This window comes from Carex rostrata, chromosome 23 (assembly GCF_964058835.1).
Source record: "Carex rostrata chromosome 23, lpCarRost1.2, whole genome shotgun sequence".
Lineage (NCBI taxonomy): Eukaryota > Viridiplantae > Streptophyta > Magnoliopsida > Poales > Cyperaceae > Carex > Carex rostrata.
This window is the reverse complement of record NC_135940.1, coordinates 614,011-686,099: the sequence shown is the minus strand read 5'-3', so window position 1 is coordinate 686,099 and position 72,089 is coordinate 614,011. Positions and strand designations below refer to the sequence as shown.

The 72,089-nt window shown below is 33.4% G+C and overlaps 7 protein-coding genes and 3 long non-coding RNA genes across 11 annotated transcripts in view; 7 read left to right on the top strand and 3 right to left on the bottom strand.

Moving 5' to 3' along the window:
- The window catches only part of LOC144575159 (serine/threonine-protein kinase PEPKR2-like), a 2,138-nt gene extending 1,251 nt beyond the window's left edge, over window positions 1-887 (top strand). The window contains exons 3-4 of the mRNA XM_078325277.1: window positions 1-24; window positions 354-887. The exon at window positions 1-24 is cut by the window's left edge and continues 143 nt beyond it. Coding sequence (XP_078181403.1) covers window positions 1-24; window positions 354-835 — 506 coding nt within the window. The 3' untranslated portion in view covers window positions 836-887. The remainder of the gene's footprint in view (window positions 25-353) is intronic.
- Window positions 888-1,625: 738 nt separating this feature from the next.
- On the top strand, window positions 1,626-3,108 carry LOC144574892 (uncharacterized). The gene is made up of 4 exons (XR_013518303.1): window positions 1,626-1,694; window positions 2,191-2,278; window positions 2,586-2,683; window positions 2,831-3,108. It is a non-coding gene; the product is annotated as an uncharacterized LOC144574892 (long non-coding RNA).
- Window positions 3,109-12,193: 9,085 nt separating this feature from the next.
- LOC144574479 (uncharacterized) lies at window positions 12,194-16,912 on the top strand. Of its 2 annotated transcripts, XR_013518229.1 has the most exons (3): window positions 12,194-12,695; window positions 12,802-12,924; window positions 16,462-16,912. It is a non-coding gene; the product is annotated as an uncharacterized LOC144574479 (long non-coding RNA). The 2 variants fall into 2 exon arrangements; XR_013518228.1 differs by having other exon boundaries at window positions 12,194-12,924.
- Window positions 16,913-21,286: 4,374 nt separating this feature from the next.
- LOC144574921 (strigolactones hydrolase CXE15-like) lies at window positions 21,287-22,393 on the top strand. The gene has a single exon (XM_078325027.1). It carries the CDS (start codon window positions 21,335-21,337, stop codon window positions 22,361-22,363), a length of 1,029 nt encoding a protein of 342 aa, XP_078181153.1. The 5' UTR covers window positions 21,287-21,334; the 3' UTR covers window positions 22,364-22,393.
- Window positions 22,394-25,768: 3,375 nt separating this feature from the next.
- Window positions 25,769-27,836, top strand: LOC144575045 (NAC domain-containing protein 45-like). Its single transcript, XM_078325164.1, has 3 exons — window positions 25,769-26,223; window positions 26,401-26,705; window positions 27,056-27,836. Exons 1-3 carry the CDS (start codon window positions 26,022-26,024, stop codon window positions 27,473-27,475), a joined length of 927 nt encoding a protein of 308 aa, XP_078181290.1. The 5' UTR covers window positions 25,769-26,021; the 3' UTR covers window positions 27,476-27,836.
- A 6,161-nt stretch (window positions 27,837-33,997) lies between these two features.
- Window positions 33,998-39,225, bottom strand: LOC144574478 (2-C-methyl-D-erythritol 4-phosphate cytidylyltransferase). Its single transcript, XM_078324434.1, has 9 exons — window positions 39,040-39,225; window positions 38,808-38,927; window positions 38,398-38,500; window positions 38,190-38,249; window positions 38,014-38,076; window positions 37,438-37,596; window positions 37,101-37,203; window positions 35,854-36,068; window positions 33,998-34,355 (listed from the first exon to the last, which is right to left on the bottom strand). The coding sequence occupies exons 2-9, from the start codon at window positions 38,924-38,926 to the stop codon at window positions 34,266-34,268; spliced, it is 912 nt and encodes a 303-aa protein (XP_078180560.1). The 5' UTR covers window position 38,927; window positions 39,040-39,225; the 3' UTR covers window positions 33,998-34,265.
- A 2,489-nt stretch (window positions 39,226-41,714) lies between these two features.
- Window positions 41,715-43,509, bottom strand: LOC144575053 (uncharacterized). Its single transcript, XM_078325176.1, has 3 exons — window positions 43,238-43,509; window positions 42,765-43,148; window positions 41,715-42,312 (listed from the first exon to the last, which is right to left on the bottom strand). Exons 1-3 carry the CDS (start codon window positions 43,428-43,430, stop codon window positions 42,134-42,136), a joined length of 756 nt encoding a protein of 251 aa, XP_078181302.1. The 5' UTR covers window positions 43,431-43,509; the 3' UTR covers window positions 41,715-42,133.
- An 8,552-nt stretch (window positions 43,510-52,061) lies between these two features.
- On the top strand, window positions 52,062-52,553 carry LOC144575158 (putative calcium-binding protein CML46). The gene has a single exon (XM_078325276.1). It carries the CDS (start codon window positions 52,062-52,064, stop codon window positions 52,551-52,553), a length of 492 nt encoding a protein of 163 aa, XP_078181402.1.
- Window positions 52,554-53,095: 542 nt separating this feature from the next.
- LOC144575044 (SMAD/FHA domain-containing protein) lies at window positions 53,096-55,302 on the bottom strand. Its single transcript, XM_078325163.1, has 6 exons — window positions 55,013-55,302; window positions 54,649-54,713; window positions 54,500-54,560; window positions 53,744-53,890; window positions 53,285-53,409; window positions 53,096-53,180 (listed from the first exon to the last, which is right to left on the bottom strand). The coding sequence occupies exons 1-5, from the start codon at window positions 55,254-55,256 to the stop codon at window positions 53,285-53,287; spliced, it is 642 nt and encodes a 213-aa protein (XP_078181289.1). The 5' UTR covers window positions 55,257-55,302; the 3' UTR covers window positions 53,096-53,180.
- A 9,429-nt stretch (window positions 55,303-64,731) lies between these two features.
- On the top strand, window positions 64,732-65,402 carry LOC144575119 (uncharacterized). The gene is made up of 3 exons (XR_013518362.1): window positions 64,732-64,863; window positions 65,010-65,168; window positions 65,360-65,402. It is a non-coding gene; the product is annotated as an uncharacterized LOC144575119 (long non-coding RNA).
- Window positions 65,403-72,089: the final 6,687 nt, after the last annotated feature.

Genomic DNA, 72,089 nt, shown 5'->3' with positions numbered 1-72,089 from the left:
ATCTGGATCAGTACTACTCGATAGGTATGTAGATTTAGTCGATTGGAAAAAATTAATGGAATAAATCGTGGAACAAAAATGAAATTAAGAGAAAGAAGCTGCGACCAATTGAAGGAAAAACTTTACCATAGTGCTTGTTGTTAAGGTTTTACGCTTAACAGAATAGCTGTACTAGCCCTGACCATCTGGTACCAAATTCGCTATTGTCATACTTGGATTAGGTTATTCCTGCTTAGGGTTATAATGCTTTCACAATGTTCTTATAGGGCAGTGTCAATTACAGATTGAATTAGCATGATATGATTTTAAATGGTTCTCCTAAACCTTCTGACAAAATTCTATTCTTCAACTAGGTGAAGAGCTCGGTCGCGGCAGGTTTGGATCTGTACACATCTGCTATAGTAAATTGACCGGTGAACATTTTGCATGCAAGGAGCTTCTGAAGGATACTGGTGAAGAGAACACGGCCCACATAGAGGTTGAGATAATGCAGCACCTCTCAGGCCATCCTGGTGTTGTAACCCTCAAAGAAGTTTTTGATGATAAAGATAAATTTTACATAGTCATGGAGTTGTGCTCTGGTGGTCGGCTGTCAGATTTTTTGGTGAAGGAGCGGGCTCAGTTTTGTGAGAGAAATGCAGCTGAAGTAGTCAAGGAGTTGATGGGGATCGTCAAGTACTGTCACGAAATGGGGGTTGTACACAGGGATATTAAGCCTGAGAATATTCTACTCACGGAATCTGGCAGAATGAAGCTCGCTGATTTCGGGTTGGCTACACGGCTTTCTGATGGTATGCTTTTGCTACTTATATTTACTTTTGAGATCTTTTACTGAATTTCTGGAGCCTTAATGGGAGCTTTTACTTGAAAATCTCCCGAGTTATGATAGGAAGTCAAACACCTTATGTGCAATAAATAGATTTATGATTATAACAAATAAATAGAGTACAATGTGTCGTTCTTCTTTTGTAGGATATCCTGACCCACAAGAAGCATAACCATGAATGAAGTTAGAGTATCAAACCACGTTGAATTCTCAACTAAACTTAATCCTACAATTAATTGAAATAAGCATCTAATATGTTCCATAGTTCTATTTCTAAAATTTGCTCATGTATAACCACATGAAATAAGCATCTAATATGTTCCATAGTTCTATTTCTAAAATTTGCTCATGTATAACCACATGAAATAAGCATCTAATATGTTCCATAGTTCTATTTCTATAATTTGCTCATGTATAACCACATAACGCAGTTGACATATAAGTTGTTATGACTATATTTATTATTTATGATATAACCCTACTGGATATGCAGCGAACATAGGTGGCATGAGCATTTTGACAAAATTACATAGGACTTTATTTTCTGATTTAACAAAAAAAATAATCTATTTGAATATCTTGTTAACCTCTCATTCTTGTAATTTTAATGTAGCTAGGAGAATTGAAGCTAGGAGAGCTGTTTGACATGCTGCCTCCACTTTCTCTTGGCTTCTGTTGGTGATGTAATAGTTACTCTTTTCTACCATAAACATAATTTTAAATTTTATTTTTGAAGTAGAATGTAACTTTCTGTTCATTTGTAGGGTTTCTAGCAAAACAACTGAGAGATGATTGATTTTGTGTGGTTATGGCAGGTCATGAAAAATCAACTGCTGTCTTAACATGGATCTTTTAATTTCTCTACAAGGTAATTCCTTCCATGATAATTGACCCCAAGGATTAGTGGTGAAACTGGAAAATTTTGGTTTTTTCAAGGGCATTCTGTAACTTTCCAACATTCTGCACAATTCTGCATTATTCTGCAACTTTCCAGGGCCTTTTCTGTAAATTTCCAGTATACTATACATCCCTGAGTGAATTCTGGTAAATAACAGGGTTTGTAGTGTAAAATTTCATGTCTGACAGTATTCAAGGACTGAACTGTGACAGAAAACAAAATTGTTTTAGAAAACAGTCCCTGGATAGGGACCTTTTTGTGACAGGATGAAAACAATTGTATAATAAGTCCTTTCTAATGAGATTTTCATTTCAATATGATAGTTTCAAAATGAAGAAAAGTTTAGCAATATAATTTTAAAATGAAATTTGAATTGAAGAAAATATTATTTTAAAGAGAAAAAAAAGACAATTATACTTAGTAGGGCCTATAGTTTAAAGCATTTTTTTTTTGTATGCTTGAATAGGATACAATGGCAGTGACTCCGATTCTGACAAGGTGGAGGAAAATGACAAGCAATAACCATGTGTAAACATTTCTCAGTTAGACCCCATGTAAGCTTAATGTTATGAGTCTATGACTACATTGTTGTAATATAGTTACAGATTGGTATCAACCTGTGTACAAGGATAATATTTTCTTACTTGCTATCTGCTCGACTACACTTTAGGATTTTTTATTCAATCAAACTGTCTTTCTTTGTATTTTGTATTTCTTTGTCCATTTTATGAACAGAGAACTGATTCAGATCATGAATTGGTCTTGTGCAGCTGTGCCAGTTAGAGGATTACAGTGTTTTTTGGTACCAGTTGTACATCACTATGACTACTGCACTTAACTATTATTTTTGTTGTTTTGGAGGTATTGATTTATAGTGGTTGTATTTAATGCAAATCCAGATGTGGTCTCCAGGAATCCCTGCTCTCCAGTCAAAGACTCTCCAACTACAACCGATTCAGGTATGCAATTTCTTTGGTGTCTTGTGACTTCAGAAATATGTTATACCAAGAAGTTAAGGAAAAAGAGGAGAAAACAGAAACCAACTGTGCTAATGCTGCACCAGCTTCATATGCTATCCAAATATGTAACTTTTTTCACTTTTGTAGTTAAATTCTGCAGACGATTTGGTGAAAAAAGCAAAATATGAAGGTAAGTCCAGACACTTTAGCATTCCCGAGAGAAAACAGCTGTCTTCGTTCAATTGAGAGAATTTCCAGTTTAAAGGCTATTTAATAGATATGTTAAAATTGAGGGAATAAGCATCTTTGTAGTTTATAGAGCTTAGTAATATCAATAATATGCTTCCTGCTAAATACTTGAAATAATAGAAATTGATCAAACTTGATATATATTAATTGTTGTTCAGAAAAATATGACAAAATCAGGAGGAAAGATCTTTTGCTTTTCTTTGAGAAGAGTTTTATTTCTAGCAAATGTTTTACTGAAAATTATTATGGCCTAATTTAGTGTTGTTGTAGAAGAGGGTATATATTCAGTTTTTTTGGGTTTGATCACATTTTCTCAGACCAGGAGCTGATGAATTTCCAATATTATGAGCCAATGATATTTAAAAGGTTTTCTTTCAAGAAAGAAAATTCAAGTGGTGTCTTCACGCCATGTGACAAAATCCAGATGTTGGAATGAACCGCGAAACAAAAAAAAAGCATGATTACATTAAATTTATTTGAAACTTGTTTTAAAATATTCAAAGCTGAAGTTTTTATGATTTTTATTTTTCAGAATTTTCTCTCTTTATCGAAAGATGATGATTCTACATTGAAGGCTAGCTATTGATTTCGGCTTATCTGATTTTGTATGAGAATTTATTTTTCTTATATTATGTCCTTGATTTCGGCTTATCTGACTTTGTATGATAATTTCTTTTTCTAATAAAATGTTCCCGTCGCAACGCACGGGCACGATACTAGTAACTGGTAATGCTGGTAATGAAGGAAATATGTTTTGAGAAAGAAACCGGATATAAACCGGTAAAGAAGAAAATATGTTTTGAGAAATAAATCGGTTAACCGGATTGGATTTCAAAGAACCCACGTCATCATTTAATTTCAATTGCCCATGTGATTCTAGTGAATTGTACTTGTTCGATTTGTTTTGGATATAACTGTGGGGGGTGATTGGGAGAATTTCAATTACCCATGTGATTCTAGTGAATTGTACTTGTTCGATTTGTTTTGGATATAACTGTGGCGGAGGAAAAAAATCTTTATTATTTTTTTTTTACCTTATTGTAAATTTTAATTTATTGTCTGCAGATTTATTTGCTTTCAGTGATCTTGTATGTGATTAAATCATCTTTGATCTATCATCCAATAACTAAAGTCACATAATTATTGCGCATACAATTTTATGGCTGATCGATACTAAAGATGACATTTCTCTCCATTTCCTCAGTTTTGAAATATTGAATTGATGTTAATCTATATAATATTTGCATATTAAAAGATTGAAATTTGGTCGAGTCACGAAACTCCAACTCGAATGAATCCAATTCAGCTAGGAATTAAAACGACTGTTTTGAAACTTTTAGGCCCAAATGTAAGCCCAATAGAAAAAAAAACTTTAGGCCCAATTTGTACGCTACCCAAAGAAAACAACCAAACTAACCGCCTAAGAAGAATTCAAGTTACTTTTAATTGGTCTCTTTGCTGAGACGGACTACTGTTGTCACATTTACTCTCATGTGTGCACAAGTAACCTAAAGAGAAAAATAATCCAAAAAATAAGAAAAATTTGTAAACATGATTAGAATAATAAGCAAAGCAAGATCAAGTCAAGTTTCTTACTAGATCTTGTTAGTGTTATGGTCTAGAGTATTTGTCGTATTATAGATTATTTGAGTTGATGACTTGAATTGTAGAACTCTATAATTAAGATGGTAATTACTCTAAAAATAGTCTCTAACATTAGCAATTAACATGGAACACTATCCATTATCTTTGATTCATACCAGAAGGCGGAAATACATTAGCATAGACTAATACCAATGTTAAGGTAACAATTAGGGTTATAAATATTATTAGCTCTGATTTTGACCCTTCAGTTACGGACCGTATTGGGTTATACGGACCATATTAACTAGGAGGAAGAAGAACTTAGTCGAATTTTTTGCTCTGATTGCGCAATTTTCTGGAAAATTTCTGAAATTTGTGTTTCTTGGATGTCAATCTAAGAATGAATGTTTATATAAGGGTGTAGGGATGCCAAGGGTTATCAGGAAGTGGAGTAGTGGGCAGTTTTTGTTCGTTAAAATTCAAATTTTGGGTCTTGCAGCGCAGAAATTGAAAGTTGGTTATTTTCAGAGCTTGGTTGTGGTCCGTAACTAGTACTTGAACATTAGTTTTCTGTGTTGGTTATGTATGTATTGGGTCTGTATTGGCCATACGGTCCCAAATTTCCATGACGACCTTCGAATTTTTCGACGAAACTTTTCCAGAAACTCCTTCTACATGTAAGATTAGTAGCCATGTGATTAAAATCCCAGTTTAAGATGAAATGATATATTTTTGAATTTTTAGAAAGAAAAAAATGATAAATAAATAAGTAAAGAGTTCTTGGGTTGCCTCCTAAGAAGTGCTTGTTTATAGTCTTTAGCTTGATTTTCTCTTGTCAGTTTTCTTCGGGATGCTCTTACGTTGATTCAGAGGTGTCACTCTCAGTGGGATCATGAAGTTCTTAGTGGTTATGATAGTGGTGCAAGTTTCATTTTTTCTTCATGAGCCTCATCTTCTTCACCTATGGTGGCTTGAGTAGGATTTGGTTCCTTTGGTTTGCGGATTATGAGGCGACTCGAATGGAATGTTACTGATGTATCATTAAGGTGTTATGGATTGAATGTTTCACATGTCCTCCATCTTCCTTATAAGGTCTTTTAGCTCACTCCAAAACTCTTCAATGATCTTGATTGCCAATTGGACCTTGTAACCTGGATGGAAGCAACCAACTAGAATGTGGCTGACATCTTTAGTCACGTAGTGGATGCCAGATGGTGAGTATCGAGGCTCGGTCCCAGGTTGATAGAGGATTTCTCTCCTCCAGTGTCGGGTCTCCTGAGAGCTGGACTCAGGTATGTCTGAGCTATCAAGCAAGTGTTTTTCCATTTCTTTGAAGTATAAGCAACGAGGTTGATCAGACATCTCATGAATAGGGGTGGCTTGGGACTCCATGAATTTGCGTTCTTCTTTCTCTTTCACTCTAGCCACGAGACAGTCGAGAATTGTCAGTCTCTTTCTATATTTCACCTTTGCTTGTTCTTTGAAGAATTTACGTATTTCGAGTTCGAGTTGCCTATCGTTTTCTGTCATGGGCTCTCCTGCTTGGAGCGATTGTGTCTCACATGGCTAAGGTGGTGGTTCTCTATTTGGTTGAGATGGTTGTTCTTTATCTGGTGGGGGTTCCTTCGTGGCCTCGATGATGTATACAAGATTAATGTTAGAAGAGTAATCAAAAGGTTTCCTCAGGCTCAGATTATCGTTCGTCTCCACCTATGGTGTCATTCTGCTCCTCAATCAGGTCTATCTATGCTTTGATTATGGGCGACTTTGATTGGTGCGGCTCATATTTGTCGGAATGCGGTGGTTCTGCATGCATTTTATCGGAAGTAAGATTGGACATTCAAGGTCCTTGTAAGTTGTGTCGCTTCTTAGCGTGTGTGTGAAACACTTGCAAGTCTCTCTTGGATTTTCTTCCGGTTGGCCTGGAAATTTGTCTTTTCCGCGTGTGATACTTGGGAGTTCTCTTGCCATTTTGGAGATGTGATCCTCCAAATCTTTGTTGCGGTTCGCTAAGGTTTCGATCTTTTGTGTGATGTCGGCATTTGCCTTGTCTTGCTTCTCTAGGAATCTCTCCATCAATTCTGCGAGGTTAGGTCTCTGCGGTTGGTTGTACTAACTTGGCTGTTAGTTTGGTTTAGAATTGTTGTACCTTGATTGGTAATTGGGTTGTGATTGGTAATTCTGTTGAGGTGCAGCGGGTCTTGGATTGTTGGCATATGAGAAGATTGAATGGTTGCGGTGCATGTGGTGCTGCAGAACAAATTAATACAGTTGACATGAAAATTCTGAAATTTCGGAAAAGTGAGTTGGCTCATTGATTTGTCAAATAATGAACCGTTTATGACTATCCTACACTACTAGAATCTGATTTTTTTACATGGCAAGAAAAATGGCCTTTTGCAAGAAGATACGCTTGCAACAAGCCCAAAAAGGCCATTTGCAAGGAGATACGCTTGCAAATGTACCATTGGAACTGCATTCGTCACAAATACTCAGTATTTGCAAGGCCTCCCTTGGAAATACGCTGTTCTGACCTTTTGCAAGAGATTAGCCTTGCAACAACTACGCATGGAAATACCTTCAGAGTTGGTCCCGTTTGGAGTATTTGCAAGGGAATACAGCGTGGACCCCATCTGGTTATTTGCAAGAGAAGCGAAGGTGGGTCCCACCTGACTATTTGCAAGGCTGAAAAACATGGGTCCTACCTGACTATATGCAAGGCTAACACACGTGGATCCCACTTGACTATTTGCAAGGCCAACAATGATACATTTTGCATGCTCCATAATTCTTAATAATTGCATTTATATACCAACGCAAATAATGACCATAATATTTGCAATATATCAACATGCCCTAATTCTACAATCCTCCTCCCTGTACCAACCCAATAATCTATTACATTTTCCATTGAACCAGATTTACATAAACACATTGAAATATAGAAAAAATAACACATGTAATAAGCATTACTCAAAATAATATAGTCATCATACATTGTATAAAAATAGTATAATCATCATACATTGTATCAAAATATCAAAAAACATTACAACAAAAGTGCTAAAAAATTCTACATATACCCAAAATATGTCCTAATTCAAGATGACTAAAAGTATAATATTTAGAATTGACAAAATCCGCAAAAATGCTTTACGGGAATTATGCAGTCACTATTTCTCTTCTCCTCTCTTGCTATGTTGTCCTCACTACATTCAGACTTCGACACACTAAAAGCGAAGCAAAATAAAACATAAATTACTGAGACAAACTATAAAATTATGTTATACAAATCAGTCCAGAACACCAAATTTGGAATTTCAGAAGAATATAGATTGATAGCCACATGTGATTAATTGTCATGTATATAGGGACATGGCCATAGTTGCAATGTTATACTATGACATTTTGATACCAGTTCATCAGGTCTGGAGAATTAGCCTTGTATATGATTTTCATGGGCACTATGAGATATCATTACACTCACAAAGCATTGTCTGAGGCTTCTATTTACCAAATATTTTACAACTTAAATAACATGATGGGCAAGAACTCTGAAATCTCAAATTCAATGACCTCAAGTAATACATATCTTAACACACTACTACAAGCAACTTCAAAATTGTCATTTTGGCAAAGTCACAGCAAGAGTATAAATGGAAGAGGAAATTATTAGTACCCAAAGGCTTCAACTAGTCTAAACTCTTTAGGAATAAAAGCTCGTGCAGTCTCTGCTTTGACTAGTTGGATATGGTAAAGTGCCCTATAATAAAACAAACCACATTTAATTGCACTGTAAAAGAAGGAAAAAAAATATATAAATGAGAAAGAATAATAAAAATTGAAGAAAGCATGTTTAGAACTTTAGATGATGTTTCTTCTTTCACCTCCATTTCACTATTGTAAAAATAGATGACTAATTCGAATACTGGTATATTAAGAAACCACATGAGAGACTATAAAGGAACAAAATATATTCTAATGTAATGCAGCCAATCTACTAATTTCATTTGAACTTAATCCAGCATCTAGATTGGTTTGGTTGATTAGTTTAATTTGTAGGAAAATGGAAGGGGTGCCACGTTAGGTACAAAATCGTGCTAATAATACCATTACTGCCCCCACTAAGCTAACAATTGTTGCTTGGTAATAGTCTCAATACTATCGCTGCCCCCACTAAGTTATCAATAATAAGTATCTCAAAATTGAAGGGGGGTCAGAGCAAACATTGAAACTTTCATCAGAAATTACTATTGAACAGGATAAAGTATTGATTGTTACTTGCATAAACTGGTACAAAATCATGGTTTATCAGTTGGTACGCAACAAAAATTGACATTGATAAACTTTATACAAGAAGAAAATTAATACAAGATTCTTAACTACCGTGTGACCAGCTAGCTGCGGCAGCGCGGTTATCTGAGCTAAGAAATCAACTCCGAGTCTTGCAAAAAACCATTGATCAATGTATTAAATGTGATCAAATTCGGCTTTATGTTTCTTCTCATCATCTCTTGACGAAACTTTGATCTCCCCTTGTTTGCTTTGCCCATCAATCTATGCAATCAAAGTCGTTGTATTAGGAACCAATCCTCTAAGGAACATTTCAGCAAACAGTTAGATGTGCGGTGCAAATTATAAAATTATACTGCAAACCCCTAAACAAATAATATGAATCAACTATATATAAATCCCTAAACCTTAAGTAATTGGACTATTTTGCCCTTCAAATTATACTGTGTTGTCAGCCTCTTCCTTCCAGCAACCCTCCCCTTTCGGACAGTTACATGCTCTACAATAACCGCATCTTGCGAAAGATGGTAAGTATCCTATTACATGTTAAGTGTTGGTCGTGTTGTTCTTCCAATTTAGGCATTCCCACAAATACCTTATGTGAAACACATTATTAGTTCCTAGATTGATAAAATTTGAAGTGCCAAAAGAAAAGAAAACTTAAGATTAAGACATTATTCATCCAAAAAAACTTTATCAAATGCAAATCTTCTGTGCCAGAATTATAACCTCTAGTGCCAAAAAAAACTCATCAATGGTTCAGATCGATTGTGGCTGACAAATAACCTCTAGTGTTGAAAAATCATACACTCAGTTTAGTCCTGCGTTAAAAGAGCTCATAATTAGTGGCTGACAAATAACCTCTAGCTATTTTTACTGTGAAGAGATGCTATGAGTCGATTCTCAACTCAAACAATCACACAATTTTGATTTGAAAAGAGAAAAAAATGTCAAAGCATACCTCAATGTGCTCGTCAGCCGACCAGCCCCGCACCAGGCTAGCGATCGCACCACCTGAGCCGCCTCCAACCTCGCACGAGGGTTTGGTGGTTGGATTATGTGTGTGCGGGGGGAGGCAGTTAACAACAGAGAAGCGAGAGAGAGAAAGATGGCAGAGAGTCCGAATTTAGGAAGGCGGAGAGCAACAGTTAGGTTTTACCGTAATGAGGAGAATCTGAATTTTTAAGAGGGAAATGAAAATTTAGGAAGGCGCCGAAATGAATGTTTGGAGAGAAATGAAAATAAACCCTAATTCCCCTAAGTTCACAACAAAGAGATAAGATAGAAGGCGCTCTGTATCCTATGTACTGAGAAACCTAAATACAAACAAATTCATATACTCCGAGGTAACATAATATTTTTGTTTAAATCAAGGTCGTTTATCATCTTTGTGCACGAATATTAAACCATCTTGTGTATCATCAAAAACCGGATCTAAAAAGAAATAATATATTACCTCAGAGAATAGGGATTTCTTACCCACAGTCTCTAAAATGAAGACATCAAGACCCTTCACTATCTATCGAACGGCTCAGAGTTTAATATTTACTAATTAGATAATGTATGTACAACAAATAATATTAAAAAGTTTCAAAAAATATAAAATTTAATTCTTTACATCTTATATAGTCAAATAATACTTATTATTATTATTTTTATATACATTCATTATTATATGCTCCTTCAAATTTAGAAAATATTTTCGAACCGTTCATTTTCAAGCGGAAAATCAACGGTCGATCTGCAATGAAATCATTCCAAATCTATTTTAAAATGATCAAGAGAGAACATTGAACATAATCAACATAAATTTTTGGAAGTTTTATTATGTATAAGCTTCGATCCAATACGAAGTGTTTATGGCCATACAATGCTTCAATTTTCGGTCAACTAGATGGATAGGTAAATAAAAACAGATTTTTATCAAACTTGGGTGAGTGACAATAAGTATAGTGTTCTTTAATTTAAGCGGTCCCAATCGATCAACAGACGACATATTTCCATTAGTCTTCATAAACTCGCGAAACAAGAGTTTATGTTTCATGTTCATGCATAAGAGATGTGAGTCACATATGCAATATGCATGTAATGCTATATAATTTAATGGGTCAAATAATTTAATTTAGCAATACAACATAAATTATTACATAAGTTTCATTAATATAATTTCTATACAAAATATTTTCTACAATTAAAATTAAATTTTGATATTAATTGACTAAAATTTACTAAATATTTTCACAAATATTGGTACACATTGAATGGGCAAATTATGATAAAATTCTATAAAATTAATAATTATAAGTATGATTTGGATGTAGAAACCGGAAAAAAATTGATAATATTTTGTTTGATTTTTTTATATTATTTGCTGTACTTTTAATTTTATTTTAAATTTACAAATTTGATTTTATAAAAAGTAACTCAACTTAATTTATTTTATCAATTATAAATTTTTGTAGAAGTCATATTAAAAAACATTTAAGTTGAATTTTTTTTTATTTCTTATATAAATTGTACTCTTTTTTATATCCCATATGCATAAAAAATTTGTCAATATAAACTTCCATCTAAATTTTTGTCAACCTTCCACCAAGTATCATGTCCAAGCATCAATTTATTAGATTCCCTCCAAATTTTAGCTACTCCCTCCACAATATTTTAGTTGCCGCCAAATACTTTTGTTCACGAAATCATCCAACATCCAACCAGTACTAAGGAGAATTACGATCTTCACTACATTCAAATTTATCAAACTATCGTGTAACAAATCAGGTTGTTCCGTTATATAAGTTTTTGAGTTTGTTATACAAAATGTCGTACTACCCTGTTCACAATAAATTTGTGAAAGCCACAAAAACTATTGACAAGGAAGAGCGACGAGAGGGTGGTTTGGTTCATTTCCTCTCTTCGCTCCTAAGTTTAAAAGAGAAAAAGAAAAAGAAAAAGAAAAAGAAAAAGAAAAAGAAAAAGAAAACAAAACTCTGGACGCGCCGACGCGATGGCTTTCTCCGCTCTCCCTGGATGCGACGGCGCTCGCCTCTCTGCCGTCCACGCTTGGCCTCACTCCTCCTACTCCATCCCCCCTCCGCTATTCTATTGTCTGTCTCCTCTCTCTAGGTAATTTTCTTGCCCCATGGACCCGGCAAGCTTAAGCTAGTATTTGGTTGGTTAATTTTTAAAATGAAGATAATAAAATGGTTCCATCTTTTGTAGGTAACTTATGGTGGGTTTTTCTAAGTACATCTATCAGACCTTGTAGCTTGATCTTGCCTAAATAATTGTTGTGTAGTTATCAGGCCTCGTGCTTAAGTTGCTGAAAATTGTGAAATTTTGGTTAAGTTAGGTTTAGTACCTATGCTTGAATTGTAAATTGTGAAATTTTGGTTAAGCTAGATTTAAGACCAACATATTTTCTATTCATTAGCTTGGCAAAACCTGATCTGACACAAAAAAACTGAGTCCAATAAATCCGACACAGATGTGATAAAACTAAACAAAAGAAATCATCTAGAACCATAATTGCACAAATACTGACACATGTTTGAAAGGCTTGAAGTTTTAAGTTGATTTTATTAAATAAATCAATGCATTACAGGTGTTTGATGAAATGCTCAAACCAAAATAATAAACTTTTTTGTTTAATTATTATATGAATAGCATGTTGAGTAGTGCCTAGGATTGCCCATAATACTTTTGTCAGAACCAGTTTGGTCTGCATATAGGTATAAATGTGTTATTCAACTAATCCTCTCACTCTTCTTTTTATTATGAGCCCATGTGCAGCTCATGCACAATACTAAATGCTTTTTACTGTTACTAATTCAGATCCAAGGACCCCAGTTCGTCTCTCTCCCCGCCTCATTTGCCTCAGTCTGAATCTCAGGTACTTTTTTCATTTAGGGTTAAATTTTTGATAAACTTAGGATGTTAGAGTTTATGCTTATTAATTTATACTTGCTGAATTTATGGTAATTTTCTTTAAATTTCAGCAATATGTTTTGTGGTGAGGTGATTGGGTTGATACTTGTTGTGTTCTTCTTACCAAGGTCAACAAGTTCAAGATTGATGGAAACTGATACACATGGATTGACTAAGATCGTTTCCACCAACTGGTCTGTTTAATGCAAGAGCTTGTATTGGTTATCACTCCTTTGACGTTGTTTTTTCATTGCTTATTTGATTAGTTGAAGCCTACAGATCTGAGTGTAAATTATAAAACTAAAGGTAATTGCACTTAAGGGTAATCAAGGTAAATTGGTTAACCAAGTTTAATTGCATTAATCTTGACATTAAGTTAGAAATGTTGTTCAACCATCATTACTTCATGTGCTGATCATTGAGAACCAACACTGTTTTGGCAAAAAAATTATCATTTTCTCAATTTCATTTTTGTCTTTTTTTTTTTTCTACATGTGGGTTTTATTGGTATTGGGTTGCTCAGTTTAGGGTAAGCTAATGTAATTTTGAGATACTTAAAGGTTAATTAATGAGGGTGAATTGACCTTTAAATGGTTTTAACTTCATAATTATAATCTTATTGTGCTTAATTTCCAATTTCTCTTATTTTTCAACAAGATGATTGTTCCTTTCTAAAAGCCGCATGAAGCATCATTGTCACACCCTGCGGCCACGGGTCGTAACAGTCTCCCGCCGTAAGCATACAACGCCGTGTATACTTACAAGGATATTAAAATCTTACTCAACAATTCAACAGATAATAATATAAACTAAGTTTATAGATACACAAATCAGAGTACACAGTCTGGTCAGAATATAATACAACATAAGTATCTCATCCGGATACCAACCATAAGGCCTACCCTAAATCTATACAACAAAACATATCTAGGGTTATCAAGTAGTAAGCTACTAAGGCCTACTACTCTAGTGCCTCTCCGGAATCAGTCGCACCAGTACCTGTAAAATAACCGGGAGGGTGGGGGTGAGAATAAATTCTCAGTGCGAATTTTGCCACAGTTTAGACTATTGAACTTGCAATCAAACTCTATATTCAACAATGAAACCCAAACAATAACAGTTCAAACAGATATATATAATCATAAATAACAGAATGCCAATGCTCGACAACAGTTTAATCAACCTGAAACACAGTTTACGGAATTTCCAAGATGAATTTCAAACACAACATATATTTTGGCTTAACTCAATTCAATAGGGCTTGTAGCAATTACAGATGTTCTTTCGAGCTGAATCCTTATCAAACCCACATCTGTAGGGTTACTGACACCTACAGATGGCCAACCGCTGGACCCTTTATCTGACACCCATCTACAATCGCTTGGCTTAACAGTTTATTAAGGTCTGGTTTGAATCATATAAAGAAAATCCTCTCTGGAATCATTCCAATAGTCGTAATATTCAATTGACATTTCAAATGCATTAACACGTAGGAGAATGCCACCGAGCCATAGACGTTACACATGTCACCCACGATTTCCAATCACATCTCATAACATAATCACCCTCCCTCGTCCCAACCGGTACTGGGAACATCGATGGCCGTTCACCTAAGGCCATTTAGGATCCTGGGAATCCAAGTCAGCATACAGCCCGACTTGGCAAATTCATTGGATCCAAGTGCTTAACTTCATAAATCCATTCACATACATATCAAATCAAATCGTGGTGACTTTCAATCAAATCAGATCATAATAGATCGACACAACCTAAAACCATACCAGCATGCAAATCACTCAAGTCATATCAATTCGAGTTTAATTTGATTGGGCTATGCAAATGCTCTACACAATTCAATGATGCAATCAATGATATTCAACATGACAAACGAATACACAGTTTAATTCCTGAAAATAAAGTATCAAACAAGTCCAAGAATCCCGCACCTTAGTATGACGAGCGTACCGCTTAATTTAAGGATCGGGCGTCTCGAATTGTCTCGCGATATCTTGCTCGACCAAGCCTACACCTATATTATACGTTTACTTGGTTTAATTCGGGTTCAGTGGTCTATACGTTTACTTAGGGTTTGTACAGTCTCAAATCAATTCTTTTCGGTTCCTTCTTTCTTATTAAAAATCTCATATAGCGGTGCACAAATGCATCTAGGCCCTCTAGCCATATACCATTTCACTTTGGTAACAATCAATCACCGTTTCACTACTTTGGTTCTCGGATCAATTCAATTTACCGATTGGTTAAACCCTAATTTGGTCAAAACCTCAAATTAACCGTTAAACGTTCTAAAAATTCAAGATCAAAAGGTAACCTTACCGATTATAAGTCTAATCAGTTGGATTAAACTAGTAAATTCACGATTATACTCAATTTGGGTTTTGGCACGAAACCCTAGAAATCAGAATTCACAAATCGGAGGAAATCAGGAAAAGATTGACAAATAAACAAGCAAGGAGTGTAGAGGAACTAGTCCTCGAGCAATTCGAACACAAATCTCGAGTTTAAAATGAAAACCAGAGAAATCGAGAAATCGTAGATTTTAGAGAGAAACAAAAAGAGAAAAGAATACCGAATAGGAGAGTTAGAAGAGATCCACGGGCGTTTACTCGGTTCCGGTTCCGGTTTCAATTTCTCGCAACAATCGGGGGTTTGAGAGGAACGGGAAACTCTCTCGCTCTTTTTCTTCTCTCTTGGCAGAAATTTCACTTAAAATGGTAAAGGAATGAAGTAGGAGAGAGAGAGAGAGCAGGAATTATGCAAATAAGCCCTTGGAATCACCCAGTGCGGATCACTCACCCGCACTGGATCTGAGTGCGGACGCACTCGGCAGTTTGTAGGTCCTTCCAGCACTTTCCAGTGCAAAAATCGGTGTCGGTGCGGGACCTCCACCCGCAGTGCGGGTCACTTCACCCGCACTCAGCACTTAGTCAGTTTTCAGCATGAATTTTAACACAGAAATCACCCGCAGTGCGGGTGGCTTCACCCGCAGTCATAACTTAGTAGATTTTTGGAATGAATTTTAACACAGAAATCACCCGCAGTGCGGGTGGCTTCACCCGCAGTCAGGACTTAGTAGATTTTTGGAATGAATTTTTAACACAGAAATCACCCGCAGTGCGGGTGGCTTCACCGCAGTGCGGGTCACTTCACCCGCACTCAGAACTTAGTAGATTTTTGGCAGAATTTCAGAAAAAGTCCGAGCGTAATGCGGACGCACTGACCCGTAGTGCGGGTGGCCTCACCCGCACTCAGTACTTAGCCAATTTCAGTTCAACACAGAAAATCATGAGTGCGGCCGCACCCACCCGCAGTGCGGGTGGCCTCACCCGCACTCACAGAAATTTCAAAGGCAATTTAAGGAAAACAGAAGTCAGTGCGGGTCAGTCACCCGCAGTCACCTACCAGTGCGAACGCAGTGAGCCTGTAAAGTCTCAAATTCTCGAAATTTCGACGCGGTTTCGATTCACACTTAACTTACTTAATTAGAGGAACCTAAATTAAGGTTTTAACTTCCATTTTGTTAGTACAATTAACTTGATTCTTGCTTTTAATTCATTTGAATTTAATTGTAAAAATTTCGTAACGTAACAATCATGCAAACTGAAAATTTTATTCCTTGTTAAACAAATTACTAAGCATCATGCAAACAAGATGATTGTTCCTTTCAACAAGATGATTGTTCCTTTCTCTTATTTTTATTTAAATGGCATCAGAAAAACCGTTTAACAACAAAGACTATATGGCCATGACACCTTCCTAGATCGCTTATGGAGCATTCAAAGGAGGTTTCGATCCTGACCAGTCTCCTTATAAGAAGGAAAGGCGTCACAGAACAGCGAGCCTCAAAATTGACTCTGCTTGAGCTTTTATCACCTTGAAAGTGTCTTTCTTTTTTTTGAAGGTTGAATGTTTTGGACATATTTTGTTTAGCTGAAACAATCCACTGTGGTGTATTCAGGCTAGATAAGCAACTCAGGATTTGAAATTATTTTGCTTTCTAAACAAATCTTGATTGCTCATTGAGTTTTATTTGAATGTATTGATCAATTTGATTTGATTAGTTATAGTTGCTAAAATGATAGATAAAGTTAACATATCAGTACCAGATACAAATTTTTTAAGTATTTATTTTGTCTATAATCAAAATTAGTGGCTGCTATTGTTCATGTTGTTGTGATTTATAATAAAATTCTGCATTTGCAAGCATTTGCATGGACTTTTAATCAAATATAATATCTAAAAGGTGGTAAAGTATTTGCAAGCGAAGGGGGTTAAGTATTTGTAAGGACCTTCAATTAATTATAATATATGACTTTCAAAATGTATTTACAAGCGGAGGACAAAAACATTTACAAGGTTGCAGATCACACATTTTCATGTGATACAATTTACAAGGGACTAGTCTTGTAAAAAGTTTGAGGATTCCAGAAATGTCATTTTTTTTGCAAGGATCATCCTTATCTTGCAAAAATTTAGTCCTACACTTGCAAAAAAACTCAGATTCTAGTAGTGCTAGATAATTTGACCAGCGATAAATTATTCTTTTTAATTTAGGGTTAATTTTCTGTGTACCCTCCAACTCTTACTAATTTTCTTATTTGCCCCTCAAATCTTCAATATATTTTATTTATCTTTTAAATCTTTCAATTCTTTATTATTTACCCTTATAGTTAATTCATACATTTTAATTTTTATATTTCCAATTATATCCTCTTGTGTCATCTTTTTCTTCTCCCACATATCGACCTTTTTTATTTTATTGCTTTGAAGCTCGCCATTGAATAAATCAGAAATACAAATAATACTTGTGCGTACCAGTATTCTTCATAGTCTAAACTACCCATTTAACTGTTACTCCCTTAAAACAAAATTGTTATATATACTTTCTGTATTCTGAAGATGAGCAAAGTGTTCCCTGTATAACTCCACTCATTTGCTCGACCATTCTTTGTCAAATAATCTGACAAAACATTTTAACTTTTTCTCATAAATTGGCAATTGAATGACCCTTTTTTTACCAGGAAGAGTTCGTTGATGAATATAATGTACTATAGATTCAATGCTCTTGCTTGAGCAATTCAATTGGCTGTTCCATCGAACCATCTTCCTTGCTACGGAAGAAGGCAGGTCGCCATCTACAATAGACTCACCGAGAAGCTTTTCATTGTCATAAATGCACTGCTTCGATCCCGAGCAAGTGCCTCCTTCCTTTGAAGTTATAGCAGTGCTCGAGTAATAAGAGCTAGCCACAAAGAGTTGGTCTTTCAACCTTTTTACAATTGCTTCCTTGATGAATTTTCTAATTCCTTCAATCGCCCATAGACAGGGACAGTAGTAGGGGTGATTAATGAGCGAGCATGAGCGAGTTAGGGTATGCTCATGCTCGCTCATTAAGTAAATGAGCGAGTTGTTAATGAGCGAGTTTAAATGAGCGGATAAATGAGCGAGTTGTAAATGAGCGAGTTATGAGCGGCTCACGAGTTATGAGTTATGACTTATGACTCATAACAAAATTATATAGTGTGTCCACGCATAACAAAATTTGTTAAAAGTCATCGTAATAAAATCCAACAAATTGTTATAATTCATTTAAATGAGTGAGTTGTTATGACTATTACTTGTTTTGGGCTTTTGGCGGAGGTTTTGGTTCTGCCGATTTACAAAAAAAATGAATATGAAATTATGAATATTAGTATATTACACAGGATTAAATGTTACATTGTACTCATTATATTACACATAATTAAATATGAAACTATGCTCACTATCTATCAATTTTAATGAGGCAAGGTTGATGTTATACAGAATTACATAGGATTAAATGTGGCGGATTAAATGTGGCAGGGATTAGGTGTGGCAAATTCTTAATGAGCGAGTTATGAGCGAGTTGGGTCATGCTCATGCTCGCTCATTAAATAAATGAGCGAGTTGTTAATGAGCGAGTTTAAATGAGAGGATAAATGAGCGAGTTTAGATGAGCTTTTAATGAGCGAGTTATGAGCGATTTACTCACCCCTAGACAGTAGTACATTGTCAAATTCGATCTGGCATGCCCTATCAAACTCTTCACTCTTCACTCAATCTGAAACGCTTCCCTCTATCACCCGTGTGATTCACTAATAGCTGCCATTTGCTCCTCACATAATTCTAATTATTACTTCCTCTTCTTTTCAAAGTCACAACTACTATAGAAATTTCTCTATATATAGATTTAACTAATCCGAAACTCAGCTATATATAATGAAAGAGACGAGAAAGGAAAATGGTAAAATGGAAAAAAATAGATTTAGATAATACTTAATTGTTGATAATAATATTTATAAATAAATAGAAAAGAGATGAAAAGGTTGAGGGATATATTAGATATAATAAAGAGTGTAAGGGTAAATAGAAAACTAAAAGAGTTTGAAAGGGCAAATAGAAAATTAACCCTTTAATTTATGAAATGCAAGATTATGCACGCTAAAATAAAAGAGGGATTAATTCCACCGACGACAGCTCAGCTATATATTATAAAATATATGGTGCTTGACACCCCCCAACCATAGTGACAACTCAATAATTCGGGAAAGATCTGGCATGATAAAAAATTCGTGATTTCGGGTATAATTCTGATATAATTCGAAAAAAAATTGAAATTATATATTGAGTTCAGACCGAAAATTTTAGTCTCAAAATAAAATATATATCAAACTTACATAACTTATATAAGAGTTGTTAGTAATTCAATGACACGCCAATTACATATTGATCATTCATATTTCATTTATTATTGGATTAATATTGATTATTTATTTTGGGCGCGTGAATTCCAATAAAAAGTTTGGGAACATAAACTTTGGACAAAGGAATTCAACAGCTGCAGCTGGTTTTGTGGTTTCATAATAATTTAATCAAAGAGTTGGGCTACGGTGAATTGCGAAGTAAAGTAATTATTTTACTTTACGTTTATATTTTGTGATTTTAAAGTTTAAAATATTAATCTGAACCGCTCAACATGATCTCTATATTGAAATGTGCTTGGAGACCAAGTTTTACATTTTTTTTGAGAATTCTTTTACTATTTATTAAGCCACTTTGAAAATCGCCAATCCAGCGGTCCAGAAATTTTTACTGTTCATCCGGATTTTCAGATTTTCAAAGTGGCTTAATAAATAGTAAAATAATTCTAAAAATTGTAAAATTTAGTTTCCAAGCATATTTTATTATATATTAAATATCTAACGGTTTGGATCGGCTATTTGAACTTTGAAAATAAAGATATTGTGTGAAGTAAAAACGTGTTTTACTTTGCAACTCATCGTAGCCTTATTCTTAATTAAATATCAAGATCAAATATATAAGTAAAAGTGTAAAACATAGGGGACCAGTGTCTAGGGATTACGAGTAAGCCTGCTTTTTGGGCTTTTCCTGTTTTTTTCTGCTTTATCACGTGATAATTTTTCTATTTTTTCTGCCGCATCATGCGCGTAATACGCAATTAATTCGTAAAATTCGCGAATTTGATAAATTATTCGCGAATAGTTCAGAAAAACTTCGTTTAGCCGATAAATACGCTGATTCATTCGTCTCAAGCTTAAATACGAATTATTCGCGTACCATGTCAGATGTCACTATGCCCCCAACCACAGTTGATTTTGTTTTCATCAAAATATATTGAATTATTTTAAATACATGTTGTTTCATGAAAGAAATTATTTTGGAAATAAAAACTCAATTTGAAACTGAAATTAAAACCTAAACAACAAGAATCTGTTTTAAAGACCATATAAAATAACTAGTGTCGTGTGTTAAAAAAATAGTTATCTTTGAAGATATGGTTATTTCCAAAGAAAATATTAACGTGGTTACTTACGCTGTTAAAACAAATCATAGTAGAATTATGATTTAAAACAGAGGGTTTAAATATCTTTATTTTTTGTATTTTTTATTATGCCTTCATTTTTAAAACTTTAATAATTCAAAATTTAAACTATAAAAGTTAAAAATAAAACGGTTAGATATGACGATCGACATATGTTATTTTTTCTATATTCTCACAAAAAATTACCACATCTTGATTTTGATTTTATGTGAAATCAATAAGTTGAAAAATCAATATTTAGAAACTATCCACATTAGTATATTTTTACAAGTTCTTGATGACAATCAAATTAAAGTTGAAATGTCATAATTTTTTACACGTGCATAGTTAAAATGATGTAGATCATATTCAATGGTTTGATTTTAATTTTTTAGTTCTAATTTTGAGTTACTAAAGTTTTTAAAAATATAGGTATAATAGAAACAGAAAAAATACATGGCATTTGAACCCTCCTCTATAAAAAATTTGAACAGCAACTTGAAACATGTAATCATAATGGAGATCATTTAAAGTAACCATAATCAATAAATAACAATGTGCACAAGTTATTGTTTTGAACAATTAATGATTTGAATATGTTCATCTCTATCTTATCTGTTTGGAATAAGTCAACAAATAATTAATTAGTATTAACAGAAAACAATATTCAGATAGCTCATGATCTCCATTATAAAATGCCTCTCTAGTTGAGAACTGTCATTGTGCAAAAATCTTTAACCTCAATGGCCTCTGAAAATGTAAACCCTAACAGGACCATAGTTGAAGAGGTCTCCAATTGGCTCAAACTATACCGCGACGGCACTGTTGAGCGGTCGGGCCCACCTGAGGCCGGACCGCTCTTAACCCCTGTTGTGCCATACAGTGAACCCTGCAATGGCATCACAGTGCATGACCTAACCACCAATCCTCCCATCCGCATGTATCTTCCTGAAACGGATGCTAATCCGAGTCACCGCCTCCCGATCCTTCTCCATTTGCACGGTGGCGGCTTCTGTGTGTCACATCCCTCCTGGGCATTGTATCATGAATTCTATGCTAAACTATCAACTACCCTACAAGTCTCTGCAGTACTTTCTCCTGTCCTTCCCCTCGCCCCAGAGGACCGGCTCCCGGCAGCCATTGATGCAGCCTTCTCGGCACTCCTCTGGCTCCGCTCGGTTGCCATTGCTGAAGTGGAGATGACACCGGTCGTTGAACGGTTGCATGAATCTGGTGACTTCTCGCGTGTTTTTCTTATTGGAGATAGTTCAGGCGGAAACCTTGTGCATGAAGTTTGTGCCCGAGCGGGTGCAGTCGGGCCCGGGTTATTACACCCGATTCGAATCACCGGGGGCATCTTGCTTAACCCAGGATTTGCTTCATCTAAGCGAAGCCGGTCAGAGCTGGAGAACCCTCAGGACCTGTTCATGAACTTGGAGATGATTGACAAGCTGCTGAAACTAGCAGTACCTGCCGGTGGAACAAAGGACCACCCGTACGTGTGCCCCATGGGGGAAGATGCACCAGCAATGGAGGGGCTTAACGTGCCACCACTTCTTGTGGCGGTGACAGAGTTGGATTTGTTAAGGGACCGACAATTGGAGTACTACGAAGCGATGAAGAAAGCGGGGAAAGAGGTTGAAATGGTGATGAGCCATGGCATGCCACATGTTTTCTTTCTAAACAAGTTTGCAGTTGAGGCAGATCCAGTTACCGGCGAACGGAGCAAAGAGCTGGTTCAAGAAATTAAGAAATTTGTTGAGTCTCACTAGCAAGTTAATTTCTGATTATATCAGGGATTCAAGTGCATGCACAAATTTCATTTGTTTAAAAGTAGGTGAAGAAATTAATTGTAATAAACTGGTTTATGTGCATTTTGTTCTATCTTGAGTTGACTTTGCATATATTTCATACGTTGAAAACAAAACATGTTAATTAAGGTCTTGATTAATTGTGCTAAGCAATTTTACTACGCCTTTGGTACGGTCTAAATTTTGGTCCGGTCTAACATTTTAAGGTCTTGATTAATTGTGCTAAACAAGTGAAGTGGAACACTGTTTGAGGATATACATTTTGTTATTATTCATTATTCATTATTCATTTATTTAACTTTGGGCCGGCCCACTTAGCCATTCCTCATTTCCTCTAGAGTCTACACAAGTGGAACACTGTTTGAGAGGATATACATTTTGTTATTATTCATTATTCAATTAATGATGCCACATGGACATTGCTATCCAACTAGCAATTCTTCTCGATTATTAGCTGTTAATTATTTATTTTTCCAAATCATATTCATACCCAAGTACAAGAAAACTGTGCAATTTGACTAATATCTCCATTCATTTATTTAACACCTTCGTGTCAATGTGACACAGGTTTAAAATTTTAATATACAAAAAAAGGAGAATTTTTATTTTTTCTAGGGTTCTTGTATTGTACTCAATTTTATTCAGCACAATTCTCACCCGGATTTTTGATATTTTTTAAATAATACTGAATAAAAAACTATAAAGCATCCAACAATTTGCTGGAACTTTCGCATATAATTAAGTAATTAGTGATGCATGTGTATATTATATTATATTATATTATATTATTAATTAACTTAGATTACCAAGTTATGAGCTTTATTAAAATTAAAATTAAAATTAAAACAGCGTGGTGCACCGAGTTTTAAAGTAGTGACCGTTACCGTATGACTTGGAAGAGAAGAAATAGTAACGCTTTATTAAAACCATTGATTTAGCAGCTAGCTGGATGTGAGCTATAAACAGCTTGACACATCCGTATAACCACGTGGATCTGACACGTTTTCTTTTTTTACTTTTTCTCTCTGTTATTCTCTATTTTATTTTTATTTTATTGCTAATACAACCTTGGTCATGTTTACTATTTACATATTTCATTTCACGCTTCTATTTTATTTGTCATCTCTTTTGAAGTGAAGAGAGCAAGTTTATATAAACGCAACACCAACACACATAGAGACCCATTTAATTTCTTGTGTTTTACTTTTACCTGTTCAAATTCAAATTCAATAGGTTCTGTGAAGTTGCGATATGACAAATAAAAAACTGAAATTAAATACCTGACCTGGCCTCCATTTATGGTTTTAATCTTATCTTAACTGCTTTAATTTGCTAATAAGACTAAACAATTTTCATATTTCTAATGAACACCCAATTATCATACAATAAAAAGGATAATTTTTTTCACTTTGAATCTCGGAATTGGCCAGTGTGATTTTCAATTGAACAAATTGCAAAACTGCATTAAAAATATATAGCAGGCTGTACTTGTAATGCACGGCTATAATTTCATTAATTAAAAAATATTTAGAATTTGAAAAATCTTACAGTTGCATTTATCAAAAATTAATCTGACCTGGACAAAATTTAAAGTTCAAACTTTCGAGATTTGAATTATTTTTTCACTTTGAATTTGGATGTATTAATTAATTTACTTTATCAATTGATATATACCGAAAAACAAAAAGTTAAATTTCCGATCAAGTTGTTCATGTAATGATGTAAATTTATTCAACATATATACCTTTTATTTAATTTAGGCATTATAGGATTATCTAATAGGTTTGGGCATTAGAAGGATACATCTCTAAAAATTTTGAAATTGCATTTAAGGACCTATGAAATTAATAATTTATATTTATTAGTTAAAAAAAATGTCTATGCAGAAGCAGTTTAACAGTCAAATCAGCTATAGATTTGGACTGAAGCAATATCGATCAAATTCAGCCGCTAGCTGCATTCAGTAAATGGTTTACCATATATATATATATATATAATGTCTTCATTAAAAAATAATGATACAACCAATGCTTCTTATGAGGCGACATAGCAAATTCAAGTCGGTTAAAGAGGTTATCATCATTCTTTCGTCAACGATCGAGTGTAAACAAATTAATACATGCAATTAAATGATTCGTATCTCCGGTGCAACACATTGAAATAAACCTACAACAACTAATTATTCATGGTTCGGATGTCATGCAAGTTGATCATTTTTTTTCTTCTAAAAACTAATAATTGTTTTATCACTTTTGAAAACGCAGAAACTTTAGCGAGTGTCTAACTTCTCACTAAGTCATATTTGCGAAAAAAAATTTTATGTGATACGAAACATACATACAACTATAACTATATTTAACTTTTATTTCAATATATATATTTGTCATCATCAAACCTTGATTCTAAAATATGACAAAAATAGTTTCAATAATTTACATTAATTTCCTAGCTATTTTTCTTTGGAAATTAAATACATTATTTTCATATCGTGAAGCTTGAAAATAATATGAGATTTTGTTTCAAAACTAAGTTTATTTTGTAATTAAATATTATCTCAACCTAACATACATCTTTCATTTTTATGTGGAACCAGAAAAGGATGGGATATATTAACCACCTTTTTTATGTGAAAGCATCAACAATCAAAATAAAATTTAAACCTTTACAACTATTCTCTATCCTTCAAATAGTTGTGTATCAAACTTGGTGTAATTTAGTATTGTTTGGTCACCAATCGATCAGTTTCTTAAGATAAAAACGTATGCTCAGTTTCTGTGTTTTTCTTAGTCATCTTGTGCCTTGGGGACCAATTCTTATATATAATAACCTTTATGGTTATCTGCCAAATTGAAAAAGGGTATAATGTGTTGTGCATCAAAAACCGTGCTGGCACATCAAAAGCTGCGCAACTGCATCGATATTCGTGCGGATAGCACAACCCTCCATAAAGGCAGATTTATGACCTCTGAAAATGTACTTTTCTGAATTGCAAATTTCTAAATCAGTTCATTAATAATTTGATCTTTGCCTAAATTGTTCTACACATTTATAGACTATATCCTAATGAATATATTAATTGTCTATTACCTTATTTGATCACTTTAATTGACAATCATATATGACAGTATACAATCCATAATTAGATTATATATATGCTTAATGTTGGCATTAAATCCAATGAGGTTGGCAATAAGTCCAACATTATGAACAAGCCCACTGCATTGAATAAACAAATAGTCAAAATGTAGGAGATGCTTAGCAATTCAAAGTTGATCGAATATTATATTTGAAAATGTTAAAGGAAAGACTAGGCCAAACTAGGAAAATCTACCGATAAGATGAGAACAAAGTATCAAAATCAGCCCCATAACAAAATATTAATGTAATTTCAAGTGGCTTTCTCCACATCAGTTCCTTGATTGGCACGGAACTATAGCTTTTAAAAAGCTCGCTCTATTTAACATTGCCTCCTCTTCTATTCTCTACTTTCTCTAATTCCTCTTCAATTTCTTCAAAATTCCTCTTCTTCTTTTTATAATACAAGAGTACACAACTACAACCTCCTCTCACTTTTTCTCTGCAAAGCTAATAGTTCTTGGTAAATTAGGGTTTTAAACTAATGCAAGGATCAAGTTGGTTTGAGATGACAGTGGCAAACAATGAAGAAGAGCAATTATATTTACCTCCGGGCTTCAGATTTCATCCGACAGACCCTGAAATCATCGACAAATACCTCTGTCGGAAGGTAGCAAACCCTAGATTTACTTCAATAGCCATGGGAGATGTAGATCTCAACAAGTGTGAACCCTGGGAGCTTCCAAGTAAGTTCTTAATTAATTAATTAATTAATTTGCATAATTTTATTTCTTATAAGAATTTTCAATTATTTGACTTACTTATGGGCCGGGTCTAGTACATTTATTTTCATTTTTATATGGTTTGTATACTTAGTCTCTAATACATGGCTGCTTTAATTTGCTGTGGCAAACATTTGATAGGCAAGGCTAAAATGGGTGAAAAAGAATGGTATTTCTTCGCCCAAAAGGATATGAAATATCCAACAGGGACAAGAACGAACAGAGCTACAAAGAATGGTTATTGGAAGGCAACAGGAAAAGATAAGGAGATATACAGCATTAGAAATTTTGGAAATATTAACACAAGGGTCCTTGTTGGGATGAAAAAAACCCTTGTTTTTTACATGGGAAGGGCTCCAAAGGGTGACAAAACAAACTGGGTCATGCATGAGTTTAGACTTGAAGGCAAATCGGCCAACTCCACCGACTCAAAAATGGTAGCAAGGGTACGTACGTAAGAGAATTTGATTTACATTTTCCCTTGTTATTTTGAGCTGTGTCAAAGTGTGAATACTTCTTAATTTCCAGTTCTCAAGTTGTCCTGGTCATGAAAACGATGTTTAAGTTTCTCTATTTAGTACCTTTCAAAGCAATATTCTTTATTCGGTTCTTGACGTACTTCTTGTATTCTTTATTTTTTAGTTTACAATATGATCCAATTATATATATTTCTATGAAATTAATTACTATATATTTTATGCCGGCCCGAAACATAATCTATATACATTAATTAAGTTCGATATATATGTTTTTACCTAAATTAATTTTTTATTTTCTATAACATTAATTATCACAGGATGAATGGGTGGTGTGTCGGGTCTACGAGAAGAAGAACCCTAATAGCAACAGGACTAGAGATGAACCAACGGAAACGGATCTATCCAACTCATACGATGACCAAGAAATAATAAATTTATTAACCGATCCAACCAACTATAATTCAAACGACATATCTGGTTCAAGCGTTACTAGAGGTATAGAAGCAAGCAGTGCCCCAACAATGCCTAATTTTTCAAACTTCTCTGGCATGACGGGTTTAATGACTCAAGCAAACCAGGTTCTTCTTCCAAATAGTTTTTCAAGCAGCAGCCAAGTTAGAATTAACCAGCCTTGGGTTGACAATCATGGATTTGACAACTTAGGGTTAATCCCAGGCCAAGGATTAATGGCTAATTCAGTGGTTGCGCCGATGAATAATTTTGAAAGATACCAGTAGTTGTATTAATTGTATACCATTACTTAACCTTATATATGTTTTTGGAAAGGTACTTGTACGTACTATCTAATAGTGATACTTTTGGAATATTTAAGATATATAGTGATCATTGTTTGAAGGATTTTTTTGGTTTATGTAATTAAAGAGTAGAAATATGTTACTTGCGATATTTAATTTATTAGGGAAATGGGGGTTTGGATTTTGAAGATTAATTTACTCCCATTTCACATCTGCAAGTGCCAAGTAATTAATTAATATATTAGTGTTGTGCACATTGCCATTGTAACAGTTTTTTTAATTTGTTATACATATATATATATGTAAATGTAAATGTTTTGCTTTCTAATTATAAGGTTTTATTAATTTATGAATCTTCTTGTTTTAACTTTAATTAAGTTACATTTATTCATTAATTATTCTGTAATTGAATTTTACTCTTATATATAACTGTTATTTAATTCTTCACTGAACCATGTTCTGTTTATTTGTGACAGTCAAGTTCCTTGAGAAAAACAAATCCATATTTTGTTTCTCATACAACTTTTTGACTCAGTTAATTAAGTTTATATATACCCTGCACTTGACTATCAATAAACATCCAGATTATAACTTTAGAAGCCTGAAGAAGGCTAAAGAATTAAGTTTAGCCATAAGCTAGATTGTACATGCTACTAATTAATTATGTGAGAAGGTATATATATATAGTAACATGCACAGATTGTTTTTGTGCATGCAATAAATTTTTTATTCTATTAATATTTCAAAACTTAAAATTTAAATGAGGAATATATATACATGAAACGTTGATTTTGATATTCTTCATGAATGATGAATCCGTATAAACTTATATAATATTATGATCGTTAATTTTTTATGAGATTATAATTAATATAGACGAAATGAATTATAGCTAGACTTCTTCTCTTTTTCTTTTTCTTTTTCTTTTTCTTCTGGGAGAAGGGTCACAGATGCATGAATATATTCTATTGTCATCATTATGAATGTTCATGCATGTAATCTATATATTGTAATAAAAAATAACCGAACATGCATATATATATGTGTGTATATATATATATATATATATATGATGAAATATATACCATAAATTTACATAGATAGAGTGAAAAAGTCTTCTTTTAGGTAAATCCAAAGGTCAAAAACGCGTTGCAACAGGATATATAAACCAATGATTTCCGTACCGGACTACTACTTTAGAAAAAAGAGATTTTTATTATTGCACTGAAAGTTGTATCAATATAAATTTATTTATTTTTCCAATAATAATATATAGTTAGCGGAGGCTGATCAGATGTGCTGTGTGCGGACCGGACCCACAAATTAATGTTGAAGGGTCAGACATGAAATCATAAAATTGTAAATTGTTGTTAAAGTTAAGATAACAACGTACTGTAAAATTTTGGTTAAGTACATGATATCGCCAAAATGTGAAGAACAATTATACTAATTCATTAATTAAAACATGTGTAATAAGTGAATTATAGAGAGCATACAGCGAAAAAGCGTGTACAGTTATTTGGTTGAAATATGTAATCAAATATAAATACACTAGCCAGAGAAGCTAGCTAGCTAGAAGAATTTCGCTTTCCATCTCGCTTTTAATACAAACGCGCATGCTAAATCAGTGCACAACAAGTCAAAAAAAGTGAGCATGCATAAATTCAAATTACTTATCCAAATAATTTGAACATGATTTTTAATCTTGGCAAAGACCTCGATATATTATGTAACTAATATATACAGGAGAAATTTGGTGAATTGAGAATTTAATATATATTATGTTCCGAAATTTTGAAACTCTAATTATAGCTAGCACATATAGTTATGAATAATTTGAGAGGAATTAAAGTTATTTGTGTTAATTTATTTTATAGTGTTTGAGATAGTATGTGGAAGAGAGAGGACACAAGTTAATTTGCTCTTAAACTTTTTCTCAATTCTCTCTTATTATTGGTTTGCTTGGTTTCTTCATTACATGTGAAGTTCCATTATATATATATCCACCTCTATTTATACTTACTTTTAAAATTATTCTACATTCATGAAAACTTAGCCAAAATATTTTAATATTATGTTGCTACATCCTATTATTTTATTCTAAATATTTATGGAGAACTAGAAATTTTATGGGCTCTATTAAATATATTTCTACAGTTGATTTTATCATACATATATATTTGTAGACTACAAGATATATATTATTTTAAGATATCACTCCCCCAACCCAATAAGCCAATAGAAAAGAAAAGTTAGACTACATCAATGAAAATATGAAAATTAAAAACTACATATAAATCATAGAGTCGGCCTTAATTTGATCTAGTGATAAAAGATAATATATATATCCTTCGTGTGAAATATCGCAAGTTCAAAATCTGAATCTAGAGAGTTCATTACAAATATTGAAAATTACAAGGCTAATTAAACCTCTATATTTATCTTCTTCTTCTTTTTCTTTTCTTTTTTAAAAAAAAAAAGAAAAGAAAGAAAAAAAAGAAAACTACGTATATTTTTCATGTATAATTTGGTAATTAGCTGTGCAAGCGGCGCCACGTTTCCTTCCCTGTTTAAACAGACATGATATATATATTTGTGCAAACAAGTTCCATGCCACGTACTATCACCGGTATAGTACCTCTGATATATATATATATGCCCTCCAGCCATATCAAGCAGAGGTACCGATCGAAGGGGACTGCATCGTTCAAGTGCTGATCCTTAGACCAATTAGCATATATATATATATATATATATATATATATATATATATAGGTTGGTGGATTTTAGATCCATGTACAGCGAAATATAGTTGGAATTAATTAAGCACAAGCATATATAGATCTAGCGATAAAACAATATAAGCATTAATTAAAATCTAATTGAAGTGGTGGTAATAACTTGATTAAAGTACACACTTTAGATTTTGTGAAAACTAAAACTATATTTAATTGTTCACATATATCATAAACATAAAATATCCATCTTGTATTCAATATATATATACTAGCTGAATTTGAATAACATATATCTACAAATTATATATAGTCCATAGTATAAAATTACACCAATTCAAAGTAATATTATAATAATGCATGTGGCTAAATATATTATAAACTACAAGGGTGATGACTCAGTTTATTATTATTTTTATGTTGAGCATGAATTTCCTATATATAGTTCGGTTAAACTGTTTTAACAAAAAAAATATATATATATATATATATATATAACTTGGAAAGACTTATTAATAAGCCTTGATCACTTAAAACCTTTCAAATTTCAACCATACAAAATTTCAAATTATTTCGACCTCAACTATTGATAGCTAGCCTTTCGTGATAACGATCTTTTTAACGGATCGAACAAGTGGCTGCGCCAAACGAACCAGAGAAAAAAGAAAAAAAATAACTAAAATAAAGAAAAAGTCTATCTGCACGTGCCACAATTAATTAAGAACCCAATACTTCGTTGACTTAAAATTTGTCCGCAATTTTGATTTTAAATTTCGACTAAATTTGCTGTCAATTATCAATACCTTCTTTTTCCTTACATTTTTGTCGACTTGTGTAATTGTAACTTTGTTTTGAATCTAATAATGCTTCTATTGATTTTTAATTTTGACTAAATTAAGTTACTGTCAATTGTCAATACCTTATTTCTCCTTATATTTTTGTCGACTTGTGTAATTGCAACTTTGTTTTAAATCTAATAATTAATGCTTCAACTTGCGTTGATACCGAGAACCATTAATTTTTTAGTTTAATGACAAATAAAAACATAATATTTTTATGTGAAAGATCGTAAAATTTGAAATCCAAATAATTTTTTTTATATATATATTAGACCGTTGGATGGTTTAATCTCTAACTCTTTAAAAGAAAAAAAAAACTTATATTGGTACCAAAAATGAAGATATTGAGGCAATTAATTAATGATGCATGTTGAAATTAAATCAAGTGAATGAGTTGGAAATTGGCGTTTTCAACATCGATCTTTGAGTTTAAATTGTTGGTTGTCATTTGTAGGTGCAAAGTTGAAAATGACCACTACTACATCTGACTATCAGATAGCTAGATAATTAGTTCACATGCTAAAAAATTCAATTTGGAAGCTATCACCAAATTCTCCAAAAATATAATTTAAAAAAAAAAAAAGGGTTCAGTTTGGAAGCTATATCCAAATTACTCCATTATTGTTTCATGATTCAAAGCATGAAGTAGATAGATACCAACAATACAATGACATGTGTTCCAATAAATTAACCCAAAATTATAACATCTGGCTGGCATCATTTCTGCAACGTAACCCATTGGTTCCTTTGGTACCGACAATTTGAAAATCATCAGTTGTAATTAATCATATTGTAGCAACTTGCAAAAAACCTTTATGTATCACACTGTACTAAGATACAAAAGCACATCGATCACAATAAATTAACACCTTTAAAAGATCTAGAGGCCGTAAAGTGTGACCAACCTCGATCGCCTATTAGTGCTACAAAAAGAATTATGACTGGTCATTGGTCAAGCAAGAAAAAAGGTTTAATTAATTTCTTTAATTAGAAGCTATTGCCAAATTGAACTAGGCCATCTGGTCATGTATTATAATTATTTGATTTAAATAGTACATGAAAGCATGCATAGTCATTAGGTCATATATATATATATGTTAGGCTCTTGCATCAAGTACGTATGCTAATCTTGAGTGGTAGTGATGTGGCCCCATTTCCATCATGTATTTAATTTGTTGCGTCTTAATTCATTGACACATGATATGTGTGATTGACAAATTAACACTTTTTGCCTTCAAAAAGGAAATATATCATCTTCCTTAATTTCTTAGTTAGTATATTTCTGGTCAACAATTCAACATTATTATTCCTTTTACATTATCTTTAATTATTAAAGAATGGCCAAATTAATAGCTTTCCTAAAAGAAGAAAGTTCATACTTTGTCTTTCATCAACTTCTTCTTAATTATGTAATGAAACAAGTAGCAAAATGCTCTATCTCAAGCAAAAATTATAAATTGAAATGATAAACTCAAGCAATTGACAAAACACAAAAGTTTCTCAAAAAGAATGATCAAATAAAAACTTTTCCTTTCTATCCTCTTATCACAACACTTTTTTTTTCTTTTTCTTTTTTTTTTGCAAAAAAAGGGACGACATTTCAAATCTAAATTTTCAAGTGATAAACTCAAGCTTATAATATTGTTCTATCTCACAAACAATACTTACGCAGCAACAATTATAAATTTGGGGATTCATCTGGTTCATGGTCAAAAAGCGAAAAAAGAAAGTTAGACATAATTAATTTCAATTGCAATTTAATTTGATTTTGTAATAAACAAACTCTAGTAATATATATATATATTTTATTTATATGCATTGTTAGTGAGGTAGTATAAGATCCATTTTTCAAATAGTTATTTAGAATTTTAAAACTAAATCAATAAAGCAACAGATTGTAACATAAGGATACTTCAATAAACATTGTTATTGGATCCATCCTGTTACAATTAATATACCTATGCTATATATCAATTTACCAAAGTCTAACCCATAACCTGCAAATATATCTCATGAAATTGAAATATGACTGTACTAAAAATTGGTTGAAATTAAATTCAGGACCAAAAACTCAAGTCCAATAAAATCAGCAAATAGGAAAAACAAAAACAAAAACATGCTATAATTTCAAACACAGAGCGGCATAAACCCGAGAAAAACGTAACACGAGACGCACCCAAAGTTAATTTGACTAAACCATTATCCAAACATGGTCCAAACAAATTAAAATGACTCACGCACAAGATAAAAATAAACTAAACCAAACCAAACCAATTTTTTTGACCGAAATGGTCCCAAGTTCTGATAAGCACCAAACGAAATAAAACTTGGTTTCGGAGCTCAAAATAACCTCAGCCCATAATCCAATTGATTTGAAAGTGAGATGAGACCATAATTTAATCTCATAAAGAATTAACAGTGTAGGTGCAACCATAGTGACAAGATACTTGAATTATATCCAAATTATACCCGTTTAATTCTTTTTTGGGGTGATGCCGAACCGAACACCGAATTATTCGGTTGACCGAACTTTGACCGAATTAAACCCGAATAATTCCCGAATTTTACGAATTTTTCACGAATTTTTCCTGAATTTTTCCAAGAACAATTATTTTTTTACTCCTTTGCACGACTGAAATTTCTGATCCGAATAATTCCGAATCATTCCCGAATTATACCCGAATTATACCCGAATCACGAATTTTTGATATCGCCGAACAGAACCCAAATAATTCATTTGTAACTATGGGTGCAACTACAATTGGTACATTTATTAATGAACATTACTTCAATAATCGAAGTATTTGGTACCACACATAAAGATTGAAAGTATAGGTGCAATTAAGCAAAGATAGCATTAAAGAAAAAAAAAAAAAAAAATTATATAGTCATGTGAATTGGTACCAGCAACTGAATTACAAGCCGGGAGATGAAACAAAACAATTATTAAAAAAGTTCAAAATATGTGAAGGTTTTACATAATCTCTTATTCAAAAGGGGCATTGACAAAAAATCTAATGCTAAAGTCTGACAAATGTCTCATCTTAGACAGTGGCACTTTTACAACAAAACCAAAACCATTGTAAATGATCACAAGGGGGCAAAATATACATATCAACAAATAAAGCATTCAATAAACCGAGCCATTACCATCTCTCAAAAGAGATGCCCTCTACAATTGCTTTCTCTGGAATCAAGCTATTCTTGGGGTGTTTCAAATCTTGAAGGGGTGTCAATCCCCATCATACAGCAGAGACCCGAGATCAATATTATCAGCAATGTTATTGCCTGAAATATTATAAAACAAATAATGCACATACCAAAAATTATTAAAGAGTCATTTGTAAGGTACACCAAAAAATGCAGTGTGAACCACAAGTCCGACATTAATTTTTCATGTTTGAAAAGCACCAAGTAGACATAACTACTGATCATTAGGGGTGTTCATCGGGTCCGGTTTATTTGGTTTTTAACCGAACCGAAAAACTTGAATTCAAATGGTTCGGTTTTTAAGTTTAATTGGTTCGGTTTAAATTGTGATGTTATTCGGTTTATCTAAATTGGTTCGGTTTTTAATTTCTAAAACTCAAGTTAACCGAACCGACCGAAGTCTTTGCGTAATCACGAGCATCAGCTTCGCGTCTTATCTCTCTCTCTCTCTCTCTACTGTCGCAGCAGCGACTTTCCGTGCGTGGCCACAACCTATCTGTACCTCCCACTACGCTAGCTACCTGCTCGGTCACACTCCTCTCTCTCTCCCGAGCTTTCTCTGTTTATCTCTTCCTCTTTCTCTCTCTCTTGCAATCCCTCTAACACAGAATCGCACAAAATTAATGCTCCTTCCAAATTACGCAGGGACTGAAAAGCACAAAATCGATGCTCTTTCAATCCTTCTCTCTCTCCGATTGGACCTTCCAATTTGATGAATGACTTCAATTGCTCACGGCAATCCTATCTATCATGAGTTGTTGAATTTATCACGAGGGCATCACTTAATGGGAAACAATCAAACAAAGCTACAACAAAATTCTTCACCTATGAAGGTGCAGTTTGAGTTCTAGAGACCCAACCCAGAGCTGACAACATGGGGACTATGCAAATTCACCCCACTTCTTTTACTTATGTATTTTTCATTTTATTCTAAGTTAGATTTCACTCATGTTCTTATTTTCCATTTGCAATACCTAACTGAGTACTGTGGCACTAAGCATACATGCCAGTAGGTAGTTTTTCATTCCTGTTTTTCTTCTTTCAGTTTTTCTGGTAAACAGTTACTGTAATCTGTCTTTCCATCAATGAAATCTTAGCAATGTTTTGTAACTTAGCAGCTTTAATATTTGGAACTTAGCAAAGTTTTGTAATGGGCCTAGGGGCATGTACAAACCAAAAAAAAAAAAAACTTTGGTTTGTTTGGTTAAACCGAACAAACCGAAATTTACATTGGTTCGATTTTAATCGGTTGGTAAGGTTAATTCGGTCGGTAAGGTTAATTCGGTCGGTTCGGTTCTATTTTTGAAAACCGAATAAAACTTTGGTTTGCCTATTTTATTTCGGTTTTAACCGAACCGAACTGATGAACACCCCTACTGATCATGAACTTGGTATACAAAACTCAGCATCTGGATTGACATTGGCCACTTGGCCTTTGTAAGAAGAGGCACTCTTTATTTAGGAGAACACTTATATATTTCTGGACACTTCTAAATGTTATTGTAATATGTAAAAATATCTTCAAATTGTTGGGTGCTCTTTGCATATACTAAAAATGTCAGAAAGGTTGACTTACAACAAACAATCCTTCAAGAAGTGAGGCCTTGAGTTTGCATAATTCATCACATTTTGTTGTTTTAGATGAACTGCTGGTATTGGTTTCTTCAAGAAACCTAGCCAATGGTGCGCGAGTGCCATGCCGACCGTGGTTGTATGGCTCAGAGACATAAAGGAATGTGTACCTGGCACCAGACTTCTCTAACACGCTCACAAGTTCTGACAAAATCTCACCTGATTTAAACAATAAAATAAATGGAAATTAGTATAAAAATAAATAAATAGCACTTGATGCTTAACATATTTGAGTCCTGTATGATATTGTAGAACCAGGAAACCTAACTTCTCTCTTTTTAATATTTTATTTTGACACAATATCAGCGATGGAGATAAAAATACAAATAAGGAACAACAGCAATAAACAAAAAACAGAGAACATAAATCAGCCCAGTATGGCCAGGTATACTAGTACAGTTTACTAGCTGACATCCGACTATTGAAAACTGGACTTTTGCAATTCACACCCAATATTTTGTTGTCTAATATATCTCATATGAGGAGGGTTCAAATGCCTCCATTTTTTGTGCCTCCATGCCTCAATTTTTAAAACTTTAATAACTTAAAATTTAAAACATAAACGTCATAATAAAACCATTAGATGTGATCTATGTTATTTTCTCTATATGCACATAAAAATTATCATTTTTCAATTTTGTTTTCAAGTGAATCAATAAGTTGAAAAATCAACGTCCAGAAATTATCCATATTAGTGTATTTTTAAAAACTCTTGATAACAAACAAAACAAAGTTGAAATGCCATAATCTTTTACATGCTCATAGATAAAATGATGTAGCTCATATCTAACGGTTTATTTTGACATTTAAGTTTTAAATTTTGAGTTATTAAAAAATTTAAAAATGGAGGCACGATGGCACAAAAGATGTAGGCATTGGAACCTCCTCATAATTTGCACTTCATACCCAGCATTTTCAATTGCAATAGGCACCCAAAATTATCTTAACATGTAGGTGCACTATATCAAATATCTTAACATCTTTTTGCTAACTCTAATAAAAACTAGTCAATAACAAACTTGGGAGAGTTAACGCAAAACAGTTAAAATAGATAATTACTTTTGAGTAGACCACAGTTCTGGTGTTTGTCCACTAACAAGAAAAATATTTTCATAGCAAAATGGGTAATATAACAAGTACAATTTTGAAAAAAGAATGTTGTACAGATAAATCTTTTTAATCGAGCTTTACCTTCTAATTTACCACCGTTTAGTTCCTTGAGGCCGTCATTACTATACAAAATGACATCTGTTTTCTCCTTCTCGGTCCTTTCCATAGTGTGAGCAACATATTCCTGAAATTCATTTTCATAGTTAAAAAAACCATATTATTTCAGGATAAACTGGTCCCCTTGTTTTGCAATTCTGAGTCAATGATATTCCATATATAAGGAACAAAGTGCATCATTACAAAAGAAGCTCATAATAATTCATTTGATATATTATAAATTTTAAATAAAAAAATTTCATATGATATCCCTACAAAGTTAAATACATATAGCAATGAAGCGTGCTTCATAAGTAAATACCTGGACTTTATCAACGTCATTAATTACAAGGCTATCACCAAAACCCTGGCCACATTTCTCAGAGAATTCTGTTACCAATGCATTTTGTACAGTTTCCTCTCCGTTAGATGTAGCCACATAAGGAAAAGCCATTGAAAAATTGGAGCTTGTAAATGACATCTGAAACACGTCAAAAGAAATACATAAAACAAGTGCCACTACTAAGAACCATATGCCAGTAAGTAAATAGCAGCACTGGTACGTAGTGGGGCTGGTATTCTGTTATTTCCAAGTCAACCTGTGTCACAACTAAGAACCATATACCAGTAATTAAATAACAGCACTGGTATGCAGTGGGGCTGGTATTATGCTATTTCCAAGCCAAACTCTTCCCAAAAATCATGCATTAGATAACAGCAGTGGTACTTGGTACTATGCCAGGTACTGTGCTGCTTTGAAACCAAATTCTTGCCAATAGAAAAAATTAAGTGGTAGGAAAACAACCCCCAGTACTGAAATCCAGAACCAACATACCTGGTTTACACTTGTTTAAAAACTAGAAAAGAAAACATCATTACTAATAGTATAAGTATTTACCTTCAAGGTCTCTGTGAGTATGGGATCCTGTTGCTTATTTTTAGATAGGTCTGATGAGTGCAACTGCAAGATATCAAGTCAGAATAGTCATAAAGAAACAAACTTATAGTGAAACTTAAAAGAAAATAAACAAAACACACACACACACAAAACACAACACAAGAGAAGATAAGTACCTTTCTGCCGATAAAAACAAGAGCAAGATCCACCTTGGCATGGCCATTCTCTCCAGTACACTGATAGGAAATGAGAAAATATAAGCCAAACAGTTTCAGTGAAATATATTTATAGAAGTTTGTGTGTTTGATTAAAGAAATCATAGTATGAAAAAATTATAGTATCAAGCTACTTTAGTATATTAAGTAATAGGAGGAGAGTACTCACAACTATATTTGACCAACCGGCTTCATCAAAAACAGATTTGGCAAGATCTTTTGAGGAAATTGTCTGGTAATTAACCATATCCTTAGCGCCATCATAAGATAATCTGATGAAACGAATAACAATTAGTTAATACATGATAGTTTGGTTGTAATTTCTGTATTATTTTTCCTTTCATACAAATCAATTGCACTTTTCAGTGGTTAAGTAACTTAATAGCATACTGATAGTCTAAATAATTATAGATCGAGCCCCCAAAAGGATACTCCATTGACTGCTCAGATTCCGAACTTAGAAAAATCTTTTCAGGCTATTTATTCGAATTAAGAAAAAGCATCTCAGGTTGAAACCAATAACGAACAAATCCAACTCAAAATGCAGAAGTTTGCAAACTAATCAAATGAGATAAGTACCCATAATCGTGAGGGGTCCAGAGAAACGCTGGAGCTGTGGTAGGTAATGAAAGCACTTGAGCAATTTGAGCTACCATTAAGAAAATCGCCATTACTTTACCTGCCTTTGTTCCCTTCATCCTGCCCAAAAATTGAACGAATAAATAGGCGAAATCGGTCAGATCTCCAATTTAATTTCGACAATTGTACGATCAGAACTTTGATTAGTTCAAACGAGATCAAAATCACAAACCTGGAGAATAAAGATGTGGTGATCAAATTCAAGTTCTATCGCTTCAGCTTCGAATCTCCTCGGTTTTGCTGAGCACAAATCTCTCCCACACGACGGGGCCAGAGGAGAGGAGAGGAGAGGAGAGGGTTGAATTGAATGACAGAAGAATGGCAAAGTAGTAGTTCTGACAAAACTCGGGGCCATTTTGTTCTGAAGAGGCGTTGAACATGAGAAAGGCATTATTGGGCTTTACTTGGGCCTAATTCTATCTCTTGAGTCCAAAGTTTCTAATGGGTAAATGTTGGGCCCAATTGTACCGTTTCAGTCTACAATTTCTAATCTCTCTTTTCAGTGTAAAGTTTCTAATCTTGAGTCTTTATATTTTCTTGGGCTTTCTCTGTATTTAATTTTTTTCTAGTAGCTACCGGCGATTTTATCTTTTGGGATATTATACTCAAGTTCTCCCCTCCAAGAAATCTTCTTCCAATTATTTTTATCTAACTTTAAGAAGAAAAAAAAACTGAATAAGAAATATATATTTATTAAGTGAACATCATGTAATAGCTATGTATGCATTATGTAATAGCTAAATGTATAATTTAGAGATTATTGGAATAATAAGTGTGGATATTTGAAACACCAAGCATACATTCTGAAATAATTAAGTGTACATTTCTGAGGTTCTAAATGATGAGCTTGAAACTAATAAAAGACAGATGTCAAAATTATTTTTACTTGATCAAAATACAATACAGTTGTCAATAAATATATATATTAATTTAACCGATCGAGATAGGAAAGTGTATATTTTGCAATAACCACGAGCGTATTGTGTAATAATTAAATGTACATTCTGAAATAATGAATGTGGATATCTAAAACATCAAATGTAAATTCTGAAATAATCAAGTTTGCATTTTTTTTTTTTTTAGGGTTCAAATGATGAACTTGTAATCATGAATGTATTTTTGTAATAATTAAATGTACATTCTGAAATAATGAGCGTGGATATTCAAAACATCAAATGTACATTATGAAATAATCAAGTGTGTATTTTTTAGGGTTCAAAAGATCGATGAACTTGTAACCACAAGTGTATTTTGCAATAATTAAATGTACATTGCAAAATAATAAGTATGCATATCTAAAACATCAAATGTACATTATGAAATAATCAAGTGTGCGTATTTTTTAGGGTTCAAAAGATGAGCTTGAAACTAAAGCACCTATCAAAATTATTTTCACTTGATCAAAATGCAACTGTCAAACCATTATATATTTAATGGAAATAGGAAATTAAGTGTATATTTGACAATAGTCACGAGTGTATTTTGTAATAATTCAATGTATATTATGAAATAATCAAGTGTGCATTAATTGTTGAGGATACAAATGATGAGCTTGAAATTAACTAAAGACAGTTAGTTGTCAAAATTATTTTCACTTGATGAAAATGTTAAAATTAAGACTTCCAATTTGATATCATACACATATATATATAACAAGCAAAAATAATATCTACTTTGAGATTAATTAATTAATTGTGTTTATACTGCGAATTATTTTAAACCTGATGCATGTGATTATGCCCCTTTTGCTCTAATTTTTTCTATGAACTATTTTGTATTTACTTTTGAAAAACTAATTGTAACCTTCTAGATCAAATAGTGATGCATGTAACCATATGCATATCTAGTCTACATATAAATTAAACTACTAACATCTTTTTCTGGTTTTCTTGCTAGCTAGCTGCCAAGAAAAGCACTTCTTAAAGATGGATCTTCTCTTGTAAAGTAAAATAGTACTGTTTTTGCCAAAGCAGATGCACTTTTGAAACCTAACCAAGTTCCAATCAAATGCGTGATATATGCCATCTTACATCGCATAACACTTTCATGCACATTATTGCAATAATCAACCTCAGATTCCGTCCCTACAAAAAGTTGATATGGCATTTTTCCAACATATATATGTAGTTCAAGCCAATTAGACATGATTTTGGTGAAACATAACAACTTCATTTTTGTGCAACCCCAACATATATATATATATATGGTCTAACAACTTCACCTTTGCATTGCACCCTTTTTCAGTACAACCCCACAACATGCATGCCGTACCGTACCAATCCACAAACAACGGTTCCACATCTTCTGTTGCAAATTTGCAATGCATTACATTGATTAGATCTGAGCCGTTGAGTTTAGATCACTGGCCCAGATGTGTTGCTGGGAAAAACAGCTGATAGAGACCATAACTGCCTCCATATAATGAGAGAATGATGCTTTGCTAAAGTTGCAAATATAATAAGCAGCATTGAGTTGAATTCACACCAAATCAACATACAATGTGTGATATTTGTTTCTGTACATGCCACCATTTCAACAGAATATATAATGTTTTCGGATAATTTATAGATTGTAATAACAATGTTCCTTTTCTGCTGTCTGTCATCAGATAGAATTATTTTCAAAGTAATAACACACAAGTTTTTAAATGAAAACAATATACAGTATGCCATTATGTACTTAATTAATCAAAAGTATTATGAGTGCAAAACATTTACCATTAGACAACATGCTATAAAAAAAAACATTATCATGTATATCTAGAGGTCAAAAAGAGGTTACCAAGCCAATTCATATGCTATGGCTAACCAATCAATGAGCAAAGAAAAACACTATAGAGCTTGCAATCAAAGCATCGACCAAAATCAGGGCAAGATTTGTTTGGAATGGTACAATCATTCGGTTCGACTAAAGTTTATTTTTATTAGCAATAAGGATGGTAAATATTATACGAAACAAAGTTTAAATTTGCTAATTAAGACTTCTTATGCATTTTAAGCCTCAACGAAGTTAACTAAACACTAATTAGCTCCTTTGTAATAATCTAAAACATTTCTCAAAACTTGTTTGCTCCTTTGTAATAATCATTAACAAAAAGATGAACAAAAACAACAAGCATTGTTCAAATATCTAACCAAAATTGTACTTCCAAGATAATTTAATTTCTCCTTGCTCTCTCATCTCTCTTGATCTCCCTTCACTTCTCTGTATAATATTGCATTCTCATTATAGAGCATGAAATTTATTTGATGAATTGAACATTCATATTAAATGGATCCAACACCCATAAAATCAATGAATGGCACAGTCACCTCGTTCTCTGTAACATCCGGAGACAATTGTACTGCCAAGACCTCAGGCTTGTTCAAATTGGTACAGAATTCTGTACCAGTTGACATAGGAGAATTACTGCGAACTCCCATGGTAGTTGATCTTTCAGCACGACCTGTAAATTAAACAAAAAGAAAGCAAAATTAGAATAATTTCTTATCTTTTTTTATGTCAAATCAAATCTTTTTCATCCAACAATATAAGATGAAATATAAGTAATATAGAAAAATGGTGGTGTGCTCAATTGTATTTAGAATATGCATTTTGAGAATTGAAAATCTTTGATAGTCTCATTTCAGATTTCATTAACCCAAAATCTATGTATTTAAATATGCATTTTGAGAATTTTCATAATTATATGCGAAATTTCCCTTGTAAACCAGAAAACGATTATATGGGTTGTGTACCTCTTTAAATCCTAATCTAAATACATATTCAAAATTCCAATAGATAAATATAGAAAATGATTTTACCAAATAGTATCAATCTCTAACCAACGAACAACCTAAATCAACATATTCTAATCCTAAAAGTATCTACTAAGAAAAACTGGAACAAACAGAATACCTTGAAAGAAGCTTGAACTGAGAGAGAGATCGGTGCTAACAAAAACTGGCTCGATATTGTTAGCAGTTACAACTGACTCACCACTACTCGAGCTGCACCCGATACTTATTTGCCGAGCATGACACCCGACATATCTCCAGTCAATTTCTCTCATCCTTTTTGCACCACCGGCTTCTTCATCTCTCCTCTTTCTCGCCATTAACACGTGCCACTGGTTTTTCACGGCATTGTCGGTTCGGCCAGGAAACAGTTTTGCAATCAGAGACCATTTTCTTCCATATATTTCGTGCGCCGCAAGTAATTGCTCATCCTCGATTTCAGTAAAAGCCGCTTTGCAGATTCTCGGGTCGAGTTGGTTGTGCCACCTCAGCCTACAACTCTTCCCTGATTATGCAAAAGCACCCAAAATCAATTCAAATCGTACAGAAAATAAAAAAAAAAACACTTAAAAAATTGCTTGCTTTTGTTGCTACCTGTTCGACCCTCGAGATGCTCAGCGACTAGATTCCAATTCTGCGCGCCATGCTCTGTGACTAGTCGCGTGAGCTTTTGATCTTCAACTGGAGTCCAGTGGCCTCTGGTTCTAGTCTTTTTCTGAGAAGGACCCCCGACTTCGTCGTTATCGCTTTCGTTCTCTATCTCATGCAATGAATCATGCGCCTCCATGATCAAATACCGGATCTTTTTCAATCGAGAAAGGGGTGATCGAGAGAGAGATTAATTAATTTGGGGTTTAATAGGAGATAATGCGGTGCATTGAGAAGTGGTTCGTGTAAAAAGGGAAACCGCTGGTGTGGCGTACACTGCACAAAAGAGGGAGAGAAGAGAAAGGTTTTGAAAATACAATTAAGGAAATCAAAAAGAAAGAAAAAAAAAAACAGGAATTCAAACCGACTTGTGTCTCTTTGTATCATCCATTCCTACGGTTAATTAAACTGGACTTATCCATTTCATTATTTTTAGCACAAGATTGCGAATCGGTTAATCGTGTACTCAAAATTTGTATATATAACTGGAGAGGAGTAGAGAGGCGTGTGTATCTCTAACAAACCCCCACGGGAATTATCCCTCGTGAGATCGTTTGTTCTAATTCTAACTAATTAAAGTAGTAAATCCTTGTAAAAACGGAAACAATTTAGCGCTACCGACGACTCTTTGCTATTTTTGTAATTAGTTATGTAACAATTTTTTTTTTCTAGTAGTACATTTGAGTTATTGAGTATAGCCAGTTCATTGTTTAACCGAAAAATAGACACGTCAAACGCTAGATAATTACTTCTTTTTCTTATGGAGGGCATAATTTGACAATTTTTTTTTATTTTAATGATATTATATAAATATTATCTCAATAAAAATGATAAAACTCGATGCATGTTTCACCGTACATCAAACGACTTGGTATTATCAACGATTTAAAATTCACGATCTTTAATGAATCGTCAAACGATACCAAAATTATATGAACTTCAATTGTAAAGATTTATATTTGTTCAATAACATATATGTAAAATATATTTAAAATTTTTATTATATTTGATTTTTTTAATTAACTGTTATGTTTGTTAAATTATCGCTAATGTTATAGCATTATAAATTTAGCTCAAGTTATAAATTTAGCATTATAATTAACTGACTGTTTGAACTTTGAAATAGCAAAAACTAACTCGTTATAACTTAAGCTGAAATTATAACGTTATGACATTATTTGGACTCTTTGTAAATGTTTTAAGTTTGTAATCGGTGTGAATTTGCTATGTGTGCATTGCTATATTATTTGATGAAAAGTTAATTATTTAGATTATTGGTTAATTGATACTCATTCAAGCATATCATTGATAATTTAGAACTAATGTGGGAGCAGCTTGGGTTGGGTCCGACCGTCCGATGACCAAAACAACCATTGGATCTAATTTTAATTTCTTCGGTTGATTAACGGCCTCTTTTTGGTACTCGTTCTTATACTTCTCCCGGTCCGCTATAGAACCAAAGAAAAAGTTGAAGACACCGTGCGCGCTCCATCGCCCTTCTCAAACTCAGAAGTCTCTGGTTGCATTGCGTCGTGGTTCGGCAAGCTCCTCATTGATCCGTTGATCGTGGTTCGCGACTCCTGTAATCCCAATTCCGTTTCTACTCCCAATCTTTTCTACGATCTCATATATTCTTTTGTTGGCATCTCTCTCATCATTTCACCCCAACCCTTTTTTTCTTTAGAAATGACAATTTGCTTTTTGCATCTCCATGCAACAGATTGAGGAAGTTTGTTCCCAACAAAATTACTATCTGGCATTTGGCTTTCTAAAGAAGGCCAATTTAAATCAACCAATATAAGTGCAGTTTGGTAATAGCTCTGATGATTTTAGTCAGAGACAAACCAAAGCTTGAATGATAGATTTGCTTCTCGTATCACTTTGCTTGTTGTTTCACATTCCAGATCCGTTATATGACTGCAATTTTAGATGACATTGATTCATAGTTCAGTTTTTTTTTTGGTTCAATTTCAATACTAGCTAACTCATTCCCTTTTTCTTTACTAATTAAGGTATATCAATGATTTCTTTTTTTGGGCTAACTCATCCTCTTTTTCTTTACTAATTAAAGTATATCAATGATTTCGTGTCGGTACCTATTTGCAGCTGATATCATGACAAGGTTTTGGTTTCATATGTGCAACGACTTGCACAATTTCTTCAACAATGTCTTTTTTTTGAGAAAAAAAATGTGGGTCATGCCCCCATTTGATTTCATTGAACAAGTTACAAAGGTTTAGTAACTACAAATTAAAAAGCAAAACCAAAGCTCAATACAGTTGAGCAATAAATAAGTGTAAATACAAACAAAAAGGAAAAGACCATGCTAAGAATTTTAGAAGACAGTACATATAAAATGAAAACAGAAAATTTATTTTTTTCTTTGCTTCTGATCCACCTGCTGTGCAGTTCAGCTTCATCTCCAAACTCAGTACCAGCGGTACCGGTTTTGGTACCAGTCTTTAGTCTGTGCTTCCTTTTTACCAGAATCACATCCTCTGCGACTAGCTCCACACCAGAAACTGATAGGCCTAAGAACTGAGAACAAAACAGATAACACATCCTCATATGTCTTAGGCAATGCAACAAACACCTTATATGCACTCCTTTGTGCTGCCATCAAAACCAAACTAAAAGAGTAGCAACAACTTGATCAGAAGCACCTTGCATTGCTACTGATCCGACAACAAGAGATCAGATGGAATTGGGGTTGCTCACAGGGGTAGCCATGATTGAGAAGGAGCTTGACGAGCCACAGCACAATGTAACCAGAGGCACCAGTCGAAGAGCACATGGTGCCTTTCACTTTCTTCTTTGTTCCATAGCGGACCCGGAGAAGAGAAAAAACGGAGGAGAAGAACAGAGCAATTTCTACGTACCCTTTAAAATTAGGGAGGATTCAGAGTTGGAACGGGAATTTTTAATGGAAAATTTGTAGTGTGCTCATACAAAATTCTAAAATAGCCAATTTCTCCAATTTTTGAGGCCACAAGAACGGCTGTAAAATTAAAGGAACTCGATGTAGCAGAATTTCTCTCCTTCCGTCATCTACAAATTCGCTCTTCAGATCCGAGCTTTATACTTAATTAATTAGATGTAGGTCTACAGTCTACACTCTACAGGAGGCACCCTAGCTGGCTAGCTACATCAACATGAGTAGTCCAAAGAGGGGCTGAATATGAATTAAAGAGACTACAAATTGAAAGAGAAAGCCCTTCATCAAAATTGGGAACGACCGAACGAACAAAGTGCAAGAGCAAAAATGAAATTAACAATGTTCAGCAAAGCACTGACAAGTATTAACCTGTACCCCGGGCCCCTTAACAAAGTCCAGTAAAGCCCAGCGCCCTAAACCAGCAGCCCCCAGTCCGTTGCACTTTGTTCACATCATATTTTATAGCTTCTAACTTGACTTTATACTAAATTAATTATAATGTTTAAAATTATCATATGCAGACGCATCACTCGTAAGATAGGCAGGTCTCTTGCGGGTTTCAAACCTATGTAAATTGACCTACCGTTGTAACGGTCCATGAACCGTTGCAACAGTCGGGGCAAATTACCTTGTTTTTATCAGTTCTATAAATAGAAACAATGCCAAGGTTTGGACAAAAACTCTAGCCGTCTCCAACTTTAATATTTTAAATTTTCAGATCTAGAGAAAACCGTTATTGCTTGTGCACTTAAACTTCAATACTCATAATCAATCTCAAGCTTATTCAATCAATACAACAACTCTTAGAGTAATTATGCGAGATCAACCATTAATCCTTTGAGCCTTAGTTGCTCATTTTGTTATCCTTGAGCCTTTAGTGCTCGTGAGTCGATTCCGTTCTCGGGTCGTGTGACTTTCCAGAAGATTGTAAGGGCTCACCGGTTCCGTCTTGTACTCATTTCTCATTGGGTAAAGAAAGGCGCATCATCTCGAAGGTCACGGGTTCCGGAGACGTAGGCATTAGTGCCGAACTCTGTAAACAACTCTGGTGTCAGGTGTCTCTAAACTATATTCTTTATTTTATTTTATTTTATTATATTATATTTTAGTTTAGAACCGAGTTATTCGAGTTTCCACCAAAAATAACTCGAAAACACTAGGGACTTATAACTTAGATTACAAAGTTTAAAAATGTCATATTCACCCCTCTCTAAGTATCTTTGAGACCAACAACTAATATGTATTAGTTAAATAAATTATATATTTTTTAAAATTTGTTTTACTATTTATTTAGATGGGTGAAAAATTATTATTTTTAGATGATCTAAAATTTTCAGATCATGTGATTTTCTATTCATCTAAAAGAAAAATACAAAAAAAAAACTCTACAAAATATAAAATTTAATTTATAAGTATATATTTATATGGAGATCATAATATTAAGCGGTTTGAATCAATCATTAGAATTTTTAAATAAAAAATTTGATTCTATAGCACAAGCCAATATACACTATGCATGTACCATAGCCTCCCTTAAGTTTTTTTTTTTTTTTTTTATAAAACAAAACAAGAAACAAAAATACACCGTATTATAGTTAGTATGCATACAATAAATATTGATATTCTGGTCAAGCAAAATATTGATCTTGTGATACCGTGTAACAAGTCCCTTGTGGTCTCAGGCCCATGCACATATACTTTTAGAAAGACCCATTTATTTGTGACTCGCTACAAATGACACTGCATGGACCAACGTTCAAACTTCAGGCCACGATGAGAGTTTCAATTCCTTTTGATTAAGGGCCTGTTCGGCCGATTCACTATTCACGTGGGAAAAAAAAAATTCAGTTGAACTGAATTTTTTTTTTCCCACGGGAACAGTGTTTTTCAGTTCAAATCCCGTGCCCGCGCCCATTCCCATTTGTCGGCCGAACAGGCCCTAAATCTACAATATCTTTAAGTTGAAATTTCTTTCATGTCATTAACTTTTATATGTCGAATCGTATTTTAATTTTTCTCTATTAATTTGTCCTAATTAAATAACTCTTATTCTTTTCATATTTATGTATGATGTATCCTCATCTAAAAAAGAACATATGATATACATATCACACACAGATACATATATATGTAGGTATATACACGTCTATATGTACATATATGTACATATATATGGAGAATGACTAATATGTTTTCGGTACGTAGCATATGGGCTAAAGTGCTACCGATCTAAATTTGAAATTTCAAAATTCAAAAAGTTAATCTGAACCGTTTATCTTGTTCTCCATATTAATATGTGCTTGGAGACCAAATTTTACATTTTTTTTACTATTTATTAAGTCACTTTGAAAATTGCCGATTCAACGGTGGCTTAACAAAACAGTAAAATCAGAAGTCACCATTGGATCATCAATTTTCAAAGTGGCTTAATAAATAGTAAAAAAATTCAGAAAAATGTAAAATTTGGTCTTTAAGCACATGTTAATATGGAGAACAAGATGAACGGTTCAAATCGACTTTTTAAATTTTGAAATTTTGAAGTTAGACCGGTAGCACTTCGGTCCATATGCTACTGAAATTATTAGTCACTCTCCATATATATGTACGTGTAAATATATATATGTGCGCAGACACACACACATACAACAATGAAACTTTTAAATTATTATTATTATTATTATTATTATTATTATTATTATTATTATTATTATTATTATTATTATTATTTGTACTTTCTATAAAAGAATCGTGTATTTGATTGAGTTTTTTTATATTGTACGAATTTTTACAATTTGAAAAAGATATTTATTTATATAAAAAATTTGAGGAATGCATAAATTGTTTATAAAAATTATCTCATTCTAAGAATCAATTTTTCTTCTATAGTTATTTTCTTTTCTTTTTAGAACAATGCGTTTAAAAGAACCCAATTAAGTTGACAATTGATTAAATTTCTTTTACTGGTATGCATAATTAGTTACATCAAGGAGAATTATATTTTATTAATATATTAATATAAGCTTAATTAAACTCGTGATTATCTTAATTAAACCTATACAAATAATACCTCAATTGAATGTTTTTTTTTGTACTTTCCTCATCAAATAATTTGGTATTTTCGTTGCATTGAAGAGATACATTTTTTAAAAAAGTCCCCTTGATGTGTTCTTAAAATGATGTCAACCATCTTACGTGCATATATGACGTGTGAAAGCTATAATTGCATAATTTTTATTAATTAATTCATACTTGGGAGTAGTGTATTAATGGTCGGGCGGGTACGGGTACCCCGGGTATATCCGGGCACGGGTACGGGTACGTCTCGGGTACAGGTATGACAGTTACTAGGGTATACGGATACGGGTATGTCGGATATTTTTTTCAAAAACCATACCCTACCTGTCCTATACCCGTACCCGTGTACCCTTGACGGGTAGGGCGGGTACGGGTATTTTTTTTTTTTTTTTTTTTGCTGTTTTTTTTTTCATTTTTTTCCGTTTTCTTTCCTGATTTTTTTTTTCTGTTTTTGTTATGTGTTTTTTTTTTTACTTTAAAACAATAAAATATAAATAAACAAAACAGAAATTAAAACATAATTTTAAAAACAGAAATTAATCAACAGAAATTAAAAACTGAATTTTAAAAACAGAAATTAAAAAACAGAAATTAAAACACAGAAATTAAAAAACAGAAATAAAAACAGAATTTTAAAAACAGAAATTAAAAAACAGAAATAAAAATAGAATTTTAATAACAGAAATTAAAAAACAGAAATTAAAAAAACAGAAATTAAAAAACAGAAATTAAAACAGAAATTAAAAAACAGAAATAAAAACAGAATTTTAAAAACAGAAATTAAAAAACAGATTTTTAAAAATAGAAATTAAGGGTTTGGGGGGAAATTTGAATTTGGGGTTTGAATTTGGGTCAGGAATAAGGGTACGGGTACGGGTAAGGGTAGACGGGTACCCGGGTAGGGTAAAGTCGGGTACGGGTATAGTCGGGTACGGGTATGGTCGGGTAGGGTATGGTCAGGTATTTGTCCTAAAAAACCGGTCCGGTCTGGTTTTTGCCCGTACCTGCGTACCCGAGTACCCGACCCATACCCGGGCTCGGGCACAGGTACCCCGGGCGGCGGGCACGGGCGGGTATGGTCGGGTATACCCGTTAAGGGTATAATTAATACTCTACTTGGGAGTCTAGCCAGCTGAATTACAAATTTAATACAATTAATCATTCACAGTCAAGGTCAACTACAACTTGGCCGTTGTAATTTACAGCGTGCTAGCTGCGTTCAAACTATATATATATATATATATATATAGATAGGCTAATTTGCTATCGGAAGCACTTCGGCCGAGGTGCTTTCGGAATTATATTTTAGTGTGTGATGATCAAACAACAAATCTAAACCGTTAGATGTTCAATCTATTATAAAATCTGCTTGGAGACCAAATTTTACATTTTTTGGAATTTTTTTACTATTTATTAAGATGGTTTGAAATTGTTGTTTTTTAATGGTGCAGAATTTTAATAAAAACAGCGATTTTCAAACCATCTTAATAAATAGTAAAAAAATTTTAAAAAATGTAAAATTTGGTCTCCAAGCAGATTTTATAATAGATTGAACATCTAACGGTTTAGATTTGTTGTTTGATTATCACACACTAAAATATAACCCCGGAAGCACCTCGGTCGAAGTGCTTCCGGTAGCAAATTAGCCACACTCTCTATATATATATATAGAGGAGGGATCAAGTATATATATATATATATAGAGAGAGAGAGAGGAGGGATCAAGTTACAATAATTTTTGAGTTACAACAAGTTACAACAAGCATTTTCTACATTTTCAAAGTCCAAATTGTCGATCCAAACCGTTAGATGTGATCTCTACAATAAAATGTGCTTGGAGACCAAATTTTACATTTTTTGAAATTTTTTTACTATTTATTAAGATGGGTACAAAATTCAATGGTCTGAATTTGACTAGTTTTTGTACCCATATTAATAAATAGTAAAAAAATTTCAAAAAAAATGTAAAATTTGGTCTCCAAGCACATTTTATTGTAGAAATCACATCTAACGGTTTGGATCGACGATTTGGACTTTAAAAATATAAAAAATGCTTGTTGTAACTTGATCACTCCTCCTGTGTGTGTATATATATCGAGTTGGAGCCAAGTAACCAATTGCTCGTGGGTCAAAAATTAAATTCATTACTAGATAAACGAGTTGTTATTGACTGATTATTTTTCATTGACCTAGCTAGGACTAGGAGCATGGGCAACAGAGATTTAAGTTCTCTCCAGTTTTATCAAAAAAATGCGCTGCGCTGGAGATTTTCATTAGGTATATATGCACACTAGCTATATATATATAAGAATTTGGTGAGGATAAATACTATTGCTTTTTTTATATAATGTGATTTGATTTGACAGAATCAGAATCAGGACACATTAATCATACCACTTCACTTTTTTCTTAACTAATTAGTGTGCTCGGTTAAATAGTAAATACTAATTACTATCGATCGTCACATAATTAAAGCAGGATATATATGTCCAGTATTGTATAAAATTGAGAGATGATATAGCGTCAGGACTCAGGATCTTTCCAAGAAACTCTGTTCCTTTTTGTTTATAATTAAAAATGGACGGACTTCACCTAACTCACCTCACTATGCAATTTCTTCACGCCTAGTCCGAAATTAAAGCTCTTGCACCGTTTCTCTATATAATCCTTATCTAAATGCCTAAATCCAGAATGATCTTTCAGTTTACTAACATTTCAGTACACATCATGCTCTCATACAACACAACCATTTATCAAAAAATGATGCACTGTTGCACCTTACAGTTCATGCTGTTTATTTTCTCTTCTTTCAAATACATTGCTCAAAATGGTTCTCTCTTTTTAAAAAATAATGATAGAGAAGAAGAGCCTCTTTTAAAAGGTCCAAGCGCATCATTCGCATTCAAAGAAGACGTTGAGGTTAGTTATGAAGATGTTAATATAGTTATGAAGAGATTAGGTATGATAATTGGCAGTAAGTGCCAAAATCAGAACCTAATAGAAGAGGCTAATGTGCTGTTAGAGGAGAAGGTAGCTAGTGTGGAGGAACTGAAACAAGCATTTCAGGTTTTCGATATTGACAGGGATGGGTTCATAACTCCAAATAAATTGTGGGTTTTAATGGAAAATTTGGGGTTAAGTGAAGACATGAGATATGAAGATTGTCAGAGAATGATTAAAGTTTATGACATGGATGGTGATGGAAGAATAAGCTTCCATGAGTTTAAATGCATGATGGAGAATGCAGAATAAGCAGAATTCTCTTCTTCTTCTTTTTTTTTTTTTATGTTTTTCCTTTTCTTTTCAATCTTGCATTGTACATTTGGAATCGATGTATTACTCTAGGTCGGGTCGGGTTATAGTTGGATTCAAATCAGATCAGATCCGAATCAGTTTGACTTTTTTAAATCATTGGGTCGGGTCAGGTTTAAATTGGATAACCGATAGATTTTTTTCATCATCTATGGGTTGGATAACTAAGCTACAAGTACAAGACTAAATCGTCATTCAACAAAAATTCATTTTGTTTTCCATAATGTCTAAACAGGAATGTCGTACAAGTTGCTACATTAAGAATCAACTACTGATCTTTCATTTTTCATTATTTTCCTTTCTATTCCTTTTTGTCTTTCATGTGTTAAAAAAAAAAATCTGATCTGAGGTTTCAGTGGGGAAGGTGGTGTAATTAAGTGTTAAATTATCAACTATACAACTGCCATACTAGTCAGGTACAGTGCTAGTATGTACCAGCCAGTATTCAAACCTTAATTAACAGTAATAACTTGAAAGCAAAATAATGGAGAATTTCCCCTCATCTTTTATTACTAACACTATTTAAAACAACATCTAGAGTATTCAACTATTCATTTCATTTCAATCAAGCATAGCTGATAGCCCCCTTACATCTGAATGGCTTTATTTAAATTTTAAAAATTCCAGAACAACAACCATTTTACTTAAAATTGAAATTTTCAATCTCAATATCAACTCGTAGTTTTCGAACTTACAGCCTGTGGTTCATTGGTTGGCACTGATTCAGACACTTCAGCTTTGGTTACTGATTCAACCTCTGCTTTTATAACTCGAAAGACTGCCAGATTCGTATCACCTGAAAATATAAAAATTCAAAGCATTCATATATCCCAGTTCACAAATGTGTATTAAATAATATATGCATTCAAGTACTTCCGAAAGATGCATATACCATACTACGTAGATCTCAGACATTGAGCAGTCTGATTTTGTGCATAAACCAGAACTTTAATTAAATGCAACAAGGAATTAATCCAATTAAGTCTCGATTTTGCAATGATTCCTCAGTCAAGCTTCATTTTTGTCCCAATTTAATAGCAATTTATTATCATTTTCATATAACTGTGTAAAGCGAGGAGCCGAGGATGCTAAAGCAATCAGAAAAGTCATCAGGATAATTATTCAAATACCAAATATTAAGATACTGCCAGGTAGGACCGGTGTAACAGCACCAGGTCTGAGCTTCTTTTCATTGATAAACGTGCCATTTGTGCTATCTAGATCGGTGACCAGTAACATTCCATCCTTCTTGTCTAGGCGAGCATGCAGACCAGACACTGCTCAACAAAAAAAAAAAAAAAAAATAGTTGGAGTTTACTAAAATATAAATGGAAAAACAAGAAACTTCTTTTTGTCAGTTTTTTGCATATCCTTGCAAAATGTCAAAGATAAACTATACGCTTCAAGTATGATCTAATTAAAAAAAAAAATCCTTCCTCTCCCTTCCTGCCCCATATACTTGACTGAGCAAAATTTAATCCAGATTTGCAATATATCTTTGATACAAGAAAAAGGGTAATTTTGGTACATCTACAGAATTAGAAGAGTAGCATTGTTACAGTTTCCATTTTAAAGTGCGATCTGAGATATATGTAGTTTTTGCAAGGGTAAAAATTATGATTTTGCTGTCTTATATCACTAAAATTATTTTTACTATCTTGTATTGAGGTATGGATAAGTGCTACTACAACCAACCAACCTATGCTTCTTTTTGGATTGATTTCGGGGTTGCATTTTAGTTACTGGAATTTCAATTGTTGATATGAACAAAAAAGGGAAAAAAAACAGAACAAATACATTATTCATGGAAATTAATTAGGAAATAAACATGGAACCCGTGTGAACAATATTAAAGATCAGTGATCATTAAATTAATAATCCAATACCAGTAGCAACAGGAAGTACAACATCTGCTTTCTCTGGGACCCGACCAACAATCACTGAACTCTGCAATAGAAATTGAGTTAAGAACTAATAACAAAGGAGCAGTCAAATATATTAATTTAATTTCATCATTGAAAATAGCAAACTTAACTGATCCTATTTCAAATGCACCTGGTCGTGCAACTTTATAGCCAATGTGGCGACAATCACCATCTCCTACATTACTTAAAGTCAAAGATGTAAATTTTGAACAGTTAACTAATACTATTATAAGTTCATACTGTTCATGCATGTTCAGTTGATATCATTTTTTATTGTGATATATAAAAGAGGGAAGGGACATCAAATTTAATTTGTTCACTTGCCAAACTATGTTGAACATGATAAGAATTTTGAAAATTAATTAAACTTGAGAGAGTTTTTTATAACAAAGAAATGATAAGAATTTATTGTCTCTAGCTCAATATTGGAATGAAATTAAATGTTATGAAATCTGCAAAAGTGAAAAGAACAACCTATGGGCTCAAGAATCCACCTTTCAGACAAACCAGCCGAGGAACTGTTGCTAGCCGAGCACCTCAATCCAGTGCGTCTCCTTCCCTTGGCCAAAACGAGACAGGAAGCTTGATTTCGCACCGAGCTCTTCAAACAGAATGGATTGGTGGAAGCGAGAGAGGGACAACTAAACGAAGTGGAACGAAGAGAAGATCTGGGGCTGGCGAAGTGCAGAGATGGAGCAACTCTCGCCATTGTTTCCATTTTCAGTTATTTTTCTTCTTATTTTGTTTGCCTAACGAGGTTTAATTTGTTTGTGGATGAAAGATGTAAGGCCGAGAGAGAGATTGACTTCTGCGTAAAATTGACGGCGGGGATGTCCCGTGTGGGAGAAGGCTGGCGCGAAACGACAACGGTCAGATTTTGGTCTCTGTTTCATATCTGGGTCCCATGGCCATGGGTCCCTACGCGGCTCGCTTTCGGTTCTCATCCCTGTGCATCCAATTCACCGAAGAGTTGTCGGATCCAGTGTTACAGTAATAATGTGTTTATTATATTTATTTATCTGTTATATTATTAGATTAAATTATATAAGCTACTAATTTACTCAATAATTATTTATTATTCGTTTCATTACTATTATCTTAACAGATAACAATAGAGTATTGGCCGATTTTTTTTTAAAATACCCCAATATTAAGTAAAATTATTAAAAATAACCACGTTATCTCTAAAATTTTAAAAATACCCTCCCCGCAGATATTATCCGCGCTCCGTAATATTAATTCCCCCCGCGGATTTTATCCGCACCCCGACCCTTTTATTATTTTTATTTTTTTGGCACAATTTTTTGTTATAAATATTCAGATCAGAAGTCAGAGAGAGAAGGAGAAAGAGAAAGAGAAGAAGAAAAAGAAGGAGGCGTGTTCAGCTGGTAAATCAGGTATGCACTGTTCATATACATAATACATATACGTATTTACTATTTATGTTTTTATGTATTTTCTTTTCATGCACTGTTCATATACATGTACATATACGTATTGACTGTTCACGTACTGTTCACAGACTATTCACCGACTGTTTGTTCACTGTTCACGTACTGTTCATATATACTGTTCAAATACTGTTTATATATACTGTTTAAAAACTGTTCATTAACTGTAGGAATACTGTTCATATATACTGTTCAAGTACTGTTCTCAACTGTTGACAATTGAAATCAGTAAAATAACCAAATATTTGACATTTATGAATGTAGTTCATTGACCATGTCTATTGGAATTTCAGTACATTTTGGAGGGAAGTTCATAAATGATCAGTATGGTGTACGTTACTCCAAACCTCCAGTAAATACGTATTGGGTTGAAGAAAATTTCTCATTCGAGGAGTTGCATTCGCTTATTTATGAAGCAAGCGGCTACAATAGGAATCACTGGAAATTAGAAATACAGGCCCGTATGCTCCAAGCAGGAAAGTATCTCAGAATCACATTGGGAGATGAAGGAGCATTCAGAGGCCTGCTTAGGAAGGTTGTGAGGTCCGGTGATCCTCTGTTGGAAGTTTTTGCATGCCGAATTAACCGAGAGTCAGGAGGTAGATGTTCATCCTAAAATTTGGTTGTAGAAAATTATCAACCAAATTATGAACCACATACTCCTCTATTTGTACCCGGAGCAATGCCAGTACTAGAACCAGAACCAGAAATATACAGTAATTCACCCCAATCTCCACCTTTTATCCAACCCCAATCACAATGTCCACCTTTTATCCCACATATATCTGTAGGTTCTCCATCCTTACCTGGACCTGAACCAAATCCTCACCCCAGACCGTCACGAGTACAGGAAAATCCAACGGAGTCGGAATTTGAATTTATGAACGAGGTATCGGATGAGAATCTGCAAACTGGGGATGAATGGGGGGAAGGAGACTTGGATGATGAGGTAGATGAGGAAGATGAAGAAGATGAAGAAGATGAAGAAGAATACACACAGCCCACTGTGAGGCAAAATAGAGATATGCCGTTAAGTGGCCGTTCTGAGACTCACCCGTTCTTAAACTTCAATGACACATCTGCTTTTTGAGAAGAAGATATTTCTTACTATGGTCATCGGATTGAATACAAGAGTAAGCTCGCAGCAGGCCAATTCTTCACCAACAAAAAGCAACTGACGAAAAAGATCAGAGAGTACCATGTTGACAAGAACCAAGAGATATATACGAAGAGAAGTGACACATCCCGGCTAGAAATTAGATGCACATCATCGGGTTGTCGTTTTAAACTGAAGGCAAAAGCAACAAATATTGGAGATACATGGAAGATAACTGAGCAAGACATGCCTCACACATGCACATCTGAGTACACCAGGACCGACCATGCACAATTGACGGCATCAATTATCGCAGATATCATCGGGACTAGCATTAAGAAAGACCCCATTATGAGCATCCGGAGTGTTGCAAACTGTGTAAGGGTTAGGTTTGGCATTATAACCCCGAAGTACAACAAACTTTGGAGAGGTCGCGAACTTGCAGTAGCCCGACAATTTGGGAGTTGGGAAGAGTCGTACAACTTTATGAAATTATTACTTCTCGTAAACTAAAAAAAGTAATCAAGTACCTCAACAGATGCCAATGAAACTCAGTGCTCTGCATGAGTCATCCATAACAGAGGACTAAAATGTTCCGTGCTGTTATCAGGAATTGGCTCAAGATCAGGGTCCGGTGGTGGTACTCTCCTAGGCCGTCCCCGTCCCCTAGCCGCCATCCTACGTTAAAAAGTAAATTAGACATGATACTATTGGGTAAAATACTCTAATTCCGGACTATTAGAACTATTGACTATGTATAACTGGTTGGCTATTAGAACTACTGACTATGTATAATTGACTATTAACTAATGAAAATTCTAGTTTAAAATCTATTTTAATAAGAATTAACAAGCCTTTTTAAGTAAAATCTCAAAACTCTTAAAAGTGATGAAATTTGGTATATATTTATCAGATACCAACAAATTGATAATTTAATTTACCAATCAAGCAGTAAAATTAATTTGTAACAGCAAGTCCTGCATGCTTAGTATATGACTCGATGTTCTTGTCAACAAAACATTAAACAAAATAAAAAATACGAAATTCTAAAATATGAATAACAAAACAAGGGAATTTTCTTTTTAAAACACACCAGTTTATAGGTCCTACGGTGTTTTAGAGCACAGTTATCTTTAGGGAAAAAAAAAGCAAGCATACCTCCTATTTCTTCCATCTAATCATGCCTTTTTATTTAATTGTATTTTAAATAGTTATTTTTTTTAGAATGAACTGGACAATCCTTTTTAATTTCTCAAATTTTCATTATTACTCTATGGTTCATTAAATTTTAATCATTGTCAGAATCTAACTACTGTGTTCGTTTTGAATTCAAAATAGCCACAACTCATAAGCTAATTTGCCACAGTATTAAACCTGTATAACTATAATATATCAAACAAATCTGAGAAGTTTTGTTAATGATATGTTTTAAAAAAAAATCACAAACTTATACCATATTTACAAAACTATGGAAGTATTTTGCTCCATGTTTCAAATTAATTGTTGATACAATTTTATTTGAGGCAGAAAAGAGAGAGGGGGCGGGGGTGGGTGCTGTCTGGGCACAATATAGATTAAAATTTGGCACTTCACGGAGAGAGAACGCATAGGCACGATAGTAGTATATAATTATGCCTGCCTAATAACTCCTACAATGCTGCATGCTTTATATGGATAAGTGGTACATCCCGGCCATCTGATCAAGATCGGAGCCAATCCGGCCCACACCTATGATGCACAGGATCCTTTAATATTAGTGCAGATTTTAATGGGACGGTCCAAATCTATTAATGCATGCTCCGTTAATGCAGAGGATAGGAGTTCGATCACTACTGCCTCTCCGTCCTTTTGAAAAGTACTAATTAATTGTAACTATATATAGTTAATTATGAAAACATTAATTATTACCCACGTGACCACATCTAAATTAATGCTACTATTCTCTAATCTTCAAAAAGTTAATAATATCCGAATGACAACAATTAATGTTGTGGTTTCATCTATAAAAAATATTAATTACATCCTTTACTTTAGTAATTATATATGTAATTAGTCACTTAAGATTTTAAAATAGCCTACCAAGTTTTCAAAAAAGATTTTAAAATAGCCCACATATAAGTTTATATTTAAAATTCAAATTTTCAGCATGCAGTTCAAGATTGCCTGAAGCACTATCTAAATTACCATTTTAATGTCGGCAGTAAGAACTAAGAAGGGATTTTAATTGTTGGTCCAGCATAGAACGAGTCCATTTAAGAATTAAACTTAATTCCTATACATTATACATCATAAAAGTTCAACAATATATTCACATCTAGAATGGAAAAAATGTGCCATGTCGTGACTAACACGTCGTAACTTTGATATGGTGCTATGCTGTGCCATGATCAAGTAAACAGTGACACGTGACGTGCCGTGCCACGTGATGTGACCAAAATGTTGAGGGGTAGTCATAGCATGCCATGTCCAAATATAACTGGTTACGTTTCTCACATTTAACTATTTTTTTCATAATTTAAGTTAGTTTATTCAAGATTTATCATTTAACTAAGACCTAACAATCCTAATTACACGTGACTCGCGTGATTACGTGACATGCCGTGCCGTGACCGGATCTTTCGCGTGACGTGTCGTGCCAAATTTTTGAAAAGCTAGTCATGGCATGCAAACGGTCACGACACGCACAGCATCAGTGTTGCTCATACTACACTGACCCTTTTATTAAATAACAGTCAGCATTGTTGTTCAACATTGACGCTTTAAAAACAGTCAGTGTTGGTTATCAACACTGACTGTTTGTTCATTTTATTTTACATTTTTTTTTCCTTAATTGTTTTTTTTTTCAAATATCATAATTAAAAATATATTATTTTGATTTGAACATTTTATTGAACACATGTAATACATCAATTTATTTAATAATATCAAGTTAAAACTTAAAATCTTTCAACTTTTTACAAATACGAATTTAATAATCACAAGATAATACAAGAAAACGGAGAATCCTAATGAAAATCACAAGTTATATGAAATGTGATTTTAACTGGGATTTTGCGTCTGTTGACAAATTTTATAAGGGAATCCAATTAAGTTATTTTTAGATATTTTACAATACAATTAAGTCTTCCAAAATTTATAATATATTTTTAAACTTTGATTAGTTGTTAAGAAAATACGTACATAAATAAATAATATGATAATTTAATTTATGTTAAACAAAATAAAAATATGTTAATTAGAAAATTAAAATTTTGTAAATTTAAATTGTAGATAGATTTCATGTTAGTCTTGAGAGGAAAGTCAAATTAATTTCACTTGTATATTTAAAAATAAATTGTTAAGGATGTATAACTATTTGAAAATAAAAATTTATGCATTGTGTATATTTTGTATGATATTTAATAATTAAGTTTAATTAAGTTAAAATTGAATTTATAGATGCAATAAATATTTTATCGTTGTAATTCATAAAATATAAAAATAGGATTGGAATTATATTTGGTAAGACGTTCTGTCACACCCCAAATCCCGGATATAACAGCCTGCCGCGTATATTTATTAAGACATATATATACGCAAGGCAGTGGGTCTTTTATATGCATTACCAATATCCTCATTTGTTGTATCCGTGTAATAAACCTGAAAATGACCCAAAGGGAGGGGGTGAGAATAAATTCTCAGTGCGAATTTTGCCACAGTTAGATTATTGGACTTGCAATCAAAACCCAAACAATAACAATGCAAACAGATATATATATATATATATAATCATAAATAACAGAATTCCAATGCTCGACAACAGTTTATCAGATGAATCACAGTTAACGGAATTTCCAAGATGAATTTCAAACACAACATATATTTTGGCTTAACTCAATTCAATAGGGCTTGTAGCAATTACAGATGTTCTTTCGAGCTGGACCCTTTATCAAACCCACATCTGTAGGGTTACTGACACCTACAGATGGCCCACCGAGCTGGACCCTTTATCTGACACCCATCTGCAATTGCTTGGCTTAACAGTTATTAAGGTCTGGTTCAAGTCACATAAAGAAAATCCTTTTTAGAATCGTTTCCAATATTCGTCATATTCAATTGACCTTCCAAATGCATTAATACGTAGGAGAATGCCACCGAGCCATAGACGTTACACATGTCACCCACGATTTCCAATCACATCTCATAACATAATCACCCTCCCTCGTCCCAACCGGTACTGGGAACATCGAGGGTCGTTCACCTAAGGCCATTAGGATCCTGGGAATCCAAGTCAGCATACAGCCCGACTTGGCAAATTCATTGGATCCAAGTGCTTAACTTCGTAAATCCATTCACATACATATCAAATCAAATCGTGGTGACTTTCAATCAAGATCATATCATAATAGATCGACACAACCTATAACCATACCAGCATGCAAATCATTCAAGTCACATCAATTCGAGTTTAATTTGATTGGGCTATGCAAATGTTTTACACAATTCAATGATGCAATCAATGATATTCAACATGACAAACGAATACACAGTTTAATTCCTGAAAATAAAGTATCAAACAAGTCCAAGAATCCCGCACCTGATTACGACGAGCGTACCACTTAGTTATGGATCAGACGTCTCGAAATGTCCAACAAAGTCTTGCTCGGCCGAGCCTACACCTATATTAAATGTACCCTTGGTTTAACCTTTGTTCGGGTGCTTGCTTGAGTTGTATTAATCTCTTTATACTTTCCTTAACGAAATTCATATATTTTGGTGTCAACCATTTCTTCATTGGTCTTAATTACTTAACATCTCTTATCAATTCTCATATTCACGTTTGGGTCCTCTAGACCATACACAATTCCAATTTGGTAACAATTCCTTTATCGTCTCACTATTTTGGTTCTCGTAACAATTCAATTTGCCAATTAATTAAACCCTAATTTGGTCGAAAATTGAATTAATCGCTCTATGTCAAGGTTGAGAGAGAGGTTTACCAATTACAAGTCTATTTGGTCGGATTAGCCTAACCGATCAACAACATTTCCAAATTTCGGATTTGGTACCAAAAACCCTAGAAATGGGAATCCAAAATCGAGGTGAAATCGGGAAAAGAATCGACACATAAACAACCAAGGAGGCTCAAGGAGCTAGTCTACAAGTAATTCAAACACAAATCTCGGGTTTAAAACGAAAAACCCTAACAATGGTGAAATTCGGATTTTGAGGGAGAAGAGGAGAGAAGGGAATACCAAATGGGAGAGCTAGATGAGATCCACGTCCAATTTCTCGTTCCTACCTTCGATTTCCCGAACTTTCGTGAAATAATGGAGCTCTCTCTCTCTCTCTTTTCTCTTTGGGGCGGAACACACACCAGGCAGGGAGAAGGGACGGAGTGAGAGAGAAAGAGACAGAATTTTTCTAAATAGATCCTCACATTGTCGCATAAAACGTTATAACGTTTTGGTAAATCGTTATAACGATTCAGCTGGTGAAAAATGTAGGAAATAGTGTATAAAACGCATAATTTAGTGTATAAAACATTATAACGTTTTCTGAAAACGTTATGACGTTTTAATTGAATCCAGCCTTCATAAAATTGTCATTTTATCCAAGTTTTACAGTGAAAAACGTTACATAACGTTTTAAAAACGTTATAACGTTTTACGAATTTTTTTTTTTTTTTGCAGATGTAACACGTTCGTTGTATAGTTCTTAAAAAGTTGTTAATGATGGAATGGAAAACCTAGCTAAGTATGATTAGTAATTTACGTGATTAGTGAAATTTAGACAATTAACATCAAATTTTGACTTTAATTTTAGAAAATATTTTGTAATGAAAATTATATTAGTAATATTTATACAATAATTAATGTTATAACATGTTTATTGCTTAATTAAATGATTTTAACACATTATATTATATAGCATTACATGCATATTGCATATATGACTCACATCTTCTATGCATTAACATGAAACATAAACTCTTGTTTCGTTAGTTAATGAAGACGCATGGGAATTTATCGTCCGTGGGTCAATCGAAAATTTATGTGGGTTGAATTTTATTGAAAAGTAATAATTTATGTGTATTATGGAAATTTTGTAAGATATTTAACAATTATGTTTATTTTTCATTTTTTTTGTTTCATTTTCCATTCTAATTTACATTTTTTTCCCTTAATTGTTGTTTTGTCAAATATAATAATTAAAAATATACTATTTTGGTTTGAACATTTCATTGAACACATGTAATACATTAATTTTTTTAATAAAATCAAGTTAACACTTCAAATATTTCAAGTTTCTAGAAATACAAATTTAATAATTACAAGAAAATGCAAGACGGAGGATCCTAAAGAAAATCACAGGTTATTTGAAATGTGATTTCAACTGGGATTTTGCATCTGTGGACAAATTTTAGAAGGAAATCCAATTAAGTAATTTGTGGATATTTTACAATACAATTAAGTCTTCTAAAATTTATAATATATTTTTAAACTTTGATTAGTTGTTAAGGAAGTACGTACATAAATAAATAATATGATAATTTAATTTATGTTAAACAAAATAAAAATATATTAATTAGAAACTTAGAATTTTGTAAATTTAAATTGTAGATAGATTTCATAGATTTCATGTTAGTCTTGAGAGGAAGGTGAAATTAATTTTACTTGTATATTTAAAAATAAATTGTTAGGGATGTATAACTATTTGAGAATAAAAATTTATGAATTGTGTATATTTTGTAAGATATTTAATAATTAAGTTTAATTGTTTAAATTTCAATTATTTTATTTTTCATATTTTTGTTTGTTTCATTTTCCATTCTAATTTTTATTTTTTTCCTTAATTTTTTTTTCAAATATAATAATTAAAAATATACTATTTTGATTTGAACATTTCATTGAACACATGTAATACATTAATTTATTTAATAAAATCAAGTTAACACTTCAAATCTTTCAAGTTTTTAGAAATACGAATTTAATAATTACAAGAAAATGCAAGAAGATGGAGAATCCTAAAAAAAATGACAGGTTATATGAAATGTGATTTCAACCGGAATTTTGCGTCCGTTGATAAATTTTAGAAGAGAATCCAATTAAGTAATTTGTGGATATTTTACAATACAATTACGTCTTCCAAAATTTATAATATATTTTAAAACTTTAATTAGTTGTTAAGAAAGTATGTACATAAATAAATAATATGATAATATAATTTGTGTTGAAGAAAATAAAAATATGTTAATTAGAAACTTAGAGTTTTGTAAATTTAAATAGTATATTTAAAAATAAATTGTTAAATAATTTTGACAAATTAAATTATATAGCACTACATGCATGTTGCATATATGACTCACATATTCTATGAATGAACATGAAATATATACTCTTGTTTCGTGAGTTAATGAAGACGCGCAAGAATATGTCGTCCGTAGGTCGATCGAAACCGTTAAAATTACTAGTACAAAAAACTACTTGACCGACCTTTAACCACCAACTGTTTTAATTAAATGACAGTGAATTCACCAACACCGACTCCTATTTTAAAGGAAGCGTCAGTGTTGCACAATTCAACACCGACCCTTTTATTAAATAACAGCAGTCAGTGTTGTTTTTCTATACTGACGCTATAAATAAAAGCAGTCAGTACTGAAAGGAGGGGGATGGGTTGTGATTAATCAGTTTTAATGGCAGTATCGGAATACAGTGCGGCAGTTTATAAAAGGAACCAACGGCTTTGCAGGAGCTTTTGCGGAGTGTCTCTGCGGCAGTCCCAACTTGTACCAGGTATCTGTTTATCTATCTATCTATCTGTCGTGCTGCTACATTATACTCTGTGTGCATTCCACAATTTTTTTTATTCAATTTGACAATGCCTTGTGTTGGATTATAATTCAGCTTTAATTGATCTGATCTTTCCTTTGGTGTGTCAGGCGGGAGGGAAAAAACCGTGGCACAGTGTGAACTTTGTGTGTGCACATGACGGTTTTACCCTTGCAGATCTGGTGACATACAATAACAAGTACAATTTAGCAAATGGAGAAGATAACAGAGATGGAGAGAATCATAATCTCAGTTGGAACTGTGGCGAGGTCAAACAAATTACCTATAGCCATTTTTATTTTTTTTGTTTTGCTATACCCAAGTAAAAAAGTTGCTTTGTGTAAAGCATACAAAGTATCTTACTATTCAATATTGATATATGCAACATCATCATATCCCTATTTTGAAATGAAAAAGTAAAATATGTCCTGTTTTCATTTTTGGCTTTTAATAAACAAAGGAGGGTGAGTTTGCAAGTATGGGAGTGAGAAGATTGAGAATTAAAGAGGCAAATGAGAAATTTCATCCTTTGTCTGATGGTCTCTCAGTCTCAGGTATGATCGTAGGTTGTTTTTTGTGTTCTATTTCTTGTCACTTGCCAGTGCATGTACAATGTACAATCTGGCTGGATAGCTCATTTCAAGAATTTGTGTAATAATAATATTTCAGGGGGTTCCAATGATATACATTGGGGATGAGTATGGTCACACTAAAGGAGACAACAACAATATATACTTGCTAATTTTAATTGCAAAAGAAAAAGTGAATCCATATTTTTGTACCCAGTTTATTTGCAAATATGATAAATTATCCCTTCATTATAATCAGAGGAAGTTTAGACTTTCATATCAAGTCAAGCAGAATATAGGGTTGAAAATTACTTCTCTTCTGAGCCTGCTTTCTGATTCGGCAAGGGTTAATTAACAATGTTTAATTACTGAGTTAACATGAGGCTTAAATGTGACATCTAGCATTAATGTTTAATTCAAGAGACTTTAGATTAAAATGAGGTTATATATAGTGCTTAATTGAGAATTAACCGAGGCTTGATATAGGGTTATGCATACAGGTTAGCTGGCCACCAGGGCTTGGAAAGGGGTTTATTGCCTTTGTGTATGCTCAATCTGTAGCTGCTTTTTTACTAGCTTTAAGTACTTTCTGTTGAATAGCTGGCTTCTATTGTGTTGATATAAAATTTGAGGGTAATTGATACTAATAATGTTGACATTCATTGTAATTTAGGTTGGAAGTTTACAAAAGCAAAATTTGGTTAAATTAGTGCTTAATTTTATGTATTAGATGTAATTAGCTAGTTGGGTTCATATTCAGGACGATTGAAATTTTGGGCACTTCTGATTTGTATGATGGAACCATTCTAACGAGGACAAATCTGGAAATATTGACTTAAATGTTGAGTAATAGATTTTAAGTTTTCATAAATCCGCATATTGGCTTTATTTTTTGTCTTTTGTTTTGTTCTGATTCAGGAAATTGCAACTTAAATATTTTTCTGGTTTTGGTATAATTATTTCAGATCCTAATGGAAGCTACCGTACTCTTAGTTCAAAGCGGTAAATATTTGAACTAGTTTTTACATTTGTATATAAAGCAGTAAGGTCTATTGAGTTCAAGCAAAAATCTCATAAAGAAGTAACAGCTTGTATGGTGTGTCAATGTAAAGATCTTTGATTCTTGTGTACAATTTTGGAATGAAAATTTCTTTGTTGGTATGGGCAGTCTGGGTACATGGAAAAATAGGCAGAAATATGAATCATGGTACTGGTAAAAATGTTGTTGCATATAGTAAAATTAAAAAAAAAAAAAAATTAAAAGAGTTAAAAGGTATATTTGGCATATTTTTTATTGGATTTGATATGAGTTGAATGATTGGTAGGACTGGTACAAACGTTTGCTCCCGAAGGGCTATGGCTTGGGATCTGGTATCTCTCTCTTCATTGCCACCAATATCTGGTATGTACTTAAATCTATATGTTTTCAAGGCATTCATGTAGATCTGTGCACCAATTCAAGGTTTTAGACGGTTAAATTACAGAAATTCAAAGCCAAGAGAATTGATTATCCAATTGAATTTTTTTTGACAATTTTGTTGGCCTCCAAAAATAGCAATCTCTAGCCTTAACTGATTCAGTTGTTAACTGTAGTTGAGGCCCTAGTTACAAGATTAGTTAAAGACTGAGCTGTCTATAAATACACTGTGATCAATTGGTCTGGAACTAATGAAAATCAATACAAAAGAATATTAATCTTAGTTATCTCTTCAACAGCCACCTCTCTTCCTATTTTAAATATCAACACTAAAAGAATATTAATCTTAGTTATCTCTGGTGTTTTGTCAACAATGCAGCGAGAACACTATATGGAAGGCCTTTAGTCCAACAACAATCAACAGCGGCTGCGGTGAAGAGTTTGAGGGTGTTGTGATTGCTTTGTTTCACCTCTTAATAACCCGAACCGACAAGGTGTGGGCCCTACGCGAGGCCTTCTATTGTCAGAACCTCCCCAATGTTACCAACCTTCTCGCCACTTGTAAACTATTTACTACAAATGCAATGTTGTTAATTTCAAATGCATATTTTGTTACTATGTGTTATGTAAATTTTGCTATAGTGTGGTTTTTTGTAAATGAATATGTTACGTTATTAAATTGCGTTGTCTTTTGTTTATGTTGTCTATGTTATTTGCATGATATTTTATTTAATGTCAATGAATGTCGTACATTAATATATATGCTCTAGCAAAAATATGGAGGCTAGCCCCGATACAAGCAGAACTATGCCAAAAATTTTACGCCAACAACGACTGTTTTTAGAACATACACGGACTGTTTTTTAACCATCAGTGTAGGGTACCTACAGTGACTATTTACAAAAAACAGTTAATGTAGGGTAGCTACACTGACTATTTTTAAAAACAGTCAGTATAGATACCCTACACTGACTGTTTTTAAAAACAGACAGTATAAATACCCAACACTGACTGTTTTTAAAAACATTCACTATAGATGCCCTACACTTACTGTTAAAAAACAGTCAATGTAGGGTAACTTTCACTGGCGCCGGCTTTACTGACGCCGTTATAACAGTCGGTCTAGGGATATTTGAACAGTCAGTGAAGGGGTCTTTTGTACTAGTGACGGGACACACGAGACACGGCACATAATAGCCACACGTGCTGTAATCGTACTGTAACTGAGTACAATTAAATTGGACGGCTCAAGATTGGCCAAAGTTTAATGGGGGTGTTACTTTAGAATGAACAGTAACATCTTGTATGTCAACTGACCAATCTGAAATGGACGCCATAGATGTTTTAAGCTTACGCCGGCGTGTGTTATCTCCCACTATATATCCATTCTTTCGCCTCCCGACAGCCTTTTCAGTTTTCAGTGCCATCTATCTTTCGCCCACTTCTCAAATCTCAGTGGAAATTAATAAGTGGAAACAAGTGAGAATATGAAGTGGAAATAATTATTAATATCTGTCACACTTTCGAATCTGTATCCTCTCCGATATTGCAGAGGATCACCCTCACTTTACGGTTTGAGATTAAATTTCAACCGATTTGGTATTCGAGCTGCAATAGAGGGCAGTATTTTTGGGCTTTGAGATTGGTGCTAAGTTAAAAAGAACAGTTTAGACCTAGTAATTGTAAAAGATTCCCTTATCAGGTATTGAAGAGGGTGTGAATTTCACACTTTCACGGATGTTGATATCAATAATGTGCAGTTTCAAGACCATATAATAGTAAGGACTTGGCTACGGTGCTATGGGTAGCTAAGAGGCCTCCCGTGCTACGGCTCAATATTAGACTTTTCAAAATTTTAACGGTCGATCCGAACCGTTCATCTTGTTCTCCATATTAATATGTGCTTGGAGACCAAATTTTACATTTTTTGGAAATTTTTTACTATTTTTTTAGATTTATTGAAAATCGCTGTTTTTCAGACAAATCTGGACCATAAAAAACAGCAATATTCAATAAATCTAAAACAATAGTAAAAAATTTCCAAAAAATGTAAAATTTGGTCTCCAAACACATATTAATAGAGAGAACAAGATGAACGGTTCGGATCGACCGTTATGATTTTGAAAAGTCGAATATTGAGCCGTAGCACGGGAGGCCTCTTAGCTATCCATAGCTTATTAGCCAAATCCTAATAGTAAATATTATATTACGGTGCTATAATAATAGCTGAGCTGCCTGAGCACGACATCCAATAGCTCAGCCTCAGCAATTTTATTGTATGGTTTAGTATTTTGATATCTTATGGTACCAGTAACAGTAATTGCAATATGATCTCTTCTTCTTCTTTTTTGGATATGGCAGATGTGCTCAAAGTATGAACAGTTGAGATTTTCCAAAAAAACACTCAAAAGTTTGAAATATCTCAGAGAATGCGAATTCCCATTCTTTCGTATCAAGTGTACCGTACACTTAACCTTAGGGACATCAGATTTCTTTAAAAGTCGTGCTACCACGACTTTTAAAGAAATCTGACGGTCATCAAGTTAAGTGTACGGTACACTTAAGTATATATTAGCTTTACTCATATATATATATATATATATATATATATATATATATATTTAAGAGATATTATATATTCATTTGATATTCGACACTGACATAGTGACATATATGGTCAGTTTTCTTATAATTAGAGGATTCATATATACACATGACAGAACCTTATTAATAAACTAGCACAATATAATTAATGCTCGTACATTGTGAGCTTGTATGATCTCTGATCAATTTTGTTTTATTACTATACATCTTAATTTATTTTATTTATTGACTATTGCTGATTTCTTACAAGTGTGAACCAGTGGATAGAAGAGATGTTGAGAATTGGTCATTTGTGGATGAAAGAATGGGAATTCGCATTCTCTGAGATATTTCAAACTTTTGAGTCTTTTTTTGGAAAATCTCAACCGTTAATTCATACTTTGAGCACATCTGCCATATCCCAAAAAAAAAAAAAGGAGATCATATTGCAATAACTGTTACTGGTACCATAAGATATAAAACTACTGAACCATACAATAAAATTGGTGAGGGCTGAGCTACTGGATGTCGTGCTCAGGCAGCTCAGCTATTATTATAGCACCGTAATATAATATTTACTATTATATGGTCTTGAAACTGCACATTATTGGTATCAACATCCCTGAAAGTGTGGAATTCACATCTCTTCAATACCTGATAAGGTAATCTTTTACAATTACTACGTCTGAACCATTCTTTTTAACTTGGCACCAATCTCAAAGCCCAAAAATACTGCCCTCTATTGCAGCCTGAATACCAAATCGGTTGAAATTTAATCTCAAACCGTAAAGTGAGGGTGATCCTCTGCAATACCGAAGAGTTTACGGATTTGAAAGTGTGACAGATATTAATAATTATTTCCACTTCATATTCTCACTTGTTTCCACTTATTAATTTCCACTGAGATTTAAGAAGGGAGCGAAAGACAGATGGCACTGAAAACTGAAAAGGCTGTCGGGAGGCGAAAGAATGAATATATAGTGAGAGATAACACACGCCGATGTAAGCTTAAAACATCTATGGTGTCCATTTCAGATTGGACAGTTGACATACAAGATGTTACTGTTTATTCTAAAGTAACACCCCCATTAAACTTTGGCCAATCTTGAGCCGTCCAATTTAATTGTACTCAGTCAGGTAACTTGAGGGGATGTGAATAGAGTGGGAAAAATGGCACGGCGGAGCCAGTTCCGTCACGGAACGGTACAGTTACAGTACGGTTACAGCACGTGTGACTATTCTGTGTCGTGACTCGCGTGTCCCGTGTCGTGACCGTTTGCATACCATGACTAGCTTTTGAAAAATTTAGCACGGCACATCATGCGAAAGATCCGGTCACAGCACGGCATGTCACGTAATCACGCGAGTCACGTGTATTTAATGATAAATCTTGAATAAACTAACTTAAATTATGAAAAAAAATAGTTAAACGTGAGAAACGTAACCAGTTACATTTGGACACGTCACGCGAGTCACGTCGTGACTCGCGTGCTATGACTACCCCTCAACATTTTGGTCACGTCACGTGGCACGGCACGTCACGTGTCACTGTTTACTTGATCATGGCACGACATAGCATCATACCAAAGTCACGACGTGTTAGTCACGACACGGCACGTTTTTTCCATTCTATATGTGAATATATTGTTGAACTTTTATCATGTATAATGTATAGGAATTAAGTTTAATTCTTAAATGGACTCGTTGTATGCTGGACCAACAGTTAAAATCCCTTCTTAGTTCTTATTGCCGACATTAAAATGGTAATTTAGATAGTGCTTCAGGCAATCTTGAACTGCATGCTGAAAATTTGAATTTTAAATATAAACTTATATGTGGGCTATTTTAAAATCTTAAGTGACTAATTACATATATAATTACTAAAGTAAAGGATGTCATTAATATTTTTTATAGATGAAACCACAACATTAATTGTTGTCATTCGGATATTATTAACTTTTTGAAGATTAGAGGATAGTAGCATTAATTTAGATGTGGTCACGTGGGTTATAATTAATGTTTTCATAATTAACTATATATAGTTACAATTAATTAATACTTTTCAAAAGGACGGAGAGGCAGTAGTGATCGAACTCCTATCCTCTGCATTAACGGAACATGCATTAATAGATTTGGACCGTCCCATTAAAATCTGCACTAATATTAAAGGGTCTTGTGCATCATAGGTGTGGGCCGGATTGGCTCCGATCTTGATCAGATGGCCGAGATGTACCACTTATCCATATAAAGCATGCAGTATTGTAAGAGTTATTAGGCAGGCATAATTATATACTAGTATTGTGCTTGTGCGTTGTAACGGAAACATATTGTGACAGAAAAAAAATCATAAATAACATATTTTTATAAAAAAAGAGTTGGACCAAAATAGTAAAAAATATATTAATCTCAACCATCTAAATATTATAAAAGAGCAAATATATTCAAAATTCATTATTTTATAGAAAATAAGTTGAAAGACTTTTAATTAGTACATACATTGATCTTGTGTACCGAAAAGTTACAATATTATGTATTTCCCTTTCTAAAATTCTTAATTGCACATTTATCCTCTAAAATTATAATAACTCATGTATTTATCCTTATATAACTCTAAAATACAT

Excerpts from the sequence above, each read along its gene's own strand:
- LOC144574478 (XM_078324434.1), bottom strand. The coding sequence starts at position 38,926 with ATGAAGGGAACAAAGGCAGGTAAAGTAATGGCGATTTTCTTAATGGTA. Across the intron at positions 36,069-37,100 it reads AAACGGTGGTAAATTAGAAG|GTGAGATTTTGTCAGAACTT; the intron begins GTAAAGCTCGAT and ends TGTTTAAATCAG. Across the intron at positions 34,356-35,853 it reads TTCTTGAAGGATTGTTTGTT|GCAATAACATTGCTGATAAT; the intron begins GTAAGTCAACCT and ends ATAATATTTCAG.
- LOC144575158 (XM_078325276.1), top strand. The coding sequence starts at position 52,062 with ATGATGCACTGTTGCACCTTACAGTTCATGCTGTTTATTTTCTCTTCT.
- LOC144575045 (XM_078325164.1), top strand. The coding sequence starts at position 26,022 with ATGCAAGGATCAAGTTGGTTTGAGATGACAGTGGCAAACAATGAAGAA. Across the intron at positions 26,224-26,400 it reads TGAACCCTGGGAGCTTCCAA|GCAAGGCTAAAATGGGTGAA; the intron begins GTAAGTTCTTAA and ends AACATTTGATAG. Across the intron at positions 26,706-27,055 it reads ACTCAAAAATGGTAGCAAGG|GATGAATGGGTGGTGTGTCG; the intron begins GTACGTACGTAA and ends TAATTATCACAG.
- LOC144575044 (XM_078325163.1), bottom strand. The coding sequence starts at position 55,256 with ATGGAAACAATGGCGAGAGTTGCTCCATCTCTGCACTTCGCCAGCCCC. Across the intron at positions 54,714-55,012 it reads GTGGATTCTTGAGCCCATAG|GAGATGGTGATTGTCGCCAC; the intron begins GTTGTTCTTTTC and ends TAAGTAATGTAG. Across the intron at positions 53,410-53,743 it reads TGGCAGTATCTTAATATTTG|GTGATACGAATCTGGCAGTC; the intron begins GTATTTGAATAA and ends TTATATTTTCAG.
- LOC144574921 (XM_078325027.1), top strand. The coding sequence starts at position 21,335 with ATGGCCTCTGAAAATGTAAACCCTAACAGGACCATAGTTGAAGAGGTC.
- LOC144575053 (XM_078325176.1), bottom strand. The coding sequence starts at position 43,430 with ATGGAGGCGCATGATTCATTGCATGAGATAGAGAACGAAAGCGATAAC. Across the intron at positions 43,149-43,237 it reads GCATCTCGAGGGTCGAACAG|GGAAGAGTTGTAGGCTGAGG; the intron begins GTAGCAACAAAA and ends TTGCATAATCAG. Across the intron at positions 42,313-42,764 it reads CAGTTCAAGCTTCTTTCAAG|GTCGTGCTGAAAGATCAACT; the intron begins GTATTCTGTTTG and ends TTTAATTTACAG.